At 50.4% G+C, this 59,150-nt stretch overlaps 2 protein-coding genes across 2 annotated transcripts; one reads left to right on the top strand and one right to left on the bottom strand.

Annotated features, from left to right (window-relative positions):
• Window positions 1-22,009: 22,009 nt before the first annotated feature.
• Window positions 22,010-43,809, top strand: LOC129474868 (uncharacterized). Its single transcript, XM_055266715.2, has 4 exons — window positions 22,010-22,208; window positions 22,801-22,872; window positions 35,161-35,304; window positions 42,668-43,809. The coding sequence occupies exons 1-4, from the start codon at window positions 22,058-22,060 to the stop codon at window positions 42,721-42,723; spliced, it is 423 nt and encodes a 140-aa protein (XP_055122690.1). The 5' UTR covers window positions 22,010-22,057; the 3' UTR covers window positions 42,724-43,809.
• Window positions 43,810-53,428: 9,619 nt separating this feature from the next.
• Window positions 53,429-53,761, bottom strand: LOC129474829 (glutaredoxin-1-like). Its single transcript, XM_055266608.1, has one exon. The coding sequence runs from the start codon at window positions 53,759-53,761 to the stop codon at window positions 53,429-53,431; it is 333 nt and encodes a 110-aa protein (XP_055122583.1).
• Window positions 53,762-59,150: the final 5,389 nt, after the last annotated feature.

Here is a 59,150-nt window from a genome sequence, read left to right as displayed (position 1 = left end):
AACAAATTCAAAGAAGACCTAAATAAAGAGAGAGACATCGTGTTCATGGACTGGATCACTTAACATAGCAAAGATGTCAGTCCTCCCTAAATTGATTTATGTATTGAGTGCAATTCGTGTAAAAGTCCCAGAGAGGTTTTTGTAGACATAGACAAGCTTGTTCTAAAATTTATATAGAAAGGCAAAACTTTGTGAATATACTCAAAATCACTGAATTGTATACTTTAAAGGGCAAACTTTGGGGTATGTGAATTATATCTCAATAAAGTTGTTATAAAAACATTTAAGCTGGGCATAGAGGCTCATGCCCGTATTTCCAGCACTTTGGGAGGCTGAAGTGAGTGGATCGCTTGAGGTTAGGAGTTCAAGACCAGCCTGGCCAACATAGTAAAGCCCTGTCTGTATTAAAAATTCAAAAATTAGCCAGGTGTGGTGGTGCACACCTGTAATCCTAGCTACTTGGGAGGCTGAGGCAGGAGAATCACTGGAACCTTGAAGGCGGAGGTTGAAGTGAGCCGAGAGCGCACCACTACACTCCAGCCTGGGCGACAGAGTGAGACTCATCTCAAAACAAACAAACAAACAATGATGACAATGACAACAACAACCATTTAAGAGGGTCCCCACCATCAGGTGCTGCTTCTGCCCTTGCAGAGCCTGAGGGTGAGAGCCTCATGTTTTGTACCCTTGTACCTCCCTGCTACACCCTAGTCCTGGTCCTGGTGGAAGATGGGGGTATTTATCCTCTAAATTCTGATTCTGGGGTTTAACTCTCCTGGCTTGCCCTCTGTATCCATCCAAGTTCAGGACTGTGGGCGTGTGACTCCCTTGGGCTAAGACACAAGAAGCCATCAGGCTGCACGGCCGCCGATGTCTGTGGTATTGTCAGCGTCTGCCACTCTTCATGTCATCTGGCTGCCACCATCTTCCCTGTTCTTCTCCTCCTGGCCTCGGTTCTCTTTCAAGGAATACACCACTTTCCCACCCTGGGGCCCTCACACAGGCTGTTTCTCCTCCCTGAAGCACTGACCCCACCCCCTTCCTATCTCATTCTTCAGGACCCAGTCCAAATATCACCTCCTCAGAGAAGGCTTCTCTTCCTGCCCTGTCCCAAAATGTTCTCCATTATTCTCTCTCATAACACACAGAATATTTTCTTAATAGCACTATCTCCTTTCAGAAAGTGTGTACTCATTTGTTTTTCTAAGTATTTAGTGTCTGTCTTCCCTACCAGGCAGTGAGATTTAGGAGAGAGGGACTGGGTCTGTTTTGCTCGTGGCTGTATCCACCATACCCTTCTCTGTGCCTGGCACATAGGTGGTGCTCAATAAATGCTTGTCAGGTGCTTTATGAATACAACACGCTTCCCTGGCCCTGCTCCCCTAAACAAGCACTCCTAAGTGGGGGAGGGAGGCATCGAGGCAGGCATCTGTGGCGCCAGGTGGTCTGTGCTATGATGGGCAGGTGAGCAGAGGAGTGCAGGAAGCTAAATGAGGCAGAAATTAATTTTGGGAGCTCAGAGAGGGAAGAAAATCTAGAGAGCAAGTGCAATGTGAATTGGGTTTTGAAGGATGAATAGGAGAGCGCTGGGTACGTAAGGACATTGGAAGAGAATCTCAGGCAGAGGTAAGAGCATACAGAAGAGTTTGGAATAGATAAGAGCCACTGCCTCTGGCTGTGTGAGTGCGTGTGTGTGCATATGTGCATGAGTGTGAGTGTGTGTGTGTGTGTGTGTGTGTGTGTAGGGTGGTAGGGTGTGAATCTGGAGATGCAGGTGGAACCCTGGACACAAAAGGTTTTTAAGGCCAGGCATGGTGGCTCATGCCTGTAATCTCAGCACTTTGGGAGGCCAAGGCAGGGAGATCACTTGAGCCCAGGAGATCGAGACCAGCCTGGGCAACGTGGCAAGACCCCGTCTCTACCCAGAAAATGAAAAATTAGCTGAGCATGGTGGCGTGCCTATAGTCTCAGCTACCTGGGAGGCTGAGGCAGGAGGATCACTTAAGCCTGGGAGGTTGAAGTTGCAGTTAGCTACAACTGTGCCACTGCACTCCAGCCTGGGCAACAGAGTGATACCCTGTCTCAAAAATAAATAAATAAATAAATAAATAAATAAATAAATAAATAAAATTAAATAAAAGGTTTTTAACACCCAGCTAAAGATTGATTCTAACTTCCAGCAGTTTTCTTAGTGTGAAGTCAGTTTCACTGGAGAGGGGAGGTGGTGCCTGTCTGGGTGATTTGATGTAGGACTCATAATTCTTTCTTTTCTTTTTTTTCCTTTTGAGACAGGGTCTCACTATGTTGCCCAGGCTGATCTCACACTCTTGGGCTCAAGTGATCTTCCTGACTCGGCCTCCCAAAGTACTGGGATTACAGGTGTGAGCCACCATGCTCAGCTGAACTTATAATTTTAGAAGGATTTTAAAATAGTAAATCATTTTAATAGTTTCCTTTTAAAGATAAATGTATATAAGTCAAAAAGGCAAGTCGACTTGAAGAAATATATTAAGTAAATAACAAATACAGGTGAAACCAGGGCAGACATTTGGAAAATGCTGCTGTGGATGGTGGGAGCCACAGCAAGGACAGAATGAGGGAAGAGGGCGGTGGGGCTGGAGTTGAAGGCCCAACTGGATGGACTGGGGAACATGCACTAGGCTGGAAGGCATGAGGCCAGAGCCTGCGGGACCGGGAGGAAGGGAGAATCTACAGGCCTGGGAGTCTGATTAGATGTGGGAATGAAGCAGGCCAGGAGTTGAGGGACACCCTGGTTTGGGGCTTGAAGGTACCAGGCTACTTCTAACAGGAGGTGTCACAGTTGGGCATGTTACAGAACCTCTTTTTCTAAGACTTGGACTCTTATTCACTGCAATGAAACAAAATTTGCAGACCTCTGTGTGACAAAAGGGTTCCTTCCTGTGTCCCCAGTCAAATGCTGTAGCAGATGTGGTTGGCACCCTATCCACACCCTTCCCTTGACCCATCTTAGAATTGACGTGCAGACAGTACCGTGCTCACCAGCAGCTTTCTGTGTCTCTCTGCCCAAGGGCATTCTCTGGCCAGGGCCAGCTCAGCCTACACAAGTCCCAGACTCGCCATGGTCCAGCAGAAGATGGGAGCTGGGTAAATGGCCCAGCCTGTCCTCTCAGTGGCACAGCTCTGAGGTGTGGTCTGCAGTCTCCCAGAGGGACCTCAGCCAAACTGAGCCCCAGCTGTCCACAGCAGGAACCCATTCATTAGCGCCCTGTACTGGCTTCCTTCCCTTCCCTGGATGGCTTCCTGACTCTCAAAGTTTGCTTCCTGGAACCATCTCCCAAAGACACCACCTGCACCCAAATTTTTGCCTCAGGGTCTGCTTTCATGGGAACCCCAAAGCAAAACAAGCAAGAAATGTTAGGGTCACCACTACTTCCCCAGCCTCCTCTGGAGCTGCAGGTGTCATTTTTCCAGCTGATGTGGGCCCTCACAGCCCACCACATGCAGCTGTCTTTCTGGACACAACTGGAGGCCCACGATCGGGGGCAGGCCCCCTTTTTAATTGTGTTAATTAAGTCAACAATTGGCAGCCCTTGGGTACATGCCAGAGTCAGAGGTGTTTGAACCAGAGCAACTCCATCTTGAATAGGGGCTGGGTGAAATGAGGCTGAGACCTGCTGGGCTGCATTCCCGGGAGGTTAGGCATTCTTAGTCACAGGATGAGACAGGAGGTTGGCACAAGATACAGGTCACAAAGACCCTACTGATAAAACAGCATGTGGTAAAGAAGCCGGCCAGACCCCATCAAAACCAAGATGGCAACGAAAGTGCCCTCTGGTCATCCTCACTGCCCATTATACACTAATTATAATATATTAGCATGCTAAACAACATGCCCACCAGCACCATGACAGTATACCATTGCCATGGCAATGTCCAGGAGTTACCCTATATGGTCTAAAAGGGGGAGGAACTGTGAGTTCCAGGAACTGCCCACCCCTTTCCTGGAAAACTCATGAATAATCCATGTTTAGCATATGGTGAAGAAATAACCAAAAAGTAACCACCCGGTAGCTCTCAGGGCTGTTCTGCCTTTGGAGTAACCATTCTTTTATTCCTTTACTTTGTTTTTTTGGGTCTCACTCTGTTGCCCAGGCTGGAGTGCAGCGGTGAAATCTCAGTTCACTGCCACCTCCACCTCCCAGGTTCATGTGATCCTCCTGCCTCAGCCTGTAGAGCAGCTGGGACCACAGATGTGCTCCACCATGCCAGGCTAATTTTTTGTATTTTTGGTAGAGACAGGGTTTCACTATGTTGCCCAGGCTGGTTTCAAACTTCTGACCTCAAGTGATCCACCCTCCTTCGCCTCCCAAAGTGCTGGGATTACAGTAGGCGTGAGCCACCATGCCTATCCTATTCCTTTACTTTCTTGAGAAACTTGCTTTCACTTTATGAATTCGCTTCGAGATCCAAGAACCCTTTCTTAGAGTCTGGATTGGGACCGACGCCAGCATAACCTTTGTTTCAATTATTTGGGGCATGGAGGAAGAGGCTTTCTTGCCTCGGGGCCTTTGCAACTGCTGATTCTGCCTCCTGGAATGTTTCCCCCTAAGATAGCCCTAAGTGCCAGATCCCTCACTTCATTCGGGCTCAAATAGCATCTCCTCAGAGAGGCCTCTCTGACCACATTATCTTAAATATACCCCTTTCTCTTTCATCCTATTGTTGTTATAGCTCCCGGCATTATATCTTTTTAAAAATCAACTTTATTGAGGAATAATTCGCACACAATAAAATACATTTACTTGAAGTGTATAGTTTGGAGTTTTGTATGTCCTGGTAACCACCATCCAATCAACATTTCCATCACCCCAAAAGGTTCAGTTAGAAGGCTCCCTCCCTGCCCCAGGTGTCAGAGGTGTTTGAACCGGAGCGACTCCATTTTGAGTGAGGGCTGGGAAAATGAGGCTGAGACTTGCTGGGCTGCATTCCCAGAAAGTCAGGCATTCCTAGCCTCTAGAGTTTTATGGTTAGGGGAAGAAATTAATAATGTTCACTAAACAGACCCACATCGGGAGTGTCCAGATATCCCAATATCTGGAGAACAAAGACATTTCTTTTTTTTTTTTTTTTTTTTGAGATGGAGTCTTGCTTTGTTGCTCAGGCTGGAGTGCAGTGACGTGATCTCGGCTCACTGCAACCTCCACCTCCCAAGTTAGAGTGATTCACCTGCCTCAGCCTCTGAGTAGCTGGAATGATAGGCGCCCACCACCACACCTGGCTAATTTTTTGTAGTTTTAGTAGAGACAGGGTTTTACCATGTTAGCCAGGATGGTCTCGATCTCCTGACCTTGTGATCTGCCTGCCTCAGTCTCCCAAAGTGCTGGGTTTACAGGCGTGAGCCACTGCGCCTGGCCGAACAAAGGCATTTCTAATTTTGCTCTAAAGATAATACTGATTCTTGAGAAATACAGTAATTAAGAAAATTAATTCTTTATCACAAACCCTTGTAGCAGAGCACATCTCCCTATATATACGACCATTGTACCTAGGGTGGATGCATTCTTCCACTTACTTTTTTGGTTTGTTTGTTTTTGAGACGGAGTTTCGCTCTGTCATCCAGGCTGGAGTGCAGTGGCACGATTTCGGCTCACTGCAACCTCTGCCTCCCAGGTTCAAGGGATTCTCCTGCCTCAGCCTCCCGAGTAGCTGGGATTACAGGCATGCGCCACCATGCCCTGCTAATTTTTTTATTTTTAGGGGAGACAGGGTTTCACCACGTTGGCCAGGATGGTCTCAATCTCTTGACCTCGTGATCTGCCCGCCTCGGCCTCCCAAAGTGCTGGGATTACAGGCGTGAGCCACTGCGCCCGGCCTCCTCTTACTTTCGGGAACGTCTTACTCTGTTTACGGAGTAGCTGTACTTTCACCACTTTACTTTCTTAATAAACTTGTTTTTGCTTTGCACTGTGGACTCGCCCTGAATTCTTTATTGTGCAAGATCCAAGAACCCTCTCTTGGGGTCCGGATCGGGACCCCTTTCCTGTAACACAGGCACTCACTGATCTGCGTTGGATCACTATAGCTCAGCTTTACTTTCCTAGAATTTCACACCCATAGAATAATCTGGCATGTCCTCTTTTGTGTCTGATTTTTTTGCTCAGCATGATGTTTTTGAGATTCACATATGTTGTTGCGTGTACCGGGGGTTCATTCTGTTTTATCGCCAAGCTGTATCCCATCGTACAAATGCACCGCGTTGCTTATCCACTCTCCTGTTGATGATGGACAGCTGGGCTGTTTCCAGTTTTCAACTATTAGAAATAAAGCAGCGTGCTGGGCATGGTGGCTCACGCCTGTAATCCTAGCATTTTGGGAGGCCGAGGTGGGCGGATCATGAAGTCAGGAGTTCGAGACCAGCCTGGCCAGCATGGTGAAACCCCGTCTCTACTAAAAATACAAAAAATTAGCCGGGCAAGGTGGCACGCACCTGTAATCCCAGCTACTTGGGAGGCTGAAGCAGGAGAATTGCTTGAACCCGGGAGGCGGAGGTTTCAGTGAACGGAGATCACTCCACTGCACTACAGCCTGGGTGACAGAACGAGACTCCATCTAAAAAAGCAAGCAAGCAAGCAAGCAAGCAGGCAGCTATGAACACTCGCATGCAAGTCTTTGTGCAAACATAGGTGTTACAGGAAAGGGGTCCCAATCCAGACCCCAAGACAGGGTTCTTGGATCATACACAAGGAAGAATTCAGGGCAAGTCCACAGAGTAAAGTGAAAGCAAGTTTATTAGGAAAGTAAAGGAATAAAAGAATGACTACTCCGTAGACAGAACAGCCCTGAGGGCTGCGGGTTGCCCAGTTTTATGGTTATTTCTTGATATGCTAAACAAGGGGTGGATTATTTATGCCTCCCCATTTTAGACCATATAGGGTAACTTCCTGACGTTGCCATGGCATTTGTAAACTGTCATGGCGCTGGTGGGGGTGTAGCAGTCAGGATGACCAGAGGTCACTCTCATCACCATCTTGCTTTTGGCAGGTTTTGACCAGCTTCTTTACTGCAACCTCTATTATCAGCAAGGTCTTTATGACCTGAAACTTGTGCTGACCTTCTATCTGATCCTATGACTTAGAATGCCTTAACTGTCTGGGAATGCAGACCAGTAGGTCTCAGCCTCATTTTACCTAGCCCCATTCAAGATGGAGTTGCTCTGGTTTACACACCTCTCATATAGGGACATATCTGTATGTTTTCATGTCTCTTGGGTATAACTAATAGTGGAATTGATGGATTACCAACTGGCATTATATTACCTATATAATACGAGGTATTATACAGGTAAGCTCCAGGAGGACAGAGACTTTGCTCATTACAGAATATGCACGGTGCCCAGCACACAATGGCATGTAGCCAGTGCTGCAAGTCCACCTGAATGAATAAAAAGTCAGCCAGCCTGATTTCCAAACATAAGGGCTACACCCAGGAATTTGTTGTTCTTCCTCCTCCCCATCCACAGGCTACTGCTGGAGTTCCTGGCAGGTGTGGGGGCTGGGAGGGGAGGGGAGTTGGGGGAGGGGGAGTTGGGGGAGGGGGCCTGGACACTTTTGTGAATCCTATTGAGGTTGACAAAGGAGATGGGTCACCACGGTCACGCCAGGGGTCTCTATCCCACACCTGGAATTTCCCTTAGGGCTTCCTGTGATGCTGAGATGGGGCAGCTGTGTCCCTGGCCCCACTCTTCTCCCTTGATGAAACTGCCTTTGCAGAAATTATAACAGTGAGAAAATTAGGACAGTGAAAGAGACCCATCTAACCAACCTCTATCTTGCCTTTCACCTCTAAACTGCCCTTAGGCATTCCTGGGCTTGGGCCAAGCTAACTTTGGGAGACATTTAGTTTGTAGTTTAAATGATAATAGCCCATCTCCCACACTAAACCGCCTTTGTACAGATAATGAAAGAGCACTAGCTTAGGAGGATGAGAAGAGCCTACATTCTGCTAAGGTGGAGCTGTAACCGGTTATCAGTCATTATTCCAGAGGCCACAAGATTCGCAACTTCCCGGGTTACTCCTGCAGATAACATCACTCTTGGAAAGTGTGAGATTGACTTTTGGAGATAAGTTTTCAGGTTTTTTGGCATTTCTTACTACCAATGGCTGGGGCATAGGGGTGCGGGTGGCACCCCAGTCCTATGGCCCCACCCAGAAGCGGACTCAGCACCCCAGGACAATTTTCCACACCCCTGGGATTGCATCCCCAGCCAGTCAGCAGCACCCATTTCCTGGCCCGCCAAACTATCCTTGAAAAACTCTAGCCTCAGAATCTTCAGGGAGGCCGATCTGAGTACCAATAAAACTCCCGTGTCCAGCCAGCGCTGGGAAATCTGGCTGCCTCCGGGCAGCGGGCAAGGTGAACCCACGAGGTGGTTACATGGGTACCCAGGCTGTCTCTTGTATGGGAGGCTTATGCAGGCCCAGCCCCTCCCCTTCTCCTTCCCACCCTCTAAGCGGCCTCCAGGGCGCACTCGCGTGAGGACACCCGGCCCGCGTGTCCGAGTTCTGCCCACGCCTTCTGCCAACAGCTGCCCCTTGCTCTTCGGGGCTCCTGGGACCGCGGGAAGGGGCCGGGGTTGCCTGGGTAAAGGGTGGGTGGATCTGTGTGCATGGTTTAGGGGTCTGGAGTCTTTGAGGTCGGTAGGTGTTTGTGTCTCTGTGTGTCTGTGAATCTGTCTCGTCTGTGGTTCCAGGCCCAGTGGCGCTGCGGACCCCAAGAGGCTGCCCTCCGCCTTCAGACAGCGCCCGCCGCCTCCCGGCGCCTGGGAGGAGACGGTGGGAAAATCGCGGCGGCGGCGAGAGCCCGGCCTGCTCTTTCCGTTCCGCTCCCGCAGGGGGCGCTGGCGCTCCGCGGAGAGCGGCTGCGGCCCCAGAGACCACGCTCGGGCCGCCTGACTCCCAGAGCCCCCAGGAAAGTGAAACTGAGGCCCAGGGAGGAGAAGGGAGGCTACTCAGACCTCCTAAATTCCAGTCCCAAATTCCACAGCATCAAGCCTGTCTCTAGACTTAGGAAATGCAGTGGGAGCGCTGTTCTCTACCTGGGCTGCACAGGCTGGCTCAGAGGCAGGGGATTGGACTCAATGACGTCTCAGTCCCCTCAGAGACCCTCGCCAGCTGTGGAGAGGTCCACCAGCTCAGGGATGAGGTCTGGAGGGTAGGGCTGGGGGGACTTGGCCCTCTGGAAGTTGCTCACTGTGAGGCCTAGGCTGGGGACCCATTTATTCATCTGTAAAATGGGTGTGTAGGGAACAGGCACGTTCAGTTCTCTCCCTTGCTTTCAGCTTCATCCTAGCCCAAGTCAGAGGCTTAAGGGGAGCCTGGGCCAGCGTCCCGGGCATCTCATCCTTGCACTTTCCACCTCCAGACCCTACTCATTCCCAGATCTGCCTACTGGACCACGGGATGGTCATCGCGCCTACAGCATCCTTACCTAAGCAGCCCGACTCAAAACGATGAATTGGACCAGTTATTGCCCTCCTGTTGTTCTAGAACTGTATACGGACACCCATTGTCTGTGGCCTTGTGCTGGGTGCTGGGGAGAGAGCAGTAAACAGAAAAGTGAGGCTCTGCCCCTAGAGACCCCACCGTCCATAGAGAGGAGGCAGCGGCCAAGCAAGTAAACAACAAACCAAAAAACAATTACAAAGTCCTGTGAAGGAAACCAAGAAAGGGCAGATAGAAAGGATGACTGAGAAGCAGGAGGCTGCTCTTAGCTGCAGCTGTCAGGGGAGTTCCCGCCAATGAGGCAGCATTTAAACCAGGAGCTGAAAGATGAGTTGGAGTCACCTGTGCAGAGGCGAGGCCAGCGGAAAGGGTGAACTAGGGCAAGGAAAACAATCAGACTCATCCTTTCAGAAGATCCTCGGGCTGCTGGGTGGAGAGTGGGCCTGGGCGGGGCGTGAAGGGAAGTCAGAAGGCCAGAGAGGACGCCGTTGTCATGAATCAGGGGACAGGTGCTGGTGGCTCAGACCAAGGTGGTGGCTGTGGAGGTGGTGGATTCTGGATGTATTTTAAAATAGGATTGGCCGGGCGTGGTGGCTCATGCCTGTAATCCCAGCACTTTGGGAGGCCGAGGTGGGTGGATCAAATGAGGTCAGGAATTCGAGACCAGCCTGGCCAACATGGTGAAACCCTGTCTCTACTAAAAACACAAAAATCAGCCAGGCATCGTGGCGCGGATCTGTAATCTCAGCTACTCGAGAGGCTGAGGCAGGAGAATCGCTTAAACCCAGGAGGCAGAGGTTGCAGTGAGCCAGGATCGTGCCACTGTACTCCAGCCTGGGCAACAGAGTGAAACTGTGTCTCAAAAAAATAATAAATAAATAAATAAAATAGGGTTTATTTAATTTATTTATCAAATCAAATCAAATCGCCTTGAAGCCTTGGGTAGTTGGAAGTGCCCTTTTCCAAGGTGGGGACAGGTGTGTGAAACGTGGGATGGGCTGTAAGGGATCCCAGGACAGAGTCCAGCCCTCCCTATGTATTTCCTGTCTTTGCAGGTGGGTTGTGGTTCTGAACTCAAGGATTAAGGCTTCCAAACTTGGCCCAGCCTCAGTATTGCCTGGGAGCTTTGGTCAATATGATTCTCAGGTCCCAGATCTTTTAACACAGGAGCTCTCAGGTGGCCCCTATGTGGGAGTCCCTGCCCCAGAGCCCAGTGGTTGTTTTCCCCCTAGGACTGTGGTGACTCCTGTCTTTCTCTTCTAGGTGGCCAGACCCAGGTGAGGGAAGAGGCAGTGGTGGGAGAGTTTGGAGGGAGCCGCAAGAGACACACATGAGCAGAGGCTGCTGGAGAGTCAGAGATGTCGAGAAATGCCGGGAAAAACAAGCCACCTTTTAATTTTGACCTCATTTCTAAATGATCACAGCTACCAAGGAAGATACTAATTTGCCTCCCGGGAAGTGGCTGGGGGGAGCACCAAGAGAAACTGGCAAGCAAAACAGGACCCAGAGGCTGAAGTCCTTGCACTGAGTACTTGCAGAGGTGGAGGTGGGGAGGGCTGGGACTCTGAGGGCCCTTTGGGTCCCTGGGATGACGCTAAGATAAGTCAGGCAGCTGCTGGCAGTCCAGTTCATTCTGAACCCATCCCACGAGAGGGGCTCAAATGACCAAAATGTGTCCATTGCCTTGACAGGCTTGGGAGGTTCATGGAACATTCTCTCACCAGCCCTCTTCACCTGGGGGTCATCCTGTAGGTCTCCCCACAAGCATCACTTCTCCAGGGAAGGCCTCCCTCGCTCCCCATTACTGGGTCATATCCCCAGTGTGAACACCCACTTGGCCTTCTCTTTCCTCCCATGGGCATGTTCAATTCATGATGTGCTTTCATCGAGCAAGGCAGACCTGCTGTCTCCTTTTACAGGTGAAGGCGCTAAGGTTCAGAGAGTTTAAGCAGTTTGTCCAAGGTCACACAGCTTGCACATGGCCTGGAACTTCTGTGGCTGCCGCAGATACAGAAAACATTGCCCCCAAGTCCTTTGTTATAGCTGAACACCACTTAACAACAGAAAACTATGGCTACCCAAAAGGATCAGACGAAGCCTCTCAAAGGACCAAATAAATATCACTGCTAGGCCCAGGCACGACGTAGGGATTATGTTGTGGATGCCACATCCACTTGGCGACAGGGCGAGGCCAACCTTCGCTGAACGGAGCCCTCCCCTTCCCCAAAGTCAGCTGTTTCTCTGTCCCTAGAAATGCCTTTGAAATGTCAATTGTGAGTCACCCCCACCTCCCCCTCCTCCTACGAGCCATGTAGCAGCTCAAATATATTACACATATTAAAAGAATATATTCTCTGGCAGCCCTGAAGGGGATAATGAAACCTATATATATATATCTATATATTTATACACAATGGATTGGCTCGAAATGCTCTGAATATCCCTCCAGCTGTGGCAACCCTCTGAAATATGACACTCAAACGCCTCCCCCACTGGTGGCTGGTGGGAGACATTAAAGATTTAAAAAAAGGGAAGGAAGGAAGGAGACGAAGGAGAAGAAAAAGGAGGCAGCTGCTCTTGCCTATGGCTGTGCAGCAGCAAACTATGTTTAAATATTAAAACCACCCATCACCCGGCCCAGCTGTCCGCCCCCTTCAGTGGCCTGAGTTCTTGCCAGGGTCTCCTGTGGCTCAGAATGGCTGGGGGGCGGGGTGGGTGCCACGCAGATCTAACCCCCCAACCCTGGGGATGTGGCAGAGGCTGGGAGGTTGGAGGGGGAGGCTCTGCTCCTGATCTCAGATTCTGGGCTTGTCTAGGCTCGGCTGGGAAAAGGGATCTGATGTGGGAGTGGGGTTGGGGGGCGTCTGCTGGGTTTGAGGCAGAAGATAAGGGTTGGGATCCTGACTGCCGATTAGGTGCTGTGTGAACTTGACCTTGGGGAAATCACTCCCCAGCTCAGGCTGCAATAACCTCGTCTATACTGTAAGAGATTTAAACTTGATCGTGGGACTTGAGGAGTCTATGAATCCTCAAAAATTACATGCAAAATTGGGGTGAGGTCAAGGGAGTCACAGTCTCACTGGAGTGACTGGCTCCTCTCTGAGTGTTCAGACCATGGTTCCCATCTCAATGCTGGTATTTTAGGTCTCCGGGTAGGGCCTGATTTCCTCTGCATCCTGGTTCCTGCAGGAGAGGCACTTTGTAAATGTTTGTTAATGATCAGAGATATGGGAAGGTACACCTTGTTCCAACACTGTAATTAAAGGTGACCGGAAGTGGCATGGGTTGTCTTGTAAGGTGGTGAGCTCCCTGCCACGGAAGGAATTCAAACAGAGCCTGAATGAACTCTTTTTGGGGATGCTGTAAGGGATGCTTAAGCATTTGACAGGGTTTGACTGTGAGATCCCTTCTGATCCCAAATTTCTTATAATTTTAATTTTTTAAAACTTTTAGGTTCAGGGTTGCATGTTAGGTGGTTTGTTCTAAAGGTAAACTTGTGTTACAGGGATTTGTTGTACTGATTATTTCATCACCCGGGTATTAAACCAAGTGCCCACTAGTTATTTCTCCTGATCCTCTTCCTCCTCCCAACCTCCACCCTCTGGTAAGCACCAGTATCTGTTACTCCCCTTGATATGTCCATGTGTTCTCATCATTTAGCTCCCACTTATAATTGAGAGCATGGGGTATTTGGTTTTCTGTTCCTGTGTTAGTTTGCTAAGGATAATGACCTCCAGCTCCATCCATGTTGCTGCAAAGGACATGATCTCATTCTTTTTTATGGCTGCAAAGTATTCCATGGTGTATATGTACCACATATTCTTTATCCAGTCTACTGTTGGTGGGCAGATAATTTTAATTTGTTATGATTGAAGGCTACATAGAACTTCAACTATGACTTAGGAGAGGAAGAGGGAGAGCAGTTTGGGGTTCTGTATATTCTACCAGAGTGTAAAGTGGCAGGCGTGTAGCTTTGCCTTCCAGGTACCTCTCATGGTGGTGTGGAGTGATTCCAGGGTTTAAATACGCATATTTTACTATGCCATAGCTCCTAAACTCACACCAAACACTTTTCATCGTCTGCTCCACTGAAAAGGCAGGGATCTGTTCCTTTCCTTTCCTTTTTTCTTTTCTTTTGTTTTCCTTTTCTTTTTGAGATAAAGTCTCCTGTCGCCCAGGCTGGAGTGCAGTGGTGCAATCACGGCTCATTACAGTCTCGACTTCCTGGGCTCAGGTGATCCTCCCACCTCAGCCTCCCGAGTAGCTGGGAACACAGGTGCATGCTACCATGCCCAGCAAACTTTTGTATTTTTTGTAGAGATGGGGTTTTGCCATGTTGGCCAGGCTGGTCTCGATCTCCTGGGCTAAAGCGATCTGTCTGCCTTGGCCTCTCAAAGTGCTAGATTTACAGGTGTGAGCCACCATGCCTGGCTGGATTTGCTTCTTCCCTGGAGGAAAAGCTGACTGAGCTGGACTCACTGAGAGCTGAATGGTTTTCAGCATGGAATGTCTCCACAGGATTTGCAAGGGAAATTTTGTCTTTTTTAAAAATTATTTTTTAATTATTCTGGGTACATAATAGGTGTAATATATTTACGGGGTACATGCGATGTTTTGACGCAGGCATACAATGTGTAATAATCAGGGTTATTGAGGTATCTGTCACCTCAAGCATTTATTTTTTCTTTGTGTAAGGAATATTCCATTTCTACTTTTTTAGTTATTTTAAAATATACGATAAATTATTTTTGACTATAGTCATCCTAGTGTGCTACTAGATCTCATTTGAGACAGAGTCCCTCTCTGTTGCCCAGGCTGGAGTGCAGTGGTGAGATCTTGGCTCACTGCAACCTCCGCCTCCCAGGTTCAAGCAATTCTCCTGCCTTAGCTTCCTGTTATTTCTTCTATGTTTTTTTTTTATTATTAATTTTTTTTGCATACAAAAACAATAAACATTTTCTAAAAATACATACAAACAAAAAGATGCGTATCAAACATATTAGGAAGGTTGCACATGGGAAGTCGGGGAATAGAAATGGGGGGTGGGAGTTAAAATAAATGAGAGAGGGACTTTATATGGATCAGTGATAATAATCCTCTATTTGACAAAGAAGAGGGAGAAGGAAGAGGAAGAAAAAGAAAGTGGGATAAAGGATCAGAAAGGGAGGAAAATAGAAAAAATTAGAGTATGACTCCAGGGTAGACCTGTTTTGTTGTCACTGAGTTGGTTGGTTGGTTTGTCTGTTGTATTCTTCATGTTTCGCCAAGTTGGCCAGACTGGTCTCGAACTCCTAGCCCGAAGTGATCAACCCGCCTCGCCCCCCAGAGTGCCGGGACCACAGGCGTGAGCCACCATGTCCAGCCCCCACATTGCTTCTGGCCTCCGTGGTAGACCTCCCAGATGGAGCGGCCAGGCAGAGGCGCTCCTCACTTCTACACCGACACGGGGCGGCCGGGCAGAGGCGCTCCTCACTTCCCAGACGGGGCGGCCAGGCAGAGACGCTCCTCACTTCCCAGACGATGGGTGGCCGGGCAGAGGCGCTCCTCACTTCCCAGACGGGGTGGCCGGGCAGAGGCGCTCCTCACTTCCCAGACGATGGGTGGCTGGGCAGAGACGCTCCTCACCTCCCAGACGATGGGTGGCCGGGCAGAGGCGCTCCTCACTTCCCAGACGGGGCGGCCGGGCAGAGGCGCTCCTCACTTCCCAGACGATGGGTGGCCGGGCAGAGGCGCTCCTCACTTCCCAGACGATGGGTGGCCGGGCAGAGGCGCTCCTCACCTCCCAGACGGGGCGGCCGGGCAGAGGTGCTCCTCACTTCTTCCCGGATGGGGCGGCCGGGCAGAGGCGCTCCTCACTTATTCCCGGACGGGGCGGCCGTGCAGAGCCGCTCCTCACTTCTTCCCGGACGGGGCGGCCGGGCAGAGGCGCTCCTCACTTCTTCCCGGACGGGGTGCCCGGGCAGAGGCACTCCTCACTTCTTCCCGGACGGGGCGGCCGGGCAGAGGCGCTCCTCACTTCTTCCCGGACGGGGCGGCCGGGCAGAGGCGCTCCTCACTTCTTCCCGGACGGGGCGGCCGGGCAGAGGCGCTCCTCACTTTTTCCCGGACGGGGCGCCCGGGCAGAGGCGCTCCTCACTTCCTCCCGGCCGGGGCGGCCGGGCAGAGGCGCTCCTCACCTCCCAGACGGGGCGGCCGGGCAGAGGCGCTCCCCACTTCCCAGACGGCGTGGCCGGGCAGAGGTGCTCCTCACTTCCCAGACAATGGGTGGCCGGGCAGAGGCGCTCCTCACCTCCCAGACAATGGGTGGCCGGGCAGAGGCGCTCCTCACCTCCCAGACGGGGCGGCCGGGCAGAGGCGCTCCTCACTTCTTCCCGGATGGGGCGGCCGGGCAGAGGCGCTCCTCACTTCTTCCCGGACGGGGCGCCCGGGCAGAGGCGCTCCTCATTTCTTCCCGGACGGGGCGGCCGGGCAGAGGCGCTCCTCACCTCCCAGACAATGGGTGGTCGGGCAGAGGCGCTCCTCACTTCCCAGACGATGGGTGGCCGGGCAGAGGCGCTCCTCACCTCCCAGACGGGGCGGCCGGGCAGAGGTGCTCCTCACTTCTTCCCGGATGGGGCGGCCGGGCAGAGGCGCTCCTCACTTCTTCCCGGACGGGGCGGCCGTGCAGAGCCGCTCCTCACTTCTTCCCGGACGGGGCGGCCGGGCAGAGGCGCTCCTCACTTCTTCCCGGACGGGGCGGCCGGGCAGAGGCGCTCCTCACTTCTTCCCTGACGGGGCGGCCGGGCAGAGGCGCTCCTCACTTCTTCCCGGACGGGGTGCCCGGGCAGAGGCGCTCCTCACTTCTTCCCGGACGGGGCGGCCGGGCAGAGGCGCTCCTCACTTCTTCCCGGACGGGGCGGCCGGGCAGAGGCGCTCCTCACTTCTTCCCGGACGGGGCGGCCGGGCAGAGGCGCTCCTCACTTTTTCCCGGACGGGGCGCCTGGGCAGAGGCGCTCCTCACTTCCTCCCGGCCGGGGCGGCCGGGCAGAGGCGCTCCTCACCTCCCAGACGGGGCGGCCGGGCAGAGGCGCTCCCCACTTCCCAGACGGGGTGGCCGGGCAGAGGTGCTCCTCACTTCCCAGACAATGGGTGGCCGGGCAGAGGCGCTCCTCACCTCCCAGACAATGGGTGGCCGGGCAGAGGCGCTCCTCACCTCCCAGACGGGGCGGCCGGGCAGAGGCGCTCCTCACTTCTTCCCGGATGGGGCGGCCGGGCAGAGGCGCTCCTCACTTCTTCCCGGACGGGGCGCCCGGGCAGAGGCGCTCCTCATTTCTTCCCGGACGGGGCGGCCGGGCAGAGGCGCTCCTCACTTCCCAGACGGGGCGGCCGGGCAGAGGCGCTCCTCACTTCTTCCCGGACGGGGCGGCCGGGCAGAGGCGCTCTTCACTTCTTCCCTGACGGGGCGGCCGGGCAGAGGCGCTCTTCACTTCTTCCCTGACGGGGCGGCCGGGCAGAGGCGCTCCTCACTTCTTCCCGGACGGGGCGGCCGGGCAGAGGCGCTCCTCACTTCTTCCCGGACGGGGTGCCCGGGCAGAGGCGCTCCTCACTTCCTCCCGGACGGGGAGGCCGGGCAGAGGCGCTCCTCACTTCCTCCCGGACGGGGCGGCCGGGCAGAGGCGCTCCTCACTTCCTCCCGGACGGGGCGGCCGGGCAGAGGCGCTCCTCACTTCTTCCCGGACGGGGCGGCCGGGCAGAGGCGCTCCTCACTTCTTCCCGGACGGGGCGGCCGGGCAGAGGCGCTCCTCACTTCTTCCCGGACGGGGCGGCCGGGCAGAGGCGCTCCTCACTTTTTCCCGGACGGGGCGCCCGGGCAGAGGCGCTCCTCACTTCCTCCCGGCCGGGGCGGCCGGGCAGAGGCGCTCCTCACCTCCCAGACGGGGCGGCCGGGCAGAGGCGCTCCCCACTTCCCAGACGGGGTGGCCGGGCAGAGGTGCTCCTCACTTCCCAGACAATGGGTGGCCGGGCAGAGGCGCTCCTCACCTCCCAGACAATGGGTGGCCGGGCAGAGGCGCTCCTCACCTCCCAGACGGGGCGGCCGGGCAGAGGCGCTCCTCACTTCTTCCCGGATGGGGCGGCCGGGCAGAGGCACTCCTCACTTCTTCCCGGACGGGGCGCCCGGGCAGAGGCGCTCCTCATTTCTTCCCGGACGGGGCGGCCGGGCAGAGGCGCTCCTCACTTCCCAGACGGGGCGGCCGGGCAGAGGCGCTCCTCACTTCTTCCCGGACGGGGCGGCCGGGCAGAGGCGCTCTTCACTTCTTCCCTGACGGGGCGGCCGGGCAGAGGCGCTCCTCACTTCTTCCCGGACGGGGCGGCCGGGCAGAGGCGCTCCTCACTTCTTCCCGGACGGGGTGCCCGGGCAGAGGCGCTCCTCACTTCCTCCCGGACGGGGAGGCCGGGCAGAGGCGCTCCTCACTTCCTCCCGGATGGGGCGGCCGGGCAGAGGCGCTCCTCACTTCCTCCCGGACGGGGCGGCCGGGCAGAGGCGCTCCTCACTTCTTCCCGGACGGGGCGGCCGGGCAGAGGCGCTCCTCACTTCCTCCCGGATGGGGCGGCTAGGCAGAGGCGCTCCTCACCTCCCAGACGATGGGTGGCCGGGCAGAGGCGCTCCTCACTTCCCAGACGGGGCGGCCGGGCAGAGGCGTTCCTCACTTCCCAGACGATGGGTGGCCGGGCAGAGGCGCTCCTCACCTCCCAGACGGGGCGGCCGGGCAGAGGCGCTCCTCACCTCCCAGACGATGGGTGGCCGGGCAGAGGCGCTCCTCACCTCCCAGACGATGGGTGGCCGGGCAGAGGCGCTCCTCACCTCCCAGATGATGGGTGGCCGGGCAGAGGCGTTCCTCACTTCCCAGACGATGGGTGGCCGGGCAGAGGCGCTCCTCACCTCCCAGACGGGGCGGCCGGGCAGAGGCGCTCCTCACCTCCCAGACGATGGGTGGCCGGGCAGAGGCGCTCCTCACCTCCCAGACGATGGGTGGCCGGGCAGAGGCGCTCCTCACCTCCCAGATGATGGGTGGCCGGGCAGAGGCGCTCCTCACTTCCCAGACGGTGGGTGGTCGGGCAGAGGCGCTCCTCACTTCCCAGACGGTGGGTGGCCGGGCAGAGGCGCTCCTCACTTCCCAGACGGTGGGTGGTCGGGCAGAGGCGCTCCTCACTTCCCAGACGGTGGGTGGTCGGGCAGAGGCGCTCCTCACTTCCCAGACGATGGGTGGCCGGGCAGAGGCGCTCCTCACCTCCCAGACGGGGCGGCCGGGCAGAGGCGCTCCTCACTTCTTCCCAGATGGGGCGGCCGGGCAGAGGCGCTCCTCACTTCTTCCCGGACGTGGCGGCCGTGCAGAGGCGCTCTTCACTTCTTCCCGGACGGGGCGCCCGGGCAGAGGCGCTCCTCACTTCTTCCCGGACGGGGCGGCAGGGCAGAGGCGCTCCTCACTTCTTCCCGGACGGGGAGGCCGGGCAGAGGCGCTCCTCACTTCCTCCCGGATGGGGCGGCCGGGCAGAGGCGCTCCTCACTTCCTCCCGGACGGGGCGGCCGGGCAGAGGCGCTCCTCACTTCTTCCCGGACGCGGCGGCCGGGCAGAGGCGCTCCTCACTTCTTCCTGGACGGGGCGGCCGGGCAGAGGCGCTCCTCACTTCCTCCCGGACGGGGCAGCTAGGCAGAGGCACTCCTCACCTCCCAGACGATGGGTGGCCGGGCAGAGGCGCTCCTCACTTCCCAGACGGGGCGGCCGGGCAGAGGCGCTCCTCAGTTCCCAGACGATGGGTGGCCGGGCAGAGGCGCTCCTCACCTCCCAGACGGGGTGGCCGGGCAGAGGCGCTCCTCACCTCCCAGACGATGGGTGGCCGGGCAGAGGCGCTCCTCACCTCCCAGACGGGGCGGCCGGGCAGAGGCGCTCCTCACCTCCCAGACGATGGGTGGCCGGGCAGAGGCGCTCCTCACCTCCCAGACGATGGGTGGCCGGGCAGAGGCGCTCCTCACCTCCCAGACGATGGGTGGCCGGGCAGAGGCGCTCCTCACTTCCCAGACGGTGGGTGGTCGGGCAGAGGCGCTCCTCACTTCCCAGACGGTGGGTGGCCGGGCAGAGGTGCTCCTCACTTCCCAGACGGTGGGTGGTCGGGCAGAGGCGCTCCTCACTTCCCAGACGGTGGGTGGTCGGGCAGAGGCGCTCCTCACTTCCCAGACGGTGGGTGGCCGGGCAGAGGCGCTCCTCACCTCCCAGACGGGGTGGCCGGGCAGAGGCGCTCCTCACTTCTTCCCAGATGGGGCGGCCGGGCAGAGGCGCTCCTCACTTCTTCCCAGACGTGGCGGCCGTGCAGAGGCGCTCTTCACTTCTTCCCGGACGGGGCGCCCGGGCAGAGGCGCTCCTCACTTCTTCCCGGACGGGGCGGCAGGGCAGAGGCGCTCCTCACTTCTTCCTGGACGGGGCGGCCGGGCAGAGGCGCTCCTCACTTCTTCCCGGACAGGGTGCCTGGGCAGAGGCGCTCCTCACTTCTTCCCGGACGGGGCGGCCGGGCAGAGGCGCTCCTCACTTCTTCCCGGACGGGGCGGCCGGGCAGAGGCGCTCCTCACTTCTTCCCGGACGGGGCGCCCGGGCAGAGGCGCTCCTCACTTCCTCCCGGACGGGGCAGCCGGGCAGAGGCGCTCCTCACCTCCCAGATGATGGGTGGCCGGGCAGAGGCTCTCCTCACCTCCTAGACGGGGCGGCCGGGCAGAGGCGCTCCCCACTTCCCAGACGGGGTGGCCGGGCAGAGGCGCTCCTCACTTCCCAGACGATGGGTGGCCGGGCAGAGGCGCTCCTCACCTCCCAGACGATGGGTGGCCGGGCAGAGGCGCTCCTCACCTCCCAGACGATGGGTGGCCGGGCAGAGGCGCTCCTCACTTCCCAGACGATGGGTGGCCGGGCAGAGGCGCTCCTCACTTCCCAGACGATGGGTGGCCGGGCAGAGGCGCTCCTCACCTCCCAGACGGGGCGGCCGGGCAGAGGCGCTCCCCACTTCCCAGACGGGGTGGCCGGGCAGAGGCGCTCCTCACTTCCCAGACGATGGGTGGCCGGGCAGAGGCGCTCCTCACTTCCCAGACGATGGGTGGCCGGGCAGAGACGCTCCCCATCTCCCAGATGGGGCGGCGGCTGGGCAGGGGCTGCAATCCCAGCACCCTGGCAGGCCAAGGCAGGGGGCTGGGGGGCGGAGCCTGCCGCGAGGCCAGACCACGCCACCGCACTCCAGCCGGGGCAACACCGAGCACTGGGTGAGCGAGACTCCGTCTGCAATCCCAGTACCTCGGGAGGCTGAGGCGGGCAGAGCACTCGGCGTTGGAGCTGGCGACCAGCGAGGCCAAGATGGCGAACGCGTACCTGCAGCGAAAGGAGAAAAGGCAGTCCGCGGCGCCGCGTGCCGGCAGTCCCAGGCAGTCCGCGGCGCGGACAGCAGCAAGCCGAGTAGATTGCAGCCTGGGCCACAGAGGGAAAGAAAGGAAGGAAGGAAGGAAGGAAGGAAGGAAGGAAGGAAGGAAGGAAGGAAGGCAGGCAGGCAGGCAGGCTGGCTCTATCTATGTTTTTGTACCCATTAACCATCTTCACTTCCTCTGCCTCCCTGCAACCCTTCCCAGCCTCTGGTAACTGTCATTCTTCTCTCTGTCTCTGTTAAGTTCAATTGTTTTCGTTTTTAGCTCCCGTATATGAGCAAGAACATGCAAAGTTTGTCTTTCCGTGCCTGGCTTACTTCACTTAACATAATGTCCTTCAGTTCTATCCATGTTGTTGCAAATGACAGGATTGTATCTTTTTTTATGGCAGAATAATATTCCTTTGCATATATGTACTGGCAAGGGGCATTTTGACTACACCAGACTGGGATATTTGCTCACCTATTAACTCTAGAACCAAATCCCTGAATAAGATGTGACTTCCCTAATCGGGATGCTCCAAGTCTAAGATCCAGGAGTCTTAAGGGTTCAGGATTCCAGAATCTAAAGTTTCTATAACTTGAAGTTTCTGAAAGTCAATATTTCTAAGACTCTGTAAGTCAAGAAATCTTTAAGAGATAGTTCAAGATAAGACTGTCTATGGGGAATGTATGTTAGGGGTGGAAGTGCTAAGGAATAAATGTGAAACTTTTTTGCTTTTTTTTCAATGTGTGAACCACTTACCCATAGAAAATAAATCTATAAAAAGACCATCTGCAAAAAGCAAAGTGATTTCGCTTGTTTAACTTAGAAAAATACAAAATATTTTCTCTGTTAACAGGACTGGAGCTCAGGTGGGAGTTTGATAAAGGGATGGAGTCTGTTGCATGCTAGTAAACCACCTCTCCAAAGAATGCCAGGGTCTGTAGCATTTGCCAGTTTTCATGGTGTAAATACTTCCACCGCATTCGATTTCAAGTTGCCAGCAGTTTAACAATTGGTTCTCAAGGTTCCCGAAAATCTAACAATCGCCCTTTTATGACCTAGCAAAAGCTGGCTGGCTAGGCTTCTGCAATTGAACCTGGAAGAGTCAGAGGTGTTGTGGCTTTGAGGGCAATTGTTCAAGTGAGAAGAGGGATGTGCAGATCTCAAGATGACATAGGGATCCTGATGGGAATTTTTCCTGCTTCTGGAGGAGGGAAGCAGAGGGCTGTTTTTCCTCCTCTGGGCCAGGGATGCATGGAATGGCAGAGGTGGGGGCCCCCAGCTATGGAGACTGGGAGGGCAGGTGAGTGGTGGGACTGATTAGGAAGAACAGCAACTGTCTGTTCACCCAGCCCATCCTTCAGTGGAGGTGGACATTCACCTATTTCCTCACACTTTTTTTTTTTTTTTTGACAGAGTCTCGCTCTGTCTACCAGGCTGGGGTGCAGTGGTGTGATCATGACCCACTGCAACCTCCGCCTCCTGGGTTCCCACAATTCTCCTGCCTCAGCTTCCCGAGTAGCTGGGATTACAGGTGTGTGCCACTGCTCCTGGCTAATTTTTGTATTTCTTTAGTAGAGACGGGTTTCACTATGTTGGCCAGGCTGGTCTCGAATTCCTGACCTCAGATGATCTATGTGCCTTGGCCTCCCAAAGTGCTGGGATTACAGGCTTGAGCCATCACACCTGGCCCCCTCACGCAGTGATTCCATGAAAATTTATGCAGAGCAGAGATCATTATGCTCATTCTGCTGATAAGAAAATTAAGACCCAGACAGGAAAAGGTATTTGTTTCCAGTCACATAGTTGCCAGGAAATAAAATGATAGTAGCTCAAATAGATTGAGCATTTACTCTGAGCCAGATCTATGCTAAATAGCTTGACTTGTTGCTTAGGTTGGGGTCCCTGGAAGCAGATCTTGAGACAAAGTTTCCTGTGCAAGAGATTTATTACAAAGGTGTGCCCAGGTAAGGGGGAGAGGGGCTGCAGAACAGGGAAGGGGAGGAAGCCAGGTAAAGGTGTGAGTTCAGGCCATGCCCCAGCCTCAGCCTAATGGGGTGTGGGTCTGGAGCATCCCAGAATTTGTCCCAGCTGGAAGCAAAAGATCTGGGCTTTCATACTCCTCTGTTAGTAATTGGCTGGGGGCCGTTCTCGGGGCACATTGACTCCCAGACCCCCAGGTCAAGCCTCTGAATAAGGTTTTCTTTCTTTCTTTCTTTCTTTCTTTCTTTCTTTCTTTCTTTCTTTCTTTCTTTCTTTCTTTCTTTCTCCTTCTCTGTCTTTCTTTCTTCTCTCTCTCCTTCCTTCCTGTGTCTCTTTCTCTCTCTCTTTCTTTCTCTTTCTTTCTTTTTCTCTTTCTTTCTTTCTTTTCTTTCTTTCTCTCTTTTCTTTCTTTCTCTCTTTTCTTTCTTTCTCTCTCTCTTTCTTTCTTTTTTTTTTTGACACAGTTTCACTCTGTCACCCAGGTTGGAGTGCAGTGGTGCAATCTCAGCTCACTGCAACCTCTGTCTCCCAGGTTCAAGCAATTCTCCTGCCTCAGCCTCCCGAGTAGCTGGGATTACAGATGTGCGTCACCACACCCTGCTAATTTTTGTATTATTAATAGAGATGGGGTTTCACCATATTGGCCAGGCTGGTCTCGAACTCCTGACCTCAAGTGATCCACCCATCTCGGCCTCCCAAAGTGCTGAGATTACAGGCATGAGTTACCATGCCCGGCCTGAATAAGGATTTCTTATTAGCATCCAAACACATTGGAGCTGGGCATCAATAATTGTATTAACTCAATTATTCCTCCCAGCAATGCTAAGTGGTATTATTATCACCCCCATTTTGTAGATGGGGAAAATGAGGCACAGAGAGATGGAGCCACCTGCTCAGCATCACACAGCTAGCGATTGTCAGAGCTGGGTGGAGCCTGGGCCAAACTGAGGCCTGTTCCCATTGTTCTCTTCTCGGAGGAAGGGAAATTGGTGACTGGAGGAGCAAGAGAAGATGGCCAGAGGCAGGGGAAGCTCTCAGGACCAGGGACAGCAACTGTCGGAAGAAGGGGGAAAGAGAGGGGAGGCTTTAAGAGATCTGTTTGGGCTGGGTGCAGTGGCTCACGCCTGTGATCTCAGCATTTTGGGAGACTGAGTCAGGTGGATCACTTGAGGTCAGGAGTTCTAGACCAGCCTGGCTAACATGGCGAAACCCCGTCTCTACTAAAAACACAAAAATTAGCCGGGTGTGGTGGTAGGCACCTGTAATTACAGCTACTTGGGAGGCTGAGGCAGAAGTATCGCTTGAACCCAAGAGGCGGAGGTTGCAGTGAGCTCAGATCGCACCACTGCACTCCAGCCTGGGCGATAGAGTGAGACTCTGTCTCAAAAAAAGAGAGACCTGTTTGGACAGAGGAAGGTAAATGAGAGAGAGGAGTAGGGAGGTGGGGGTATGGAGAAGAGGCTCACACAGCGCTCTCTTCCTCTCCCCCAAACATCCTAGTCCAGCCCTCTGAGCCTTAGTCTTTTTCTCTGTAAAATGGGATGAATAGAGGTACCTGTTCCCTCATAGTGCTGTTGAGAGAATTAAATAAGAAAGTGCTTGTCAAGTGCATGTTCCGGGTGGCCCACTGTGAGGACTGACAGCCACAGCTGTTCCCTCTGCCTGGCCAAGAGGCACCAGCTGGGGTGCCAGATATGAGCTAAGTCTCTGGCCTGGGGGACGAGGGGCTGTTCTAGGGCTGAGTGTATGCTGGGGGAGAGGGCTGGGGTGAGCTGAGGTGGGGCAGTGGATTTGCTCCCAAGAGCCTGAGGGGAGCCATCAGTGTGCTTTCAGCTGGGAAAGTCATGACTGCAATGTGAGGTGTGTGCTGGGGCCAGAGGGGCAGCAGAGAAATGACAGGGTGGGGAGATGGTTGAGTTTGGGCGATGCTAACGTCCAGGCAGAGGAGGGTGGTGCGGCTGGGCTGGCACAGTGGCTGAACACATGGCTTGTGGGTGTGCAGCATAGTGTGTCCTGTGCATGGGCCTGCATGGGCAAGTGTGTGTGGTCTACCTGAGTGTGTGTCGTGTGTGTCTGTAGCGGCATCTGTGTGTCTGTGTAATGGTGCATGCATATCTGGGAGTGAAGTTGAGGGCGTGCATTGTACTAGTGTGCCTACCATACTTGAGCGTGTTGGCAAATGTGTGCGGGTGTGTGTCTGGCCCAAACCCGACAGGCTGGGGTGGCAGACGGGCTGAAGGCCTGGCAGTGGCCTGATGGGCAGCTATGGAACCCCTTCCACCCCTCTCTCACAGGAGCTGACTCCCAGACCAAGGAGGAGGGCTGCTGGCACTGAGTCCGTCCTGTATCTGGAAGGATTGCCGTGGCCCTGGCCGTGGGGGAGGGCTCTTAGGACCTGGGGCAGGCTGGAGGAGTCAGGACTGAGAAGGGAGTAGGGTGGGTGAAGGCTGGGTGCAGACCTAGGAGAGGGCCACCTCCCTGGACCTCTGTTTCTGTGTCTGTGAAGTGGGCCTCGAAGAGTGGCCCCAAAAGATAGAGCTGGGCAGATGCACCAGTGTCCACTGGCTCGAACCCTACCTTACACAGAGGCCCAAACTGGGCAATATCTTGATGAGTGTTGCCCAGCAAATCAGTGGCTACTTGGAGGGCAGACCCCAGCTTCCCGTGGCCATCTGAGTCAGGGCCCTGGCAGGGATTCTGGAACACCAGCACCGGGCCTCCCTTCTCCAGGCAGCACCCAGCACAATACTCCAGCCTGGGGGACAGGACTGATAGATGCTGTCCCCTCATGTTCTGGCAGATGCCCAGGCATGACTTCAAAGCTTGAAACAGCATGGGAATCCCACTATCAGAGCTCACAGCCTGTCCATTCTGCAGGATTTCAAGGCCAAGGAATAGCTTTTCTGCCTATCATTCCGCCATTAAGGAGTCAGTCATTTGGCTATGTAAATCTTTCAAATGTTTCTTTTTTAAAATGTAGGTAATTTCAGAAAGTATTTTACTTTCCACCTTGGTTGTCAATTAAGATTGGGACCAGGGAGTTGAGTTGGACTCTCTATGAGGCCAGGTTACTGGGGGAGAGGTTCTGAGGTCAAGCTAGGACCTTGTACTTGCAGTGATGAGCCCTGCTTTGAGAGAAGTGCCAGCCCCACCAGCCAATAAGATGGAAAGAGGGAGGAGGGTGGAGTATGTAAACTGAGGCACAAAAGCTGGGGCCAAAGCAAACATTTTGTAATTGTTATTATTATTATTATTTGAGATGAAGTTTTGCTCTTGTTGCCCAGGCTGGGTGCAGTGGCACAATCTTGGCTCGATGCAACCTCCCCCTCCCGGGTTCAAGTGATTCTCCTGCCTCAGCCTCCCAAAAAGCTGAGATTACAGGTGTCTGCCACCACACCAGGAAATTTTTTGTATTTTTAGCAGAGACGGGGCTCTGTCATGTTGACCAGGCTGGTCTTGAACTCCTGACCTCAGGTGATCCACCTGTCTTGGCCTCCCAAAGTGCTGGGATTACAGGCGTGAGCCACCACGCCTGGCTGCAAATACCTTATTAAAAGACACCTTAATTGAAGTTGAACACCCTAGTTAATAGCCAGCATCTTCATTAACAGTTAACACCCTGGTTAACTGCAAACACCCTACTTAACAAAAAGCTTACTTGTTGAACACTGTAGCATAGTTAACAGTGAACACTCTAGTTAACAGCAAACATTGTTCTTAACAGTTAACACCCTAGTAAACTGTGGACATGCTACTTAACAAACACTTTGGTTGACAGTGAACATGTTAGTCAACAGTGAACACATCCTAGTTAACAGCTAACACCTTCATTAACAGTTAGCACCCTACTTCACAACAAGCCCTTTAGTTGACAGCCGGTCTTTGGCAGAAAATTAGGATGAGGCACTCACTGAGGGTTTTGGGAGAGGGAGGAAGCTCAGCCTCTGGCTCTGTCCCGAGGCCTGGCCCACCAGCCCCACAGCGCTACCTCCATGCAGTAGTGCCCTCCGCCCGCAGCTTCCCCCTCCTGCCCCACACCCCTGCTGGCTGCAGCTGTACTCTGCTCAGGAACCCAGGCTTACAGAGGGAAGGAGGAAACCACAGCTGGGATGTGAAATCTCAGCCTGAGTGTCCTGTGCTTCCCTGGAGGGGAGCTCAAGTTCCTCTTTTGTGTCAGAGATGAAAGTCTGAGCTAGAGTAGGTGGGGAGCTTGGAGTGATTTGTGTGTCTCTCTTTCCTCTCACCCTCCCTTCCTCCTTGCTCTCGGTCTCACTGTTAGCCCCCAGCTGGCTGTGTCTGGCTCCCATTTCTCCTCTATCTCGCACTCCAGCTGACCATCTTGTTTCTGGATCTTTCTCTTTGCTCATCATCTTTCCTCAAACTCTCTCTCTCTCTCTCTCTTTCTTTTTTTTTCTTTTGAGACAGAGCCTCTTTCTGTCACCCAGACCAGAGTGCAGTGGCGCAATCTCAGATCACTGCAGCCTCTGCCTCCCGGGTTCAAGTGATTCTCATGCCTCAGCCTCCTGAGTAGCTGGGACCACAGGTGTGCACCACCACGCCCGGCTAATTTTTGTATTTTTAGTAGAGATGGGGTTTTGCCATGTTGGTCAGGCTGGTCTCAAACTCCTGGCCTCAGGTGATCCACCTGCCTAGGCCTCCCAGAGTGCTGGATGTGAGCCACTGCACTGGGTCCTCAAACTCTCTTCCTCTGACTTTGTCAGTTTCTTCTCCCTACTGTGGTCTTTCCCACTCTTTGTCTCTGCCTCTCCCTCCCTCCTTCTCTTATCGTCCTCCAGATCTCTGCCCAAGCACCACCTTTTCCAAGAATCCCTCCCTGACCCTCCAGGCCTGACTTATGTCCCTGTGTCCTCCTGGAAACCATGCTCCTTGCCTTCAGAGCCCCCACTTCTACTCGTAATGAGTAATTACAAACCAGGGTCTGTCTCCCCACCAGCATATGAGTTCCTTGTTTGCCTTGCTCACTGCTGTATCCTCAGTGCCTGGCATACAGTGAGTGCTTAATAGATGTTCCTGGTGTAATTGCCTTTCCCTCTGCCTCTTCTATTCTCTCTGCTTTGTCTTGGCTGCCCGGATGACCCCGCCAGAGGCTTCTCCACTTGTCTCTCATCCTGCTCTTCACTTACCCTGTCTCCACAGCTCTTGGTGGCCCAGGGTGGGCCTTGGCCTTCAGCCTGCTGCCCCAGGACCCTCACTGCTTCCATAGTGGGAACCAGTGCCTGTCTGAGCCCCATCCTGACCCTGCTGGGAGGTACTTGTTATAACTGATTAGAGAAATGAATGATACAAAGAGAAAGGGATTTGCCATTCCGATCCCAGCCATCTCTGCTTGACATACCTTGTGACCCTGCACAAGTCACCTCATCTTTTGAGTTTCTCTTTCTCCATCTGTGAAATTGACTGGAGATCAGCAAAGACATTCCATGGGAACCTGCTTTGTAACCCATGAAGTGCCTTGTTGGTACCTGTGACTACCAGATGTTAGTACAACGTTTTCCTTCCCTCTCTGGGCACTGAGGTGCAAGAAACTCAATTTGCAGTCCCCAGGAGCCCAGGCTGGGGGGCTTGGGGTGCTGGGGCTCTTCAATGAGGGAAACTAGGAGAAGGACAAAGTTGATGTCTCAAACCAAATTCATTAATGTGTGCATCATTGAGCAGGGGTCCTCAACCTCCAGGCCACACAGCAGGAGGTGAGCAGGGGACAAGCAAGCAAAGCTTCATCTGTATTTACAGCTGCTCCCTATCGCTCACATTACTGCCTGAGCTCCACCTCTTGTCAGATCAGCGGTGGCATTAGATTCTCACAGGAGGGCGAACACTATTGTGAACTGCGCATGCGAGGGATCTAGGCTGTGTGCTCCTTAAGAGAATCTAATGCCTGATGATCTGTCACTGTCTCCCATCACCCCTGGATGGGACCATCTAGCTGTAAATACAGATGAAGCTTTTGCTTGCTAGTTGTAGGAAAACAAGCTCAGGGCTCTTACTGATTCTACATTATGGTGAGTTGTATAATTATTTCCTTCTGTATTACAATATGATAAAAATAAAGTGCATGATAAATGTAATGTGCTTGAATCATCCGGGAATCATCCTGAAACCATCCTTCCCCCAACCCCACACCAGTCCTTGGAAAAATTATCTTCCATGAAAGCTGTCCCTTGTGCCACAAAGATTGGGGACCACTGTTACTGAGCACCTATTATGTGCCAGGCACTGTTTAGGGCTCTAGGGCTATATCAGCAAACAAATTAGAACTCTGCTCCTAGTTCCTAATGCAGTCATTCCACCATCCATGACTTCAACAGATACGCATTGAGCACCTACTGTGTGCTGGGCACAGTGGAGGCCTTGGAATGGAGAAGTGAATGAGACCTGCCCTCACAAGTGCATATTCAGTGCTCCATCTCTGTTCAGTGCTTAGTGCCTTTCCATGCTCCAATATTTTACCTTCGGCCTGCCCAACTAAAGTGACGAGAGCAATTGCAGATTAGGTGACTCGCTGAAGGTCATGCGTGCTGGAAATTGGAAGAGCTGAATCAAAACTCCGATCTGTTTGGTCTAGGGCCCTAATTCTTTGGGTACCTTGGGTTGTACCTATCCTCTGTTTACAAGTCTGTCTCTCTCTTTTTTTTTTTTTTTTTTTTTGTGAGATGGAGTCTCGCTCTGTCGCCTAGGCTGGAGTGTAGTGGCACCATCTCGGCTCACTGCAACTTCTGCCTTCCAGGTTCAAGCAATTCTCCTGCCTCAGCCTCCCAAGTAGCTGAGATGTCAGGCATGTGCCACCACGCCTGACTAAGTTTTGTATTTTTAGTGGAGATGGGGTTTCACCATGTTGGCCAGGCTGGTCTCAAACTCCTGACCTCAGGTGATCCATCTGGCTTGGCCTCCCAAAGTGCTGGGATTACAGGCATGAGCCATCGCGCCTGGCCCCAAGTCTCATTTTCCCTGTCTGTACCCTGAGTGACCTTGGAAACCATCCAGCAATGTGAATCAGTGAGAGGAGTGCTGGGGTCTGCGAAGCCGGGGAAGGGGCACCCAGACTAACATCCCTTCTCCACTAGCGGCCAGGCCAGCTCAGCCTCTGTGCAACTTTCCCTGCTTCTGAGTCTGGAGGTAGTTCTTATTATTGGCTCCAAATGACTTTTGCATCCATCTATTTGCTGCATTTTGATTTTGCATTCAATTTCCGGTCCATTCATGGTGTCTGCGCTACCTAGGGGATGCGAAATTGAGGCAGCCAGGAGTGCAGTTTGGACATGCCTGACAGCCACTGCTCCTTGGAGGGAGGAACGCTTGACCGACTCCACAGTGGAAGGGCTGATGAGCAGGAGGCTGCCCCGCCACTGCCCCCTACTCCAGCCGGAATCTGCCAGATGGGCTTCCCACCCCGAAGCTGGCTTCTCCACTCCCCCGGATCCAACACACGTATCTCAGCTGGTGAGATAGCCACTGGGAACCCAGCCAGTCCCTGGGGCCTGTAGGCAGGGCAGGCACTGGATTTCCCAAAGGATTTGAAATCCTGCAGGGCTGTGCGGGAGCATTTGGGCAGGGAGAGCAAGATTTGAGTCCCAACTTGGTCCTGCCAACCTCTCTTCTTCACTCACCTTTAGTGGTGTTTTTTTTGTTTCATTTTGATTTGAGATGGAGTCTCACTCTGTCGCCCAGGCTGGAGTGCAGTGGCGTGATCTCGGCTCACTACAACCTCCGCCTTCTGGGTTCAAGTGATTCTCCTGCCTCAGCCTCCCGAGTAGCTGGGACTACAGGCATGCGCCACCATATCCGGCTAATTTTTGTATTTTTAGTAGAGACAGGGTTTGGCCATGTTGGCCAGGCTGGTCTCGAACTCCTGACTTCAGGTGATCCACACACCTTGGCCTCCCAAAGTGCTGGGATTACAGGTGTGAGCCACTGAGCCCAACCTAGTGGGGTCTTTCTAATAGACAATTTGACCTGGCCACTCTCCTGCTCAAGCCCCTTCCATTGGTCCCCACTCCCCTCAAGCTTGGGTACAAATTTCTGGCCTTCCAAGCCCTATCCACACGAGCCCCCTCTCTCAGTTCTTCCTAAGCTCCAGCATCTCCCAGTGGCTCCTATTTCCCCATGTTCACACCTTGGCAGAGGCTATTCCCTTTGCCCAAACCATTTGCTATATTGTCCTTTAGGCAAACTCCTAGACACTCTCCGCAAATTGTGAGGATACCAGCTAGCCCTCTGCAACAGGTATTACACTTTGCACTTTATATGCCTTATTCACTTGGCACTCACAGCCCCTCTAGGAGAAATTCCTATTTGCAGATCTCCTGAAGTCAGCAGAGGCTCAGAGAAGTCAAGCAACTTGCCCTGGGTCACACAGTAGGATGGCAATGCAGGCAGTGCAACTCCAGAGTCCATGCTTCTAACCTCAGAGCCTCAGAACCAGCTCAGAGCCCACCTCCTCAGAGCGCTCCCAGCCACACAGATGCCAACCTCCTCCATTGCACCTCACTCCTGTTCTCAGCAGAGAGACCTCCCTCCTCATCTGGGGCTCCCATGGACCCAGGACGTTTTTGATGATTACATTTCCACACTGCCTTTATTCCCTCATGTCTGGCTGTGTCATGAGATGCTGAGGCTGGTCCAAGACTGGCTGTGGGTTCCCAGTGGCCAGCATGCGGCTCGGCAAAAAGGATAAATGTAACTAAGATTGGTCTCATCGGGAGCCCCGCAGAGATGACAGAAGGAGCAAACGAAGTAAGAGATGTAAACAGGCTGGGTGCAGGGGCTCATGCCTATAATCCCATCACTTTGGAAGGTTGAAGTGGGAGGATCACTGAGCCCAGGAGACCAGCTTGGGCAACATAGTGAGACCCATTCCCTCTACAAAATATAAAAACTTAACCGGGTGTGGTGGCATGTTCCCATAGTCCCAGCTACTTGGGAGGCTGAGGTGGGAGGATCGCTTGAGCCCAGGAGGTCGAGCCTGCAGTGAGCTGAGATCGCGCCACTGCACTCAGCCTGGGCGAGACCCTGTCTCAAACAAACAACAAACGAAAAACCAAGCTGTAAACAGACCTTGTGTGGCTTTTGGGTTCAGGAGGTGGGGAGGTGTTATTACATGCAGAGGTGACGGGCTGCACAGCAGTGATCCGCAGTGTCTACACCATCTTCCCTCCACAAAGTCAAGATGGGGCATGATCTCCTAAAGGGTCTCTGAAAGCACACCAACATTAGCCGGTTCAGTATCACTCCATTTCTCCCCGCCCCCCAATCCCCAGCCTTGGGGAGATTGGGGGAGAAGGAGGGTGCTTCTGGGGAGGAGGGGTCTCTGATGGAAGTCATATATCACAGTGGCAGCTGAGGCAGAGAGATGGGAGCGATTTTTTCTTTATGGTTTGCAGACAAATGTGGTGGACAGAAAATGGATGGCAGCCTTTGGCAGCGAGAGACCTGGGTCCTAGGGAGCAGCCATGCCTGCCCGGGCAGTGGGGATCACAGGCAACCACTCCCCGCGGACCCCCGGCTCCCACCTGAATCTATTGTCTTGGGCAGAGGCAAGGGGGCAGCCCAGACGTGGGGAAGAGGAATTGAGGGGGCGTGGGAGGAGGGTATGTGTGAGGTGGCCTGGGTCTGTGCTGACTGTGCGACCAGGGCAAAGTCAGGCCCTCTGTGGGCCTCTGTTTCCCCTCTGGTACAGTGAGTTGTCAAGGCCAGCAGAATCTTGGGGAGGGATGTAGGTGGGCTTTTTCCCGGATCTCTTATCTTTAGCTGTCTCTTAGGGCCTGGGAGAGTCAGGAAAGTGGACGTAACTCTGGCAGAAGTCTCAGGAGCCCCAAAGCTACACATTTCCTGCTTCCAAATTATCCTTGAACCTAAAGGTTTGGGGAGCTTAGAATCTTAGAACCTGGAAAGCTTGTTTTCCTAGAAACCCAGATTCCTCAGCTCTGAATGCATTCAGTGTAACTTTCCACCCACACCCCAGGTGTGCAAGAAATGTAGCTTCCTTTGTTTTTAAATAACGCATCGAACTTGCATTTCAAGCTCCGTTCTGCCAGGATGGAAGAAACCCAGGCAGACCGGGCTTCCCTCTTTCATGGGGCTGGATGATACTGGGGGACTGCCACAGGTCATGGGAGAGGAGAGGTGACTCCTCAGTTGTCTGCCCATCAAGACATGCTGCCCCTTCTGACCCTCAGTGGCTGGTCACCATGGCGTGCCACTGTCCACAAGGCCGCTCTGGTCCTTTGAGTCTCTGTGATGCTCCCACACCATGCTGGGCACAGGGGCCTCTGCCAGGCCATATCAGAACTGTGGATCCAGACTGGGGCTCAGCCTGGAGTGGGGCACAGGCCACCATTGCTCTCAAGTCCTCTAGATGTGGCTGTGGTTTCTGACATCACCCTCAGGCCTGGAGATGGGGTAGGACTCCTTTCTCCAAGGCCTGCAGGTTCAAGGGCTCTGGGTTTCCCTTCGACTCCTCTCCTGAAACCCAGCTGAGGGGACTGCATTGAGGATCTTAGGGGTGACTGGGAGCTGGGTCACATCTGTTAGAGAAAAAAATTATTCCCACCTGGTCAACATGGCAAAACCCTGTCTGTACTAAAAATTAGCTGGGCGTGGTGGCACATGCCTGTAATCCCAGCTACTTGGGAGGCTGAGGCTGGAGAATCACTTGAACCTGGGAGGCAGAGGTTGCAGTGAGCCGAGATTGTGTCACTGCATTGCAGCCTGGAAGACAGAGCTATCTAAAAAAACAACAAGCAAACAAAAAGACAAAACAAAACAACAAGAAAAACAGAAACATTTATTCAACGACACTGGTTGAAGAGTGGTAAGGTAGACTTTTTATTCAGGACCATGGCAATAGGGGCCATTGCAATGGGATTTTGTGGTGGGGGAGAGAGAACAGGCTCAACTCCGAATACAGCATGTGCAAGTGGGAGTTTATGGCTAAGGAGCAGTGCAGGGGTCCGAGGATGGAAAATGACTGAGAGGAAGCATCAGGGGTGAGGGAGAACCTGACTTAACTGATCTAACAGGATTCTTGCTGAAGACAGGCCAGGGGGATCAGGCATAATCTGGGGCGTGGTGGAGGGTGAACAGCCTGAATAGATATGGAGGATGATCAGATATTGAGGATGGGCGGTTCTTGCTAAACTGACTTAGGGTTTTTTTTTTTTGACATGGAGTCTCACTCTGTCGCCCAGGCTGGAGTGCAGTGGCGCGATCTCAGCTCACTGCAAGCTCCACCTCCTGGGTGCACGACATTCTCCTGCCTCAGCCTCTTCAGTAGCTGGGACTATAGGCACCCGCCACCACGCCTGGCTAATTTTTTGTGTTTTTAGTAGAGACGGGGTTTCACCATGTTAGCCAGGATGGTCTCAATCTCCTGACCTCGTGATCCGCCTGCCTTGGCCTCCCAAAGTGCTGGGATTACAGGCGTGAGCCACCGCGCCCAGCCGTAGGGTTCTTGCTAAAACTGGATTTTGTAAGAAAGTATGCAGATGGGCTTAGCAGAGTTTCGGGAGCCTGACTAAAGTTTGGTCAAGTGAAGAATCTCTGTTACTCTCTAGAGTTACTCTCAAAAAAATAAAAATAAAAATAAATAAAAATAAACATGATGGATAGAGAGGCTACACACCCTGTTCCCTGAGAGCATTTGCTTTTTTTTTTGAGATTGAGTCTTGCTCTGTCACCCAGGCTGGAGTGCAGTGGTGCAATCTTGGCTCACCGCAACCTCTGCCTCCTGGGTTCAAGCAATTCTCCCATCTCAGCCTCTTGAATAGCTGGGATTACAGGTGCGTGCCACCACATCTGGCTAATTTTTTTTTTTTTGTATTTTTAGTAGAGATGGAGTTTCACCATGTTGACCAGGCTGGTCTTGAACTCCTGACCTCAAGTGATCTGCCTGCCTTGGCCTCCCAAAGTGCTGAGATTACAGGCGTGAGCCACTACTCCTGGCCAAGCATTTTCTTTTCAGGGGTTGGGAGGAGAAAGAGAAAGGAATTGGGTTGGTGAGTGGTATATACAGGGGTATTCAACTGTATCTGTAACATTTTATTTATATATTTATATATTTTTATTAGTTATTATAAATTATATATAAATATACATATACATGTGTTTCTGTATGTAAGTTGTTTATAAGTTTTTAAAAGAGAAGCATGGCCTCCATATCCTTCTGAAGGTGACTTCTCTCTCTTCCTATTGCATTGCTACGATTCACATTTGTTGTTGCTTGTGGCTGTTGTTCATTCATTTTGACTGCTGGATAGCATTCCATTGTGGGAGGATATCGGAGGATGCAAGTCCCCAAGACCTCCCCGACACTGCTGGTGGCGTGCAAACTGATGCCACTACATTGGAAAACAATTTGGCAGTATCTCATGGAGGTGAATATTCAGCAATTCCACTCCCAGGTAAATACCCAAGAGAAACTCTTGCACACACACAGCAGCAGACACGACAAGAATACTTATAACAGTTCTGTCCACAATAACAAAAACCTGGAAACAACCCAAATGCTCATCAACCCGAGAAGGAATGAATATGCTTGTTTGCTGACAAAATACATTTTAAAAAATAAATAAAAAGTAAGAACCGAAGCAAGTCAGGCATAATTCTAATATAAGTTAAAACTGGATCGTGGGCACATCGATCTTTATTAATTTATTCTTTGAATGTCTGAGGTAATTCATAACAAAAAGAAATTGTGTCTTGAAAAATCCTGAATTGTAGCATCTTGGACTTAGAAGGTCTGTAATCTTTGGTGTCAGAAGGGGTTAGGGATGAGCTAGTCATGTCTGTGACATCCGGGAGCTTACCCAGCGAGCTTCCAGCCTTTGCCTGTGTACTCTCTGCAGTGGAGTGACCCAGAGTGCATGATAAGATTAACTCCAGGGGTGGGATAGGTCAAGATACAAACATTACTCTCATCTGCAGATATTGTTCATAAGGACAGGAAGTGACCTAGAATGACACAGAAAGGGCTGATAAAAAATCAGGGTGACCAAGGATGACACCCCCCTGCCAACTCCACAAGGGGCTGACAAAGCTGTGCCCTATCCTAGAGATAGGCTTCTGGAAGGACCAAGATGGGTCAGCATAGCTGGAAAAGGGTGTCCCAGAGCAGAATGTGGTCCATGGGTCTGCCCGATAGAGGGAAGCTGGTGGGCCCAGGGCATCAGGCCAGAAAACTGCATCTTCCTCATTCCCTCCCCTCCAGAATCTTGTCCTATTCACCAAGTCCCCTTATGTTTTATAATTCAGTCCCCCAGCCCTTCTGGGACATCTGTACTGCATTTCTCTTTAACTTGAACAGCACGCTGCCGGATGCATGCATGCCTGAACACACGGACTCTGTATCTACATATGGACATGCCTAGACCTGTATGCACATGGGGTCCTGAGGAGTTAGTAGCTGTGGACATGCGTGTAGCTCCCTCTGGACCAAGTCCATGCCACACCTTCACTGCTGCCAGATGACTCCCCAGCCTCTTCTTGGCTTCTCTGCCTTCCATCTCATCCTCTCCAAGCTCCGCATTGCAACCAGGGGTTGGGGAGACTCCTGAAACCCAGAGCTGACCCTGCCACTCCACAGCATGGATGAATGAATGTGTGTTACAGGCACATTTCTATGCTTATGCATGTGGGCTCCTGGATCCTGTGTGTGCACAGGGAGATGTGTATGTAACCTGTTTCATTTTTATATTTATTTTATTTTTTGATTTGGTAATACCTGGACACCATAAAAGCTTCACACAATTTAAAAAGATACATAAGTAAAGTCCATGTCCCAGTGGCTTTTTGAATGGTGGAGGAAGGACTTCCAAAAATCTGCTCCTTCGTAAAAGCAGTGAAAATACTGGAGAAACTCTCCAATATACCCTTTTAAAATGCTGGAAATTAAAAGCTTACAATAATCTGAGGAGTGTTGATTTTAAAATAGCTGAATCTTGGTAAGACCGTGAGCTTTATGATGTTTTGTTTTTGTTTTTCTAAGACCGAGTGTTGCTCTGTCACCCAGGCTAGAGTGCAGTGGCATGATCACGGCACGACAACCATAACCTCTTGGGCTCAAGCAATCCTCCCACCTCCCAGTCTCCTGAGTAGCTGGCACCACAGGCATCCACCTCCATGATGTTTTAACCTGCCTTAATCCCATTTCTCTCTCCCTATCTCTGTGATGTTTTTGAAAATGGTGGTATTTGGTTTTCTACCTGTTTCTTTGGATATAGCTTCTAAAACATTTGGAATCTCCAGAGTAATTAGTGTCTTTTGTGTGCTAATGACATGACTGATGGCACGAGGTAGGAGGGGGGCCCTAGACAGCTTCAGGATGGGATCTGGTCACTGGACCAGTCTGAGAAACAGAAGTGAACTCTAGAGCCTCAGAGACCTGTAGGATACCATCAAGTGTACCAACATGTGCAAAATGGGAGTCTCAGAAAGACGGGAGAGAGAGATGAGGAAGAAAGAATATTTGAAGAAATAATGACCAAAACCTCCAGAAATTTAGTCAAAAAACATTAATCTGCACATCCAAGAAGTGCAACAAACTCCAAGAAGGATAAACTTAAAGGGGTCTGTATCTAGGCACTTCATTGTCAAACTGTTGAAAGCCCAAAGCAGAGAGAATCTTGAAAGTCTCAAGATAAAAGTGATTCACCAGGTGCAAGCAGTGCTCAATAAGATTAACAGTTGACTTTATATGAGAAACCATGAAGACCAGAAAGCAGTAGTATGAATATTTGAAGTGCTGAAAGAAAGACTACTAACTAAGAATTCTTTATCCAGCAAATTATTCTTCAAAAGGGGGAATTAAGACATTCCTAGATTTAAAATATTGGGGAATCTATTACTAGAAGATTTGCCTTACAAGAAATACTAAAGAGAGTCCTTTAGGTTGAAATGAAAGAACAGTAACCAGAATCTGCATGAAGAAACAAAGGTTATAGAAGTAAAGTATAGAAATAAGGAGGGCTGGGCGCGGTGGCTCACACTTGTAATCCCAGCACTTTGGGAGGCCGAGGCGGGCGGATCACGAGGTCAGGAGATCGAGACCATGGTGAAACCCCATCTCTACTAAAAATACAAAAAAAAAATTAGCCGGGCATGGTGGCGGGCGCCTGTAGTCCCAGCTACTCGGAGAGGCTGAGGCAGGAGAATGGCGTGAACCCGGGAGGCGGAGCTTGCAGTGAGCCGAGATTGCGCCACTGCACTCCAGCCTGGGCGACAGAGTGAGACTCCGTCTCAAAAAAAAAGAAATAAGGAGGAACGATAACTACATAGGTAGATATATGGCTACATAAATGTAATTTTGTTTATAACTTTTTTCTTCAATCTTATTTAAAAGATAACTGCACAAAGCAATAATTATAAAGCTATGTTGATGGGCTTATAATGTAATGTATAGAGGTGTAATTTGTATGACAACAATAGTATAAAAGAGGAGGGAGGAAATGAAAGTATATTGGAGCAATGTTTTAGTATACTATGGAAATTATATTGGTATTGAACCAAATTAGATTATTTTAAGTTAATATATTGATTGTAATCTCCAGGGAAGCCGCTAAGAAAATAACTCAAAAAATAAAAGAAACAAAACAAGATAATAAAAATGGTATACTAGTAGCCAGGCATGGTGGCTCACACCTGTAATCCCAGTACTCTGGGAGGCTGAGGTGGGTGGATCACTTGAGGTCAGGCATTCAAGACCAGCCTGGCCAACATGGTGCAACCCCGTCTCTAGTAAAAATACAAAAATTAGCCAGACATGGTGGTGGGCACCTGTAATCCCAGCTACTCAGGAGGCTGAGGCATGAGAATCACTTGAACCCGGGAGGTGGAGGTTGCAGTGAGCCAAGATCGTGCCATTGCTACTCCAGCCTGGGCAACAGCCCGAGATTCTGTCTCAAAAAAAAAAAAAAAAAAAAAAAAAAAAAAAAAAAAAAAAAAGGTATACTAGAAATTATCTGTTTAACACTAAAGAAGGTAGTATTGGAGGAATAGAGGAACAAAAAGACGTAAGACATACACATGGCAAAGTAAAATGGCAGACATGAATTCTACCTTATCAGGTAAGAAAAAGAGGAAAAATACGTAACATGAAAACCATAACCAAAAGAGTTCTGGAGAGGCTATACTAACATTAGACACAATAGTCTTTCAGATAAAGATTAATACTAGAGACAAAAAAGGACGTTTCATAATGATAAAATGGTCAATCCATCAGGTATACATAACAGCTATAAACACATATGCATCTAACCATAAAGCTCCAAAATATATGAAGCAAAAACTGACAGAATTGAAGGCAGAAATAGACAATTCAACAATAATAGATGGAAACTTTAATATTCTACTTTTAAAAATGAATACAATACCTATGCAGAAGATCAACAAGGAAATGAAAGACCTGAACAATATTAAAAACTAACTTGACCTAACAGACATCTATGGAATATTCCCCTCAACAACAGCGTTTTTCTCAAGTACACACAGATCATTCTCTAAAATAGATAATATGTTAGGTCACAGAACTAGTCTCATACGTTCAAAAGGATTTAAATCATACAAAATATGTTTTCTGACCACATAAAATGAAATTAATTATAAAAACATAATGAAAGAACTTTGGGAAAGCAGTTTTCAAAAAATGTGGAAATAGAAACAGCACACTACTAACTAGCCAATTAGTCAAAAAAGAAAAACAAGGAAAGCTAGAAAATACTTTGAGATGAATGAAAATGAAAACACAACATACCACAACTTATGGGATGTTGCTTAGGCAGTGTGCTTAGAAGAAAGTTTACAGCTACAACCACCTATATTAAAATAAAGAAAGATCTCGAATCAGTCACCTAAACTTCCTCCATAAAGAAATTAGAGCAAACTAAATTCAGGCAAACTAAATCCACAGTAAGCAGAGACAATTACATAATAAAAATTAAAGAGGAAATAAATGAATGTACCACTTTATACCTAGTAGGATGGGTATAATAATGAAAAAAGGACAATAACAGGTGTTACCTGGCAAGGATTTGGAGAAATTGAAACCCTCATACACTACCGATGGGAATATAAAATGGAAACTTTTTGTTAGTTTCTCAAAAAGTTGGACATAGAGTTACTATAGGACCCAGCAATTTTACTCTTAGGTATACAACCAAGTCAAATGAACCTATTTTCACACAAAAACTTACTAATGTATGTTTATAGCAACATTATTTATAATAGCCAAAAGGTGTAAGCAACCCAAATATCCATTAGCTGATGAATGTGTAAACAAAATGTGGTATATCCATACAACAGGGTATTATTAAGCCATGAAAAGAAAGGTGCTGCAACATTGATGACCCTTGAAAACATTATGCTAAGTGAAAGAAGACACAAAAGGCCACACATTGTATTATTCCACTTATATGAGAGATCTAAAATAAGGAACTCCATGGAGACAGGAGGTAGATTGGTGGTTGCCTAGGGCTGGGAGCAGGGAGAAATGAGGTCTGACTGCTAATGGGTATGGGGTTTCTTTTTGAGGTGATGGAAATATTCTGGAATTAAATAGTCATTGTACAACTTTGTGAATATACTAAAGACACTGAATGCGCACTTTAAAAGAATAAATTTTATGGCATATGAATTATATCTCAATAAAACTGTCATAAAAGTCAATGTTCTGCCATGCCATTTTCTTAGTTTCTTGTGTATCTTTCCAGAGATACTCTAGGCACATGGCAGCATATATATGTATATAATAAATATTTCTGGTTTTTTTGTTTGTTTTTGTTTTGTTGAGATGGAGTCTCGCTCTCTCGCCCAGGCTGGAGTGCAGTGGTGCAATCTCAGCTCACTGCAATCTCTTCTTCCTGGGTTCAAGTGATTCTCCCACCTCAGCCTCCAGAGTAGCTGGGATTACAGGCATGTGCCACAACACCCAGCTAATTTTGTATTTTTAGTAGAGATGGGGTTTCGCCATGTTGGCCAGGCTGGTCTCGAACTCTTGACCTTAAGTAGTCTGCCCGCCTTGGCCTCCCAAAGTGCTGGGATTACAGACGTGAGCCACTGCGCCCAGCCTATAATAAATATTTCACTAAGTCTGAGATTCTATTAATGAAAACAGTATTTTATGTACTAAAAAGGAAGAAAAAATTAATTTTAATTGTAAGGCATATCTCAATTTCAGGTATGTTAACATGTTTAACATGTGGCTCTTGGAATCAATGCAAACATTGATCACATGTTTTGGAGAGCTCATGTATCAGGATATATCCTGGATGTGGTGGATACTTTCAGTGAACCTCTTAGGTCTGAAAGACACAGTAATGGTTTTCTGTGTCTTTATCTAAGGGTGCTTCCTGCGTGCGCTTAGCCCAGAAATGCAGAATTAGTGCCCAGAAGCAACCCTCAGCCAACAAGGAACAGGAGATGTAGAGAAAGCCAGGCGTGGTGGCTCACGCCTGTAATCCCAGCACTTTGGGGAGCCGAGGCGGGCAGATCACTTGAGGTCAGGAGTTTGAGACCAGCCTGGCCAACATGGCGAAACCGTGTCTCTGCTAAATATATACAAAAAAAAAAGAAAGAAAAGAAAAGAAAAAAAAATTAGCTGAGTGTGGTGGCATATGCCTGTAATCCCAGCTACTTGGAAAGCTGAGGCAGGAGAATCGCTTGAACCCGGGAGGTAGAAGTTGCAGTGAGCCAAGATCTTGACACTGCACTCTGGCCTGGGCGACAGAGCAAGACACCATCTCAAAACAACAACAACAACAACAACAACAAGAAACCAACCAGGAATTTTAGAGAAGCACCAACAACTTCCTTGCCCTTCAGAGACAATTCTGAAGTGCGTCTCACATGGTCTTTCAGAGGATGTCTAGCAGGACGGAGCCCCAGAGACCCCAGGTGGTAACTCACTCAGAATACACATTTGTCCTCCTGTCATCCTTGCTGAGATTCCTGGGATCCCACATAAACTATTTGCACCCAAATCCCAGTCTTAGACTTTTCCTTTGAGAGAACCCACATTTAAACACTGTGTGTATGGCTGTGAATGGGGTGCGCACATCTGTGTTCATGAGTATATGGGAATCAAAGTATGAATACATGGGCACACCCATGTCTATGTGTGTCTATGGAAGTATTTGTGTTTGGAAACTGGCATGAGTGTGTATGTACACGTGTGTATGTTTGTGCATAAATTTTTTTTTTTTTGAGACAGGGTCTTGCTCTGTCACCCAGGCTGGAGTGCCATGGTATGAATATGGCTCACTGCAGGCTCAAACTCCCAGGCTCAAATGATCCTCCTGCCTCAGCCTCCTGAGCAGGTGGGAATACAGGTGCCTGTCACCCCATCCAGCTAAATATTTTTGATTTTTTTGTAGAGATGGGGTTTCACCATATTGCCCGGGCTGGTCTAGAACTTCTGGGCCCGAGTGATCCTCCTGCCTTAGCCTCTCAAAGTGCTGGGATTACAGGTGTGTGCCACCACACCCAGCCTTTGTGCGTGCTTATACTCCAGTGCAGATGCATCTATGGAATGCTCGTGTGTGACAGTGTCCATGCACATGTATATATTTGTCATATTGCACATCAATGGGCTCTGAGACCTGTTTAAGGGCGTGTTTGTGTGCCTGCATGAGCCAGAAAGGTCAAGGGAGCCTGAGAAAGACCCTCAGAGGATCTCTGGTGCTTAGGAGCCTCTTGTTGGGTGGTGTCGCTGGGGAGACGGGTGGGGAATGCATTATAACAGTGGCCTGCTGCATGCCCTCTTTTTCTCTGCAGATGCCTGTCTGGAGACAACCTCATCAAGTCTGGTCTCAGATGTGTGTTCTCTCTGATGGGAGACAGCTGGAGCGGCTGTCAGGCCTCCCTGGCAATAGCGGTGCCTGTGGCGGCACCTGTCAGCAGCACCTTAACGCTGTCCCAGTGATGGCTGCTGCGAGTGGGAAGGTGACAGGAGGCAGTAGTTCTTGGGGTTTGGGAGGCTCTTTGCTGCACTGCTCCTTGACCCCTCTACATGGAAGGGTGAGCCCCAGTTCCTGTACATCTTCTGGAATTGCAGACCTCCTCCCCACATCACCTCTAGTGGATTTCCTCGCTGGTCTTGACTCTGGCTGATGCCATCCACACGCCTCCACTCCAGCTGTTTTCCTAAGACAGGGTGTGATGCCATGCCTCCCTGTGTTTCCTGGTCCCTCTGCCTCAAAGACTTTGGTTTCCCACCTCTGTCTGGTGAATTTCCCCTTTCCAAGGCCAGCTTCCAATTCCCTTTTTCAGACATCCTGTCATGCTGTGCCCAGGCAGAGCCTTCCTCCCCAAACCCACACAGCCCTTTGCACATGTCTCTTCCATTACACATATTGGTTGCCAGGAAGGAGAAGTCAGGTGAATGCCTGCCTCTGGCTCCCAATCACAATGTTTGAGTCTCAAGGAGGGCGACCAGGTGGAGTTAGGTGACCTCACCCCAAGAGTACAAGGGTCACAGTTGGGCAGGGTAAGTTCTGGATCCCAGGAAGATAATTCTGTTGTTCTTAAAATAAGACCCCAGCTGGTGATGAGGAGAGAGACCTGGAGGACACAGAGAAGGGCCCAGAACCCTCCTTCATTCCAAGAGGAGAGGCTGCTGACCACAGTGCAGAGGGCCAAGGTTCTAGGAAAGGGGCACAGAGGTCAGGACCGGACTGCAGTCCAGCAAGAACCGGAGCTCAAGCTTCAGCCTTCTGATTGAGCTCACCAGTCTCGAAGGAGACTGGAGCTCCCTGGACCTAGGTTCAAATCCCCACTCCTCCACTTATTTGCTGTGTGACCTTGGGCAAGTCACTTCACCTATCTGAGCCTTGGTTGCCATCAGTGCAACATGAGGTAACAGTGCTCAATTTATGGAGATAATGTTGGGGAGGGCCTAGCCCAGATATGGGCACACATACAATCTTTACTACCAGCCATATGAGGTAGACAATATTATCATCTCCATCTTGCAGATGAGGAAACAGGCTCAAAGCAGTTGAGCATTTTGTACAAGGTTAAACAACTGGCAGTGGGATCTGACTCTAGGCGCTCCAATTCCCAAGCCCATGTTATTTCTGATACTGTAGGTGTGTTCTGGAAACAGAAAGGAACTGTCCAGTGTGGCTAAAAGTTAGGGTCCTTGCAGAGAACAAAGTATGGAGCAGTTGGGACTGAATTTCGAAGGGCTAGATGTCCATTCATACAGTAGACAATGGGGAGCCACTGAAGATTGTGGAGTAGGGGCATGGCAGGGCCAGAGCTGCAACTTCCAAAGATGAATCGTGTCGCAGTACCTAAGATGGATGGGATGGGGATGACAGAGGCAGCAGGAGCCCCATCAGGAGACAGCACTGGGTGATGCTGACTTTAGATGACAAGGGATATGGACAAACTAGCATTTTGCTGGGGAAGGAAAACAGAGAGCTCAGGGATGAGAAACAGCCAGGGGCAGGGCCATTAGCCTTATCAAAAACCTGATTGCTCTTAGCAAAGTATTTAATACAATTTCCTGCTATTAGGGCCAAACCTGGACTAGCAAGATTATTAATTCTAAAGATAATCATTATGCTGGGCGGACCGTATTTTAATATATGGCAACAGGCGAGCTATTGTCATTTTTTTCCCTTCTATCTTGATTGCAGGTCACCCAATTAGAGCTGGCTTCAAGTGCCCCTTCCTGGAGGTAGTGAGATAAGGCTTAATGTCCTCAAACAAGAACTATCGGCTGTGACTAGAGGCCCATAAATATTAATAAATCTATAATTAGTCCTGTGAAAAGGGGGATCAATCTAGGAGAAGGTTCCGCCCATTAATACTAGAAGTCACTTTTGCTGGCAAAGTGGGCTTTTCTGTTCCAAATGCCGGGCTGTTTGAGGAGGATGCAGCTCTGTCAGGTTTGCCAGCCTGATTCACGCCTACTCCGCCATAGCCGTAGTATCGTGGGGGCGGCGAGAATCCCTGCAGGGTCTCACAGGGGAGAAAGGCTTCCCAGAGGTGGTGACGGAGAAGGTTGTGGCCCCCATGATCTTGTCTATCATTATTTTAATTTTTTACCTGTTTTTTTTTTTCTTTTTTTTTTTTTTGAGATAGATTCTCACTCTGTTGCCCAGGCTAGAGTGCAGTGGCATGATCTCAGCTCACTGCAACCCTCCGCCTCCCAGGTTCAAGCGATTCTCCTGCCTCAGCCTCCCTAGTAGCTGGGATTACAGGTGCCCACCATCCCGCCCAGCTAACTTTTGTATTTTTAGTAGAGGTGGGGTTTCACCAGGTTGGCCAGGCTGGTCTTGAACTCCTGACCTCAGGTGATCCACCTGCCTCGGCCTCCCAAAGTGCTGGGATTACAGGTGTGAGCCATTGCACCTGGTCGTAAGTTGCTTTATTTACTTATTTAAAAAATATTTATGTATTCATTTATTTTCAGACAGGTGTCTTGCTGTATTGCTCAGGCTGGTTTTGAACTCCCAGGCTCAAGCAGTCTTCCTGCCTCAGCCTCTGTAGTAGCTGGAATTACAGGCATATACCATCATGCTTGGCAATGTAAGTTGTCTTATTGTTATTGTATACCAGAATCCTAATAAAGAAAAAATTTCTTATTCTTCATGCGAAATTTGAGTGGGATAGTGGGCTAAGTGAGGGAGCTTTGTAGAGCTATAAGGTACCCAGAGATATGAATACATGTTATTCTATTCCAAAATTTTTATTGAGGTATAGTACATACTCAGTAAAATACACACATCTTTAAATACAACTTAATGACATTTTTTTCCTTTTTTTTCTGAGATGGAGTCTTGCTTTGTCACCCACGCTGGAGTGCAGTGGTGTGATCTCGGCTCATTGCAACCTCTGCCTCCTGGGTTCAAGCAATTCTCTTGCCTCAGCCTCCTGAGTAGTCGGGATTACAGGTGTGTGCCACCACGCCCAGCTAATATTTTGCTTTTTTTTTTTTTTTTTTGGTAGAGACGGGGTTTCACCCCATGTCTGGCCAGGCTGGTCTTGAACTCCTGACCTCAAGTGATCCGCCTTGGCCTCCCAAAGTGTTGGGATTACAGGCGTGAGCCACTGCGCCTGGCCAATGACTCTTTATATATGCATATACCTGTGTAACTTTTACCCAGGTAAAGATAATGATTCCATCAACCCTGAAGGCTCCCTTGCACCCTTCCCATTCCACATCCCCCCAGAGGTAACCACCCTTCTGACCTTTCGTACTAATAGACCCAGTTTGCCTGGTCGTGAACCTTGCGTGAACAGAAACATACAGCACCAACTTCTGGGACTCATCATTATGTCCCAAAATCATAGGTGAAGTATGTTTTAAAACAATTGCTATTTGGTATCACAAAAGTAATACTTACTGTAGAAATGATATAAAAGCACAAATGAACAGAAAATGGTGGACATCCCCTTTGTACCTGAGAGCTTCTAAGAGCATCTCTCTCTATGTGTTTGATAATAATAATTTGATGTGCCCAATGTAGAAATTCTGGAAAGTAAAAGACTCTTGGGCTGGGCGTGGTGGCTCATGCCTGTAATCCCAGCACTTTGGGAGGCTGAGGTGGGCAGATTGCTTTAGCTCAGGAGTTTGAGACCAGCCTGAGCAACATGGCAAAACCTCGTCTCTACAAAAAATAGAAAATTAGCTGGGCGTGCTGGTATGTGCCTGTAGTCCCAGCTATTTGGGAGGCTGAGGTGGAAGGATCACTTGAACCTGGGAGGCAGAGGTTGCAGTGAGTGGAGATCGCACCACTGCACTCTAACCTGGGTGACAGAGGGAGACCTTGTCTCAAAACAAACAGACAGAAGACTCTTGGTTGCAACTGACACAAACCCGACTTCCATTGGCTTGAGCAAGATTCAATTGCTTGTGTCAAGTAACTGAGAGAACCAGGGGCTCAAACGATGTCTCTGTCTCTCTCCCCATCTTTCCCAGGCTTGGCTTCATTTATGCAAATGGGCTCTGTCTATGGCCAGTAAAGTGGCCACCAGCAACCCCTGACTCAACCCCTCACTTCAGCAACCCTAAGAGCATCTTTCTCTATAGCAATCCCAGGGCAAACTCTGATTGGCTTTGCTGGGGTCACATGCCCATCCTTGGGCCAATCACTTGGCTAGGCTGATGGGGGACTCTAAATGGTCAGCTGGAGTCATGGTGGGGCAGCGTCATGGTTACAGCTGCACCAGAGGCAGGAAGTTGGTGAGGGGAGGTATTCCAAAGTCACCAGAGAAGGAACACAGAAAGAGTGTTGGGGAGACCTAACTAGGGCAGCTTTGTCTTGCACAGTCAGCAGGATGTTGTCCAGCTAGGCATGGTGGGTCACACCTGTAATTCCAGCACTTTGGAAGGCCGAGGTTCGCGACCAGCCTGAGCAACTTAGAGAGACACTCCCTACCCCGTGACCCATCTCTACAAAAAAAAAAAAAAAAAAAAATTAAAATTAATTGGCCGTGGCGGCATGCACCTGTGGACCCAGCTACTCAGGGGGCTGAGGCCAGAGGATCGCTTGAGCCAGGGAGGTGGAGGTTGCAGTGCGCTATGATTGCACCCCTGCACTCCAGCCTGGGTGACAGAGTAAGACCTGTCTCAAAAAAAAAAAAAAAAAAAAAAAATTGACTGTCTGCTCTGCAGAGCAGGACGTTCCTAAGGATAGGGGCTGGGACTTTTGTCTCCTTAGTGAGCTCCAACCCAAGTGTCTCAATCTTTGGTCCCATCTTCGTGCCTCCATCTCATATTTTACAAGGTCAAAAAAGCTTCAGGGCTTGAAAAATGAGGATGTGGAGGAGACAAACCTCAACAATCTAGTGAAAACCAGCTGACCATGACCTCCTGTGTGCACCAGGCCAGCCTCCTGGTTGGGTCCCTGGCATGGCATCCAGCCCAGAGTCTGGCACAGAGATCGTGTTGTGGTAGAAGGCGGCACTAGACTCCAGAGGCCAGGCTTGGACACTGGGCCAAATTGAGGACTAGCTAAAACAGATCTGCGATGGAAGCCCCTCCCCAAACAAAGCATCTCCCTGTAAGATATGCTCACCAGTGCGCCAGGTCAGTTTACCATTGCCATGGCAACAGCTGGAAGTTACTGACGCTTTTTATGGCAACCACTGGACAAACCGGAAGTTATCCTCATCCTAGACATTTTTGCATCAACTGCTCCTTAATTTGCATATAATTAAAAATGGGTATAAATACGAGTGTAGAACTGGCTCTAAGCTGCTACTCTGGGCACGCTGCCTATGGGGTAGCCCTGCTCTGCAAGGATCAGTACTGCCTCTGTGGCTGCGTACACTGCCACTTCAATAAAAGTTACTAACACAACCAGCTCACCCTTGAATTCTTTCCTGGGTGAAGCCAAGAATCCTTCTGGGCTAAGTTGGGGCTTGCCTGTCCTGCATCAGTGTCATCAGATGTTTGAATAAAGGGAGGGAGGTGATAACAGCATTTATGGTGCACTCATTGTGTGCCAATCCTCCGTAATTCCCTGGACATCTTACTTTAGCCTCGTGTTTCAGGCACTGGAGATTCCTCTCTTCCGGGGTATTACTTTGAGTCCCATATAATGGGTTTGCTATTTTAATTATCTTACTTTTACTATTAAGTGTTTAGGGTGTACAAGAGAAAAGATACCAATTCTTTCTCCCGGAGTTTACAATCTAGTGGATGGGGAAACTGAGGCACGCACAGTTGCACAGAGCAGTGTGGAGCATAGGGAGGTGTGTGGGTGTTCGGTGGGGGAGGCCATCTGGAATGAGTCCGGAGTCTTGATGAGAGGGACGAGAGGGATCCCTTGAGGTGGGCTAGAGGAGAGAAAGGGGGTCTCAGCAGTGGCGTCCCCAGGTCTAGACCCGTTTCAGCCAGTCCAGGGCGGCCAGGGCTGCTCTTAGCCAGGCCCTCTCCCCTCTTCCTTCCCCCACCTCCCCTCTGCAGCAGCCGGATCAGTGATTGACGCGGTAATTGGCGCGCGTAGGCACCGGGCTAATTGAGGTCAGGCTGCAGATTGCAGTGGCTGCTTCGCAGAAGAGGTGGGCTCGGGGGCTGCGCGCGCTCCCTCCCCCTGCAGGGCCTGGTGTGAGGACGTGGTGGAGCGGGGAGGCCCCGCCACCCCGCCCCCAGTCCTTTTTCCCTGGGGAGGACGCTCTTCAGCGGCAGGTGTCCTGGGGAGGTCTCCTGGGCCCTCCCATTTCAGGGGGATGGGAAACTTCAGACAGAGGGAAAGAGGGCCAGGGAGCCCTCCAAGGCAGGTTGAACCCATCTTGGAGCCTGAACTCCTGGGGAGGGAGGGGCTCGGGAAAGAGCCCACGGGTGGGGGCGGGGGAGCCTTGGCGTGAGTAATTACCCCTCTTTGAGCTTACTCCCATTCATTCACACATTCATTCATTCAACACTCACTTATTGAGTGCCTTATGTGTTTGAAGCACTGGAAATAAAGTTGAAATAAAGACAGACATGGTTCCGCCCTCAGGAAGCTAACAGACAGTGGGGAGATAAACGAGCTAATAGTTGCTATTGCAAACATATTCTGTAGAGAGACATTATCTGCAGGGAGGCAACTCAAATGGGGTGGTCACGGAAGGCCTCTCTAGGGAAGGGACATTACGGCTGAGACTTGAGGGACAGAACACACTGGGAATGGGCAGTGTGTGAGTGATGGGGGCAGGGGGAACCTCTTCTCTAAGACAGGGTACAGAAAAGTCCTGATGAGCAAGGGTCTCGGATGGACCTGTCATTCTGCAACTTGCTTGTTTGGACTTATGTAATCCTGAGATGAAGACACGTTGGTACATGCAGTTCTAGTACATTCATTTTGCCTGTGCTTTTTCTACCATGCACAGCTGGTTCTTAGGCAAACAGCAGTTCCAGAATGGTTTCTGAAACCCCTACTGCAGAGGCGGTGTTTAGAGGATTTGGCTCATGTGGTGGGTAGGGGAAAGAAAGCTGACAGGGACTAGAGGTTCATTGCAGACAGCTAACATGGGGAGCATAGAGCAAAAAGGGAAAGATTTATCTAGCCTTGCAAATACTCCCCAACACTTACCAGCCTAAAGGAGCCAGGGAAAGGGGCTTGGGCTGGAAGACAAGAGGTGGCCTGAGTCCTCATCTCAACTCAAACACAGTGTAAAACTTTGGGGAGGTCCTTTTCCCTTTTCCATTTGTAAAATGGGTGTATGCGTGAGAATAAGACAAGGTTAGTCATTTCAAGGTGGTTTCCTGTCTGTGTTTTCTTAGATTCTGTTCTTGTCTCTTTGGCATACATTAATCACAAGGCCAACATTTCCCCTGTGATCTAGAGCCCGTACTCTGAACCACTTTAAAAAATTTAACTCTCAGGACAGGCACAGTGGCTCATGCCTGTAATCCCAGCACTTTGGGAGGCTGAGGCAAGAGGATTGCTTGGGCCCAGGAATTTCAGACCAGCTTAGGCAACATGGGGAGACCCAGTCACTATAAATAATTTAAAAATGAGCTAGGTGTGGTGGCACGTACCTGTGGTCCCAGCTACTCAGGAGGCTGAGGCAAGAGGATTGCTTGAGTCTGAGAGGTCGAGGCCACAATGAGCTGTGATTGTGTCACTGCATTCTAGCCTGGGCAACAAATCGAGACTGTGTCTCAAAAAAATAAAAATAAAAATAAAATAATATCCAACTCTTTTGCACCAAGGCATCATTTTCACCCAGGGCCAGGCACCAGACAACTACGGAAATCCCTTATGCTTCCCACCCACCAGAATTATTCAAACTATCCTCAAGTCATTTACCCTGCTTTGCCTTTCCCAAGGAAACCCGTAGGCTGTAGCTGCTCCTGCTCCTGCCTGCTGACCAATCCTGGTGATTTCCATCTGGCCTGCATGGTGTGGCATGCCCCCTTGTCTTGGGAACTGTAAGGAATTAATTATTTCAATGGTATTAGCCTGCCTGGGTCATTACTCAGTCAACTTCATAATTAAGATCTGGGCAGACATTGGTTTCTCAGATGGTTTTGTGTATGCCTTTGGGGGCTGTCAAGAGGAATGTGGAGAGGAGGAGCAGGCTGCCCTGAAGGATTTGGATGTGTGTGCCACAGGTCCCCTCCCTGGCCTCACGAGAGCTGTTCTCTGGGACATATATAGCTGTCACTTCTGGGGAAAGAGTTTTGCTGCTCCTTAAACTTCAGAAAACCTTGGTCCTACAGGCTCATCCATCTCAAAGATTTGTTCTGGCACCCATGTTGGTGCTACAGGGACAGAAATTCATCCACTTCTGTTTTATGGTTTCAAAGGGTTTCTTCAATTACTTGCTTTGTTGACTGAGGACATCTTGTGGACCAATTATTTGCTGATGGCTCTCATGGCTTCCATTCTCTGCGGTTATTGTGGGGGCTAGAAGTCTGCAAACTACATTTGTCAGATGATCTCATCAGCTGGGGCCAGTAGGTTCTGCTAATGGGAGGTTCTAGCAAGAGACAAAACATAGCAGCAGTAGCAGTAGACAATTTCAGTCGACCACACACAAGTGTGGGTTCCAGCAGGGTCAGTGGTTCCAGTGGTGACCATGGGAGTGGCTCCTGCTCAATGGCAGTGGCAGCACCTGCAGCAGCTCAGTAGTGAGTGCTGGCCTGTGGGCCAAGCCTGGAGTGTACCAACTTCTTGATAATTGGGTGCCACCTTCTATTCCTGTTTGCTCTTCTGCTTCTCCTGGCCAACAACTTTGTAATAAATTCTATGCATTCAGTCCCTCTCTGCTTGAAATATCTTAAGGGCCTTCTATTTCTCCAATGGGACAATGACTGATATACCTATATACCTTGGATAATTAGAAAGGTACGAAAAAGACTGTATGCTCACCTGGACATAAGTGCCATCTTTGGCAGCATTACTAGGAGTATAGTTCCAGGAGACCTAGGTGATATCTGGATTTCCTCTTTGCTGATGAGAGTCAACATGGAGGACAGTACTAGGCTGGACAAGATTCTGGGGTTCTCAGTAATCCTGAGTGGGCAGCTGGGCAGTGTTGTAGCTGGCTAGAAGGTGCTATGTTTTAAGTGTTTGCCCCCTTAAAACTCACGTTGAAATTTAATTCCCAATGTAGCAGTATTGAGAGGTGGGGCCTTTAAGAGGTGATTGGGTCATGAGTGCTCTGCCTTCATAAATGGATTAATCCATTTATGGATTAATGGATTGATGAGCTAATGGATTAATGGGTTATCATGGGAGAGGGACTGGTGGCTTTATAAGAAGAAGGAGATCTGAGCTAGCATGCTCAGCCCCTTCTCCCTGTGACATTCTGTGTCACCTTGGGTCCCTGCAAAGTGTCCCTATCAGCAAGAAGGCCCTCACCAGATGTGGTCCCTCGACCTTGGACTTCTCAGCCTCCCTAACTGTAAGAAATAAATTCCTCTTCTTGATAAATTACTCAGTTTCAGGTATTCTGTTATAAGCAAAAGAAAATGGACTAAGATAGAAGGTGAGATTCTAAATCATCTTTTCTTATCTGAATTATGGAACCAGCCTCCTCACTGGTCACCCTGCCTCCAGCCTTGTCCCTTCCAGGTCATTTTCTTTTTGTTTTTTTCAATCTATAGGTATTTTTTATTAGAAAATAAATTAAGCGTCTCACTAGAGACTGAAGAAGGAAATTAACAATCTTACAATTCTAGAACAGGCAAACTTCATGATAAGGGATTCTTAGTTTTCAAAGTGTGGGGTGCTCTTTCGCAGATACACTCTTGGGGTGGGGGCTGTAAGTTTCCTCAGATATTTTACATTTTGTGCTTTAATTCTTGTTGGTACTCTAAATCAAATAAATACACACTGTTCAGGATTATCTGGATAGCCATCTTAAATAACAGCATGTCCCACATGATCATAGCCTCTGCAATTGTGCCTCTGATCCATGTGATACCAAGACCAGCTATGCTTAACTTTTCATATTTCTCCAATTGAGTCCTCAGACCTTTCACAGAATTGTTGAACATTTCCTGTGAGATCTGTGAGAGGTCAAGGTGGAGAGCACTGGTTCAGAGCAGTGATTCTCAAGGCAGGATGGGATGGGGTGGAGTTGAGTGGAGAGATGCATGTAGTTTGAAAAAGCACATTCAAAATACCCACTAATTTCAAAACACCAACTCCATAAAGTCAAGCAGTGGAATGATTTCAGCTAATGGGCAGTAGCAGAAAACCAACTATGGATTCATCATTGTGGAGGAGTCTGGATCAACATAGTTGAAAAACACCGGCTTAGAGGTAGAGGCATGCCGACACATGGGGAACAGTAAGAAACGTGTGCCAAAGAGAAAGAACAATTGAGGGTCAGTGAGTGAATCCTAGGCCAGAACTTGTCACAGTCTTCTGAAAACCAAAGCGCATATCCGGAAGAAAACCAAGATGGTCCCTCAACCTTCTTGGCCCTGTGGTTAAGAACAAGTTGATCAACTTTTAAATACTGAGCCAAAAGAAGAAAAAAAGCTGTTTGTGCCCCCAGATTGATCCACCAAGAAGTGATGTCATCATTTGCAATGCCATCCAGCTCTTGAGGAGGGACATCAGAATGGGGCCTGCTCTGTGGTTACTGCAGAACTCCAATCTGCTTTAGCCAAGTCAGCAGCTCCCAGCTCTGTTGCATAGTGACTAGATCACTGCATCCGCCTATACAATCTTTACCAATAAAGACTTGAGGCACTGTTCTTGCTCCCGTGAGCTGTTTCAAATAATCTTGAATCTCGTTGGTGTGGTTAGTAGCTGCAATATCGACAGCTGCTACTACTACTTCCAGAAGCCCCTGTTTGATGGGCAATTGATTGAGGATCTCTTGGGTCTTCCAGCAGTATGGGCAGGTGGGGTTGATGAACACAACCACCTTCCCAGGCTGGATTTTGCAGTTCACAAACTCTTGAGCCATGCCGATGGGCTGTGGTCTCCCTGAGAGGAATCCTCAGTTGCAGGCATTGCTTGGGGTATTGAGCTCATTTATTTGCTTCCTTCCTTCCTTCCTTCCTTCCTTCCTTCCTTCCTTCCTTCCTTCCTTCCTTCCCTCCTCCCTCCCTCCCTCTCTCTTTCTCTCTTTCTTTCTTTCTTTCTTTCTTTCTTTCTTTCTTTTTCTTTCTTTCTTTCTTCTTTCTTTCTTTCTTTCTTTCTTTCTTCTTTTTTTCTTTCTTTCTTTTTCTTTCTTTCTTCTTTCTTTCTTTCTTCTTTCTTTCTTTCTTTCTTTCTTTCTTTCTTTCTTTCTCTCTTTCTTTCCTTCTTTCTTTCTTTCTTTTCTTCTTTCATCTCACTGTTACCCAGGCTGGAGTGCGGTGATGCAATCGCAGCTCACTGCAGCCTCGAACTTCTGGGCTCAAGCAATCCTCCCACCTCGGCCTCCTGAGTAGCTAGGACTACAGGCATGAGCCACCATGCCTGGCCAATTTTTGTATTTTTTATAGAGACAGGATCTTGCCATGTTGCCCAGGCTGGTCTCGAACTCCTGGGCTCAAGCAATCCTGTCTTGGCCTCCCAAAATGTTGGGATTACAGGCATGAGCCATCGTGCCTGGCCTCTCTCAGGTCATTTTCCACATATTGAACCGGAGGGTCTTTCAAAACCATTCCAATGAAGCACCCTCCCTGCTAATCCCTGTCCCAAATCAAGACCCGTCAGCAGCTCTCTGGTGCTCAAAATTATAAACTTGCTATTCCAGACCTTTCCTAACCTGGCCTCTATGGAACTCCCCAGTCTCTGCATGATCTCTCCTTGCCTTGCAGGTTATCATCTAGCTGCTCTGAATCACCTGCAGCCGCCTGAACATGCCATGCTCTATTTACTCAACTGATGCTTATTAAGCATCCACTGTGTGCCTGACAGTGTTCTAGGCATTGGGGAATTGGCAGAAGACAATTCAGCCAAAGTCTCTTCTTTCAAGAATCTCTCCTCCAGGCCTTTGTACGTGCTGTTCCCTTTGTTTGGAATGTTCTTTCTGCCCCGTTTCCCATCCCTTTTCCTCCTTTCACCTTGGTATCTGCCATCTTCAGAGCTGAGCTGAGGCAGCACCTGCTTAGGGAGTCTCCCTTGACCCCAACCCCTCTCCCCAGACTGTTTGGATATTTCCTTTATGCTCCTACAACCCCCCCAGCTCCCTGAGCTTCCTCTAACCCAAACATGGATCTCTGAATTGTCACTGTTGGTTTATACTCATAGAGTATAGCGTTTAGAGCTCCTGGAGAGTGGGACCTTGTCTGATTTGGTGGGACCATGTCTGTGTCCCTAGACCTAACAGCGTCCAGCACGTGAATTTGTTGAATGAATGAACGAATGAATGAATAACCATGGACTACAAAAGCAGGAAACACTTTTTGGAGGGAAATGACCATGCAGGTCTTGAAAGGGGCACCCAAGATCGTTCCAAACAGATATTAGAGGACTCAGGGTCCTCGTTTCCTCTGGCTCCCATTATCCTCAGCCTCAGCATCCGGTGCTTGGCGACCTACTCCTACTGGCCTCTCCAGCCCTATTTGTGCTTTCTCAACCCAGGTCCAGCCCTTTGAGCCAAGTAGGATTTCAGATTTGGGCTCAGCCAGGTCCTGGCTGTGTAAACTTGGAAAATAACTCCACCTCTCTGTGACTCAGTTTTCTCACCTTTCAAATTGTTTAGATCAGGGGTCCCTAACCTTGGGGCCACAGACTGGTATGGGTCCGTGGCCTGTTAGGAACTGGGCCGCATAGCAGGAGGTGAGTATCACCGTCTGAGCTCCACTTCCTGTCACATCAGCAGCAGCATTACATTCTCATAGGAGCACGAACCATATCGGGAACTGTGCACGTGAAGGATCTAGGTTATGTGCTCTTTATGAGAATCCAATGCCTGATGATCTGAGGTGAAACAGTTTCATCTCAAAACCATTCCCCCACCCCACCACCATTCTGTGGGAAAATTGTCTTCCATGAAACTGGTCCTTGGTACCAAAAAAAATTGGGGACTGCTAGTTTAGATGATCTCTGCCTCCCAGGGCTTTTGTGAAATCTCCAGGCAATAACCCATGTAAAGCACGAGCCTCAGGGCTGGGGCTGTAGTCAGCACTCAATGAGTGGGTGCTCTTATTGTTATTGCTTATGCTGAGAGCTGTGGGGAGTCACGGCAGCTTTCAGCAGGGGTGGGAGTCATGGGGTTGGATTTGCTCCTCAGATCTCCAGAGGGGGCTCTGGGGAGGACAACCTAGACAGGGCAAGACAGAAATGGGCTGGTGCAGGCTGGTAATTTACACAGCTCTCAAAATCAGATCATTAACGCTTTTGGCCAATGGCTATTGTAAAAAATTTAGAGTGAAATAAAAGATACAATCTAATCTTCAGAGCAAATTATAAAACACAAAACAGAAACAAATTAGACAGGCAATACAATCTCATTGAAGCAAACCAGTTTTCCCACGGACAACTCTGGGCTGGGTCAGAAACCACTTCTGCTGCGTCCCCATAGCACAGAACAGGTGACAGGAAGAGTCACAAACATATGTGTGGCTTCTAGGGACTTGAGTTTCCAGATTCACTCTCTCTTTTGTTTAAAAATCAATTAAAAAATTATTGCAATGCAGGGTGCAGTGGCTCACGCCTGTAATCCCAGCACTTTGAGAGGCAGAGGTGGTAGAATCACATGAGGCTAGGAGTTTGAGACCTGCCTAGGCAACAGCAAGACCTCATCTTTACAAAAAGTTTAAAAATTAGCCAGATATGGTGGTGCATACCTTAGTCCCAACTATTCAGGAGGCTGAGCTGGGAGGATCACTTGAGCCCAGGAGGTCGAGGCTGCAGTGAGCTATGATTGTGCCACTGCACACAATTAAATATTCAATTATTGCTAAAGACATAAGACGAAAAATCTTCCTCCAACCCCAGGCTGTCAGTCTCCCTTTCACCAATAATAATGTATTGTTTATCTCACCTGAAAATTCCCATTCCTTTGCAAGTCCAGATATACACAGATAATTCCTTTGTTTCCAATACAGTTAATATTTTACACCCTCCTTTTTTCACTTAATGATGTGTCTAGGAGATCTTTCATATTAGGGTTTGTTTGTTTGTTTGTTTCTGAGACAGAGTCTCGCTCTGTTGCCCAGGCTGGAGTGCAGTGGCGTGATCTTGGCTCACTGCAGTCTCCGCCTACTGGGTTCAAGTGATTCTCCTGTTGCAGCCTCCTGAGTAGTTGGAATTACAGGTGTGTGACACCCCACATGCCTAATTTTTTGTATTTCTAATAGAGACAGGGTTTCCCTATGTTGGCCAGGCTGGTCTCGAACTCCTGGCCTCAAATGATCACCCACCTTGACCTCCCAAAGTGTTGGCACTACAGGCATGAGCCACCATGCCCGGCCCATATTAGTTCTTTTAACAGCTGTATAATAATCCAGTATATGAACAGACCATAATTTACTTAACCAGACCCTACTAATGGATATTCAGGCTGTTTCTTCAGTGAGTTTGTAAGAGAAATTTCTAGAAGTGAGGTTGATGGTTAAAGGATACAGGCATTCTTGATGTTGGTAAATGTTTCCAAATTACCCACTTTTAAGGGGACTATTGATGCTCTCTCTAGAGCCTTTGGATCTTTTACAGGTTTGGGGTGCTTCCCCTGACCTCTGTGTGCTCTTTTTTTTTTTTTTTTTTTCCTGAGACAGAGTCTCGCTCTGTTGCCCAGGCTGGAGCGCAGTGGCACGACTTCGGCTCATTGCAACCTCCACCTCCTGGGTTCAAGTGATTCTTGTGCCTCAGCCTCCTGAGTAGCTGGGACCACTGGTGTGGGCCACCATGCCCTGCTAATGATTGTATTTTTAGTAGAGGTGGGGTTTCCCCATAACGACCAGGCTGGTCTCGAACCCCTGGCCTCGAGTGATCTGCCTGCCTCAGCCTCCCAAAGTGCTAGGATTACAGGTATGAGCCATCGCGCCCAGCCATTCGTTGCCGTAAGAGAAGAGTTCATGCCTGTGACCTTCGTTGGAGGCCTGTTCTTCAGCTACTGGAGCTGCCTTGTCCATGGAACGAACCTGAAATGCCTGGCTGTTAAGCCCCACCTTGGGGGACTTAGTCAACAACAGACTGGGACAGGAGTGTGAAAGCCCAGTTTCCTTGCCTGGAGACTGTTTTACACTCCAGAGCTCCCTGTGGGATGTGGCTGAGGCTGGGACTTTGCTGAAAGTTTCACTGGGGTAGGTGTACACTCTAAGATGGTCCTAAGGGACTTGCCTCCTGGCACTCACACCCTTGTGTGATCCCTTCCCTTTGAGTGTAGGCTGTGATGTGATGTCACTTCCAAGATTAAGTGATAAAAAGACCATGGCGGGCTGGGGGCAGTGGCTCACGCCTGTAATCCCAGCACTTTGGGAGGCTGAGGCGGGCAGATCATGAGGTCAGGAGTTCAAGACCAGCCTGGCCAATGTGGTGAAACCCTGTCTCTACTAAAAATACAAAAATTAGCCAGGCGTGGTGGCGGGCACCTGTAATCCCAGCTACTTGGGCGGCTGAGGCAGAGAATTGCTTAAACCCGGGAGGTGGAGTTTGCAGTGAGCCAAGATCATGCCACTGCACTCCAGCCTGGCGACAAGAGCAAGACTCCATCTCAAAAAAAAAAGAAAAAAAAAAGACTATGGCTTTTGTCTTAGGGTGGCCCTCTATTTCTCTCTTTCCCTTTCAGGGCTGTCTCTCTCTAGGGCAATCAAGCTGCCATGATATGATATGATATGATATGATATATGATATGATATGTGCTAGGATAGGATATTATATGATATGCTATGATACTTCAGCCGTCTGAAGTGGCAGGGAACTGATGTCTCTGGCCAACAGCCAGTGAGGACCGGAGGGCTGTCCACACTCACAAGAGTGAGTTTAGAAGTGGATCTTCCCCAAGTTGAGCCTTTGATTTTTTGAGACAGGGTCTTGCTCTGTTGCCCAGGCTGGAATGCAGTGGCACAATCTTGGCTCACTGCAACCTCCACCTCATGGGTTCAAGCAATCCTCGTGCCTCAGCCTCCCGAGTAGCAGGGATTACAGGCGTGCACCACCACACATGGCTAATTTTTGTCTTATTAGTAGAGATGGGGTTTCACCATGTTGGCCAGGCTGGTCTCCAGCTCCTGATCTCAAGTAATCTGCCTGCCTTGGCCTCCCAAAGTGCTGGGATTACGGGAGTGAGTCACCATGCCCGGCCTCCCAGTTGAGCCTTGAGGTGATTGAGCCCCAGCCAACACCTTGACTGCCCCCTCCTAAGATACCCTGAGACACAACCATTCGGTGAAGCCACTCCTGGGTTCCTGACCACAGAA

The sequence above is a fragment of the Symphalangus syndactylus genome, chromosome 24 (assembly GCF_028878055.3).
Source record: "Symphalangus syndactylus isolate Jambi chromosome 24, NHGRI_mSymSyn1-v2.1_pri, whole genome shotgun sequence".
Classification (NCBI taxonomy): domain Eukaryota; kingdom Metazoa; phylum Chordata; class Mammalia; order Primates; family Hylobatidae; genus Symphalangus; species Symphalangus syndactylus.
The sequence above is the reverse complement of the archived record's forward strand: the minus strand, read 5'-3'. Positions and strand labels throughout refer to the sequence as shown.

Excerpts from the sequence above, each read along its gene's own strand:
- LOC129474868 (XM_055266715.2), top strand. The coding sequence starts at position 22,058 with ATGTGCAGATCTCAAGATGACATAGGGATCCTGATGGGAATTTTTCCT. Across the intron at positions 22,209-22,800 it reads TATGGAGACTGGGAGGGCAG|GTTGGGGTCCCTGGAAGCAG; the intron begins GTGAGTGGTGGG and ends CTTGTTGCTTAG. Across the intron at positions 35,305-42,667 it reads TTCAGCAATTCCACTCCCAG|ATGCCTGTCTGGAGACAACC; the intron begins GTAAATACCCAA and ends TTTTCTCTGCAG.
- LOC129474829 (XM_055266608.1), bottom strand. The coding sequence starts at position 53,761 with ATGGCTCAAGAGTTTGTGAACTGCAAAATCCAGCCTGGGAAGGTGGTT.